This window comes from Loxodonta africana, chromosome 2 (assembly GCF_030014295.1).
Source record: "Loxodonta africana isolate mLoxAfr1 chromosome 2, mLoxAfr1.hap2, whole genome shotgun sequence".
Classification (NCBI taxonomy): Eukaryota; Metazoa; Chordata; class Mammalia; order Proboscidea; family Elephantidae; genus Loxodonta; species Loxodonta africana.
In genome coordinates, this window is record NC_087343.1 from 204,546,144 (window position 1) to 204,618,232 (window position 72,089).

At 40.2% G+C, this 72,089-nt stretch overlaps 2 protein-coding genes across 2 annotated transcripts; both read left to right on the forward strand.

The window, feature by feature from the left end:
• The first annotated feature begins 13,132 nt into the window (after positions 1 to 13,132).
• On the forward strand, positions 13,133 to 14,503 carry LOC100657113 (olfactory receptor 2M3-like). The gene has a single exon (XM_003404713.4). It carries the CDS (start codon positions 13,447 to 13,449, stop codon positions 14,386 to 14,388), a length of 942 nt encoding a protein of 313 aa, XP_003404761.3. The 5' UTR covers positions 13,133 to 13,446; the 3' UTR covers positions 14,389 to 14,503.
• Positions 14,504 to 41,457: 26,954 nt separating this feature from the next.
• LOC100663564 (olfactory receptor 2M4-like) lies at positions 41,458 to 42,805 on the forward strand. The gene has a single exon (XM_064279788.1). The coding sequence runs from the start codon at positions 41,472 to 41,474 to the stop codon at positions 42,405 to 42,407; it is 936 nt and encodes a 311-aa protein (XP_064135858.1). The 5' UTR covers positions 41,458 to 41,471; the 3' UTR covers positions 42,408 to 42,805.
• The last annotated feature ends 29,284 nt before the right edge of the window (positions 42,806 to 72,089 follow it).

Here is a 72,089-nt window from a genome sequence, read left to right on the forward strand (position 1 = left end):
AAGGGAATGGATTCCCTGGAGCATTAAAATGTTAAGTCCCTGTCTTTACTGTGGGGAAGCTGAGTAGGGAGTCTCCAGGAATGAAAATCCTTTCAATCTGCACAGCCACTTAGTATGTTCCTGTGAAGCTACATAAGGTAAATTTTAAATAAAATCACTACTCAGAGCAGGTATGAATTCCATATTCCGTGAGTGCTTCTACAATTCAGTTGGAAATAAGTTAATAAATTTAATGCATAAAAATACCTCAGAAAAGAGACATTTATTTACTTGCCCATGAATATATATATTCATGTTCACAGGTATCTTGTAAAATTGAGTGATATGGTTAAATTATGTAATATGCTTTAAAATTATATTAAAATGAGTGATGGGCTTGAATAATATAACATATTTGAAAATTATGTTAAAATGAAAGGTGTTATGGTGACTTTGAGCCACTGTCATGGATGCTGTTGTATAACCATACCTAGATGGGACCCTTAACTCTAGTTCATTATTTCGTATTTCCATTAATTTATCAGTAATGATAAGGGTTCCAACTGTGTTAGGTGCTGCCTGTATTGATGATAAAGATTAATGTTTATTGTTGTTGTGTTGTTGTTAAGTGCCGTTTAGTTGGTTCTGACTCATAGCGACCCTGTGTACAACAGAAGGGAAACACTGCCCAGTCCTCAACCATCCTCACAGTCATTGTTACGCTTGAGCACCTTGTTGCAGTCACTGTGTCAATCCATCTCACTGAGGGTCTTCCTCCTTTTTGCTGACGCTCTACTTTACCAAACATGACATCCTTCTCCAGGGACTGATCCCTCCTGACAAAATGTCCGAAGTATGTGAGACATAGTCTTTCCATCCTTGCTTCTAAGGAGCATTCTTGTTGTGTGTGTGTATATATATACATGTATATATAACTAAAATTGAATTAAACTCCCTATCTCTATATATATTAATATGTAAATATACCATGAACTGCCAGAAAAAGGAACAAATCTGTCTTGGAAGAAGTACAGCCAGAATCCTCCTTAGCAGAAAGGATGGCAAGACTTCATCTCATATACTTAGACATGTTATCAGAAGGGACCAGTCCCTGGGGAAGGACATTATGCTTGGTAAAGTAGATGGTCAGGGAAAAAGAAGAAGACCCTCAATGAGATGGATTGACATAGTGGCTACAACAATGGGTTCAAGCATAACAATGATTGTGAGGACGGCACAGGACCTGGCAGTGTTTACTTGTGTTGTTCATAGGGTGGCTATCAGTCAGAACCCACCCTACAGCACCTAACAACTATAACAACAGAGATTAAAAAAAAAAAAAACGCAATATATGTATTTTGCCTTCCCAGGAACCTGCAATCTCAATGAAAATATAAAACACTCAGGCTCATACTAACTGATAAGTAAGATAAATAATCAGGTGAGACCGTGTAAGCTAATGCCAGTCTTCTTGCTTAACATGGTGATAACTGACTCCATTCTTAAGTGACTTTTGCACTAAGCATTTTGTAAACATTCTTTCATGTCATCCTTACAATACTCCTTTGAAAAATATGGCACTTTTCTATTAGGAATAAGAAAATGGAGGCAGAAGTGGTTAAGTTACATGCTACTTCTCACAGATGGGAAATGTTGGACATGAATCTTTTTTTTTTTTTTCTTATTTTATACCATACTACTACATCAGCTGTGAGAAACACATTGCTGGTGAACGTGAGTCAGGAGAAGAATGGTAGGTGAGAATAAAAGCTTAACTGATTGATTTGAGAGGAGTGTCAGGCCACATTCTCTTTTCTTTTAGTAACCACAGCTGTTTTGCTGAGGCTTTACATTTGTCCTGTACTCTTCTAAGCCCTCTACATGATTTATTTATTTTAGTGGATGCCACTTGTGCACCCGATTTTTTTTTTTTTAATTATTGTGGTAAAATATACACAACATGAAATTTGCCATTTCAGCCATTTTCAGATGCACAATCCAGTGGCATTAATCACACAGTGCTGTGCAGCCATCACCACTATATGCTTCCAAAATATTTTCATCACCCCAAACAGAATCTCTGTGCCCATTAAGCAAAACTATTTTAAAATTATTTTATTAAACTTCAAATAAACCCCAAAGTTTACTTAAAACAAATATGTCAGATATAAAGAATTTTTGTAAAAATGCTTTAAAAAACATTGACAGTGCTTTTGAAAATCAATGAGTCCCTCTGATTGCATTACGCTCCTGGGCCACTGCGGGGATAATCATTATCCCAATACTTTGTTTATCGTTCTCTTCTTTTCTTTTCTTCTCTTTTTCACCACACTTTTTGAATGATATATTGTTTGTGTGTTTAAATTCATATAAAGACATTTAAGAAGTTGTTTCCCTGTGGTCTACTCTGTTCATTCAGCATTCTGTTCCTGAGGCTCGTCAATGTTATTACCTTTAGTTTTGGTTTTCAATCCCATTGTCTGCTGTCCATGCATATTTGGTTGTTAGAAATAGGGTTGCTATGCTCACTTATCTACATACCATTACAAGGTCATACAGAATAGTCTCACTGCCTTAAAAATGATGCCCTGAAACTCTACCGGGCAGCTCTGCTCTGTCCTATAGGGTCGCTATGAGTCGGAATCGACTCGACGACAGTGGGTTTTTTACGTTTTTTTCCCTTTACTCATTCACTCCACCGTCCCTTTCCCTGTGGCAACCACTGATTTTTTTTTTTTTTTTCACTGTCTGTGTAGCCTTTTCCAGAGTTTCATACAGTTGAAATCCTACACTATATAACTTTTTCAGACTGGTTTCTTTCACTTAGCAACAAAACCAAAAACCAAACCCAGTGCCGTTGAGTCAATTCCGACTCATAGCGACCCTATAGGACAGAGTAGAACTGCCACATAGAGTTTCCAAAGAGTGCCTGGCGGATTCGAACTGCCAACCCTTTGGTTAGCAGCCATAACACTTAACCACTACGTCACCAGGGTTTCCCACTTAGCAATAGGCATTTAAGATTCCTCCATGTCTTTTTCTAGCTTAATAGCTCATGGCTTTGTATCACTGATTGTATGGAGTGTGCCACAGTCTGTCTGTCTTATTTACTTATTCGTTCATTTTTTAAACTTTTTTATCTACTCACATATTGAAGGGTATCTTGGTTGCTTTTATAAACATACACGTGCAGATTTTTATGTTAATATGTTTTCAACTCATTTAGGCAAATAGACAGGATCATTGTAGCTGGACCACATACTAAGCCTGTGTTTAGTTTTGTAAGAAACTGAAAAACTGTCTTCCAAAGAGGCTATACCACTTTGCAGTGCCACCAGCAATAAATGACAGCTCCTGTTGCTGTACATCCTTGTAAGCATTTGTTGTCTGTTTTTTGGATTTTAACCTTTCTAACAGGTGTGTACTGATATCTCATTGCTGTTTTAATTTGCAATTCCCTAATGACAGATAATGTTGAACAGTTTTTCATAGTTTATTTGTCTGTCTTCTTTGGTGAACTGGCTGTTCAGATCCTTAGCCCATTTTGCAATTGGATTGTTGTTCACCTCACTACTGATTTTTAAGTGTTCTTTGTATTTTTTATATACCAGTCCTTTGTCAGATGGGTGTTTTGTAAATATTTTGACTCAGTCTGTGGCTTCCCTTTTCATTTTCTTAACGGTGTCTTTTGCAGAGCAGAAGTTTTTAATTTAATGAAGTCCGACTTATCATTTTTTTTCTTTTATGAATTGTGCTCTTTTGTTGTATCTAAAAATTCATTGCCAAACCCAAGGTCACCTAGATTTTCTCCGATTTTATCTTCTAGCGATTGTGTAGGTTTGTATCTTACAGTTAGATGTATGATTCACCTAGAGTTAATTTTTGTGAAAGGTGGAAGATTTGTGTCTAGATTCCTATTTTTCACATGTCAATGTTCTAGCACCATTTGTTGAATGTGAGAATTCTTTACTTGTTTATTTTGTTTCCTCATAATTGTTGTTATACCAGGGTAACCTATTTATAATAGAGTAACCTATTTGGCAGTTATGATTGTATGTTTTTTTTTTCCTTTTTCTTATAATTCTTTGTTTATTTTTTGATTGAAATCTTGGACACTTGTGTCTCTTTTCCATCATTTCACTCAATTAGTCTCTTCTAAATTTCTGACCATGATTTCATGGTTACTCTTTCTCTGGGCATGAGCACAGTATCACAGCATCCTGAAATCTTAAGCCTCTTGTTAAGAAATGATGAGATTAAAACATAAAAAAGAATTTTCTAAAAAAAAAAACAAATAGATGTATGTACTATATCTCTCATAAGGTAATGAAGTCTACTGCAAGAGAAAACAACATAGATTAGATAAAATTAACAAATATAAAAAGAAAATTACAACTAAGAAAAACCAACTCTGTAAGCAAAGTGAGTCATAAGTGGAGTCTAAAACCTTGTACCTCATAATATACATAGTTTTGAGATGTTAATAAGAGTTCTGGAAAAAATAAATATGAGGTGTCCAACATCCAAATCTGTTCGGGAAATACTGCTTGTTATACCCCTTCTGCCCAGCGGGCGACTGCTAATGCTGTGCACCATTTGACAGAAAATAGCCCTGTATAACTTGGAGTTGGGAGAAGTATTTTACATTAGATCTATTTTTACAAGAATAAATACCTTGTGGAACCCCAATTCTGTCTGGAAAACATTTTAGGATTATCCTATAAGCAGCGTACACTGAGCTTCATAATAGGACCTAATCTACCTGGCGAAGTTAAAAAGTAAGCAAATGCAGTCATATATTACTAACTGCCTTAGTTATTTAGTGCTGCTATAGCAGAAATATCACAAATGGGTGACTTTAACAAACAGAAATTCATTTTCTCACAGTCTAGGTAGATAAAAGTCCAAAATCCAGGGTTCTGGCTCTAGGGGGAGGCTTTTGAACTCTATCAGCTTTGGAGGAAGGTCCTGGTCTCTATGAGTGTCTACTCCTGGGCCATCTTAATGTGGCTTGGCATACCTCTTCCTCCATCTCTGCTTCTTGTTTAATCTCTTTTATACAGGCAACACCTGTTATGAATGTCTGACTTATGGATAACCCATAGTTATTAAGCAACTCCCATAAAGGCTAGTATATTAACAATTTGAGGTACATAAAATGGTTCCTAGTAACAAACAGGTGCTATTTTGCTACACTCATCAAAACATTATTATTATTATTACTGTATTATTATGTTAAAGATATTTTAGTGTATCTGGAAGTGTTTCTTTAATGTTTTCTATGAATAGAAAGGTACACTCTGTGTATATATATACTGAGACCTATACTTGACTAGCTGACATTAGATACGAACCATACCTAACTGTTTGACTTACATACAAATTCAACTTAAAGACAAATTTAGAAATGGAACTCGTTCATAATCCAGGAATTGCCTGTATCTCAAAACAGACTGGCTCAAAAAACACCCTACACTAAACCTGCCTCATTAGTATAACGAACACAACCATCTCCAAATGGCATTATAATCACAGGCATAGAAGTTAGGATTTACTATACATATTTTGGGGGTACACAATCCAATCCATAACAATAACCTAGAAGAAATATCCAGATTTCTCTTGAGAAACACTTTTTTCTTACCAGAATATTCTTGAAGAAATATACACATGAATCTTAATATAGAGGATACTTAGCGGTGCAGTATTCAATAGCTTCAGTACGCCACTGTTAAAATGCTATAAAATTTTGATATGGTCATATTTTGTCACATTCTCTGTGAGAAGACAAACTTAGTGAAGACACCTTCAGCAAATGGATGAGGAGAGGTGAGACAGAATGACACAAATAAGTGTGTTTTCGTGTAAGTTCAGCCTTAATTAATGATAAAACAGAGAAAATCCAGAAGGAAACATGGGCTCTATTTTTTTTTTTTTAGCCAATTCTCTTCGACTAGTGCACCATTCAGCTTACATTAAAAGTTATGTAACAGAAATTTCCACATTATTTCCAATACAATTGTTCAACATTTATACGTATTTAATGACCAGGGCAGAATTATCCCCAAATGAGCTAGACAACTTTCTTAACTTTAAAAAAAGCTCTGGTACGGTCTAACATGAGTCATATTTCAGAGAAACTTAAGAAAAATTGTGGTGAAACTTTGGAATAACGTATATTCTTTTTGAGTGAATTGGTCGATAATAAGAATTGAGAAGTTCAAAGCAACTGGGCACTTATGACATGATTTTAAATATAGGTGGCTCCATCAAATAGTTCAGAAGAATTACTGCATAGAAATAAGTTTAGTTGCAGGGGCCAGCGGAGGTTCAGTGGTAGAAATTTCATCTTCCAAGTAGGATATCCAAGTTTGACTTTTGGCCAATGCACCTCATGTGCAAACACCACCAGTCTGTCAGCAGCTGCTTGTGTGTTGCTATGTTGCTGAACAGATTTTAGAAGGGCTTCCAGACTAAGACAGACTTGAAAGAAAGGCCTGGTGATCTACTTCTGAAAAATCAGCCAATGAAAACCCTATCGATGACAATGTCCGATCTAATTGTGCATAGGGTTGCCATGAGTTGGGGCTGACTCAACAGCAACCAATAGCAACAAGTTTAAATGTGTGAGGCTTGAAAAGATTAATGCAATAATAATCTATATTATGAAAATAATACATATAATAATCTATATAATAACAATAACCTTTTTTCCCAGAATGAGCTTAAAGCCATGCCTTTTCTTGTGGACAGTGCAAGAGTGGTCTGTGGTACAACCCTCCTCCCCGCCCTCACCAGAAGCTGACTGGGCCTGGAAATGAGCGAGGTCTAGGCAAATTCCTTATAGCCATTTGCTTAAAACAACATAAAACAAACAAACATATCTCTTTACTTCCAAAGGAGTGAACTATGATCCTGATTCTCCCTTCATGCTGATTGACACAAATGATTCACTTTTGTTTTAGAGATTGCTCTTCTCAGCTCATAAGAGTTTCTTTGTTTAGTTTATCACCCCTTCAGAGGTACTTTCTGGTAGATTAGTATCCCCAGGTCACAACCATTCTCTAAATGAATTTAAAAATGCTTTGGGGTATTTCACTTTTTTACACATAATAACATTAGCCATTTATATAAATAATTAGACCTCAAATAAAGTACATTTTATTATCTCCACGCTTAAAAATGCAATTTGAACTCATAAGGGTAATCTCCAGTTCTCTTTCTCTGTGAATTTCTCCCAACTCCCTTGCCACACCTAGGTTACTGACCATTTTGTTTTGTGTATGTGGGTTTTTTCACCTCTTCTATCTCATGAAAATGTATTGCATGAATGAATGAGGAAAAGTGCATTTTTGTCTTCTTGTCTTATCCACCAGCCTTGTCTTTCTCATTATGACATCTTTTAGTTGTCAAGAATAACCTCTACTCATCTTTCCTTATACATGCATAGTTACCTCATACATTAAAATTTAAATGTCACCTCCCTGAGGTACCAAATTGCTGGGGTGAGGGCTGTGGGGATCACTGTCTTGGGGAATATCTAGCTCAACTGGCATAACAAATGCTCTATATTCTACTTTGGTGAGTAGGGACTGGGGTCTTAAAAACCTGTGAGTTGCCATCTAAGATACTCCACTGATCACACCCCTTCGGGAGCAAGGGAGAATGAAGAAAACTAAACATACAAGGGAAAAATTAGCACAAAGGACTAATGGATGACAACTACCACAGCCTCCACCAGACTGAGTTCTGTACAACTAGGTGGTGCCTGGCTACCACCGCTGACTGCTCTGACAGGGATTACAATAGAAGGTCCTGGACAGAGCTGGAGAAAAATGTAGGACAAAATTCTAACTCAAAACAAAAAAAAAGGCAAACAGGGAGCTCCTAAAAATCAAACATCTATACTGATCCAAAGACTTCACCAAAAGAGTAAAAAGATTACCTACAGAGTGGGAAAAAGTTTTTAGCTATGACGTCTCCAATCAGCTCCTGATCTCTAAAATCTACATGATACTGCAAAAACTGAATTACAAAAAGACAAATAACCCAATTAAAAAATGGGCAAAAGATATGAACAGACACTTCACTAAAGAAGACATTCCGGTAGCTTACAGATACGTGAGGAAATTCTCACGGTCATTAGCCATTAGAGAAATGCAAATCAAAAACTACATGAGATGCCATCTCACTCCAACAAGGCTGGCATTCATCCATAAAATACAAAATAATAAATGTTGGAGAAGTTTGGAAAGACTGGAACACTTATACACTGCAGGTGGCAATGTAAAATGGTACAATCACTCTGGAAATCGATTTGGCGCTTCCTTAAAAAGCTAGAAATAGAACTATCATATGGTCTAGCAATCTCACCCCTTGGAATATATCCTAGAGAAATAAGAGCCTTTACATGAACAGATATATGCACACCTATGTTCATTGCAGCACTGTTTACAATAGCAAAAAGATGGAAACAACCAAGATACCCATTGACAGATGAATGGGTAAATAAATTATGGTATATTCACACAATGGAATAGTACACATCAATAAAGAACAATGATGAATCTGTGAAACATTTCATAACATGGAGGAATCTGGAGGGCATTATGCTGAGTGAAATTAGCCCGTTGCAAAAGGACAAATATTATATAAGACCACTATTATAAGAACTCAAGAAATAGTTTGAGAAAAAAAACCATTCTTTGATGGTTATGAGAGGCGGGAGGGAGGGAGGGAGGGAGAGGGGTATTCACTAATTAGATAGTAGATAAGAACATCTTTAGGCGAAGGGAAAGACAACATACAATACAGACGAGGTCAGCACAATTAGACTAAACCAAAAGCAAAGAAGTTTCTGGAGTAAACCGAATGCTTTGAAGGCCAGAGTAGCAGGGATGGGGGTTTGGGGACCATCGTTTCAGGGACATCTAAGTCAATTGGCATAAGAAAATCTATTAAGAAAACACTCTGCATCCCACTTTGGAGAGTGGCATCTGGGGTGTTAAACGCTAGTAAGCGGCCATCTAAGATGCGTCAATTGGTCTCAACCCACTTGGAGCAAAGGAGAATAAAGAACATCAAGGACACAGGGTAATTATGAGTCCAAGAGACAGAAAGTGCCACATAAACCAGAGACTACATCAGCCTGAGACCAGAAAAACTGGATGGTGCCTGGCTACAACCGATGACAGCCCTGACAGGGAACACAATAGAGAAGCCCTGAGGGAGCAGGAGAGCCGTGGGATGCAGACCGCAAATTCTTGTAAAAAAAAAAAAAACAGGCTTAATGGTCTGACTGAGACTAGAAGGACCCCTATGGTCATGGCCTCCAGACCTTCTGTTACCCCAGGACAGGAACCATTCCGAAGGCCAACTCTTCAGACGGATTGGACTGGACAATGGGGTAGAAAAACATGCTGATGAAGAATGAGCTTCTTGGATCAAGTAGACACTTGAGACTATGTTGGCGTCTCCTATTCAGAGGGAAGATGAGAGGGAAGAGGGGGTTAGAAGGTGGCAGAATGGACACTAAAAGAGAGTAGAGGGAAGAAGCGGGCTGTCGTATTAGGGGGAGAGCAATTAGGAGTATATAGCAAGGTGTATATGAATTGTTGTATGAGAGACTGAATTGATTTGTAAACTTTCACTTAAAGCACAATAATAAAAAAAAAAAAGACCAGAGTTACTGGCTTTACAGAACCTGGAGAAACCTCTAGAGCATGGCCCCAAAACTCTTTTATGAAGTCACTCCTGAGGTTCACCCTTCATGCAAAGATTACCTTCCTACCTAGATTAGACAGGCCCATAAAAGAAAACGAGACTAAAAGGGCACATCAGACCAGGGGCAAGGACTAGAACACAGGAGGGGACAGGAAAGCTGGTAACTGGGAACCCAAGGTCGAGAAGGGGCAGTGTTGACATGTTGCAGAGTTGTTGTTATAGTCATTGTTAGATGCCGTCAAATTGGCTCCGTCTTATAGCGACCCTATGCACAACAGAATGAAACAGTGCCCAGTCCTGAGCCATCCTTACAATCATTGTTATGCTTGAACTCATTGTTGCAGCCAGTGTGTCAATACACCTCATTGAGGGTCTTCCTCTTTTGCACTGACCCTGTACTCTGCCAAGCATGATGTCCTTCTCCAGGGACTGATCCCTCCTGACGACATGTCCAAAGTATGCACGAAACAGTCTCGCCATCCTTGCCTCTAAGGACCATTCTGGCTGTACTTCCTCTAAGACAGATTTGTTTGTTCTTTTGGCAGTCCATGGTATATCCAACATTCTTCGCCAACACCACAATTCAAAGGCGTCAATTCTTCTTTAGTCTTCTTTACTCATTGTCCAGCCTTCACATGCATATGATGTGATTAAAAATACCATGGCTTGGGTCAGGCGCGCCTCAGTCTTCAAAGTGACATCTTTGGTCTTCAACACTTTAAAGAGGTCCTTTGCCGCAGATTTGCCCAATGCAATGCGTCTTTTGATTTCTCGACTTCTGCTTCCATGGCTGTTGATTGTGGATCCAAGTAAAATGAAATCCTTGACAACTTCAATCTTTTCTCCATTTACCATGATGTTGTTCATTGGTCCAGTTGTGAGGATTTTTGTTTTCTTTATGTTGAGATGCAATCCATACTGAAGGCTGTGGTCTTTGATCTTCATTAGTAAGTGCTTCAAGTCCTCTACACTTTCAGCAAGAAAAGTTGTGTCATCTGCATAACACAGCTTGTTATTGAGTCATCCTCCAATCCTGATGCCCCATTCTTCATATAGTCCAGCTTCTCGTATTATTTGCTCAGCATACAGATTGAATAGGTATGGTGTTGTTAATGAATGTCATAAAACAATATGTGTATAGTTTAATGAGAAACTAGTTTGTTCTGTAAACCTTCATCTAAAGTGCAATAAAAAAAAATTTATATGCCACAATCAGTAAGAAACATAACTCTAAATTAGAAAAAGTTACCTTTTTCTTAATTCTTCTAGACATTTCTCTTTTGCATACTGTCCTATTTATTACGTTCCACTTAGATAGTTACTCTATCTATAATGTTTTTTCTTGATGTGGTCTCTCACTTTGTCCAAGCAAGGTCTTCCTGGACTATTCTAGTCTCGAAATTGAACATTCCCCTGCAGTGCTAACTTCTTTGCCTTACTTTTTTTCACATTTATCCTCTTATGAATTAACGGTGGTTATTTTGCCACCATCTGTTCACATCTCATTGTAACACATGTGGGCAGGAGCTTTGCCTGTTGTGATTGCTGCACTATCCCCAGCTCCTGACAAAACCCAATAAGGAATAGTTGAATGGATAGACCTCAGTGTCCCCCGAATTTCTGTTTTGGTGTTACATATAGTGTATATGGGGGCCCTGCTGGTGCAGTGGTTAAGAAGTCAGCTGGTAACCAAAATGTCAGCATGTCGAATCCACCAGCTGCTCCTTGGAAACCCTATAGGCAGGCCTACTCTGTCCTACAGGATTGCTATGAGTCGGAATCGACTTGATGGCAGCGTGTTTTACATATACATATATATATATACACACACACACATATTACATATATATACAGTATAGGAAGTACTGGACAATTGCAGAAACAGACACCACCATTTATACTTTTATTATAGCATTTATATATTTTTTTTATTATAACAGTGTACATACAACAAAACATACAATATTTCACTAGTATCTACATATATGCTTCAGAATTGATTATATTCTTCAAGTGGTGCAATCATTCTCACTACCTTTATCCAAATTGGAAACGCTGTTGGCATAGTGGTTAAGTTCTACAACTGCTAAGCAAAGGGTCGGCAGTTCGAATCGGCCAGGCACTCCTTGGAAACTATATGGGGCAGTTCTACTCTGTCCTATAGGGTCTTTATGAGTCAGAATCAACTCAACGGCACTGGATTTGGTTTTTTTTTTTTTTTTTTTTGGTTTATCCAAGTTATCCCACCTCCACTGGCACGCATTCAAAGCAAACACTCCCACTTTCAGGTGTTATGTTGAGGTGATTAAGGAATCTTTTCTCAGTACATCCACTTAGGGCATAGAGGATTTACTATAATTTTTTTTTATAAACCAAGCACTGTATAATGTAATAGGCACACAGGTATTTATTAACACTGGTAATAAAAGTACCTAGTATCATGAGGGCAAAGGTATGAATATTATTTTCAATCTCTATTATCACATTGGTCACATACTGACTTAAGTGGAATTTATGTATCAGCTTATCTTTTAAGGAATTTTTGATGTTTCAGACACTATCTTTGCTTTTGAGAAGTTCCTGTTTGTAAGACATACATCAGTCATGTTGTTGTTTTTAGGTGTCATCAAATTGATTCTGACTCATAGTGACCATATGTGCAACAGAACAAAACACTGCCCAGTCCTGTGCCATCCTCACAATCTTTGTTATGCTTGAGTCCATTGCTGCAGCCACTGTGTCAGTACATCTTGTTAAGGGTCTTCCTGTTTTTTGCTGACCCTCTAAAACGCCTGATGCCCTTCTCCAGGGACTGATCTCCCCTAATAACATGTCCAAAGTATGTGAGGTGTAGTCTCACCAGCCATCCTTGCTTCTGAGGAGCATCCTGGTTGTGCTTCTTGCAATACAGATTTGTGCGTTCTTCTGGCACTCCATGGTATATTCAATATTCTTTGCCAATGCCACAATTCAAAGGTGTCAATCCTTCTTCTGTCTTCCTTATTCATTTTTCAGCTTTCCTATGCATATGAGGTGATTGACAACACTGGCTTGGGTCAGGCACAGCTTAGTCTTCAAGGCAACACCTTTGCTTTTTGACACTTTAAAGAGGTCTTTTGCAGCAGATTTGCTCAAGGCAATGCGTCATTTAATTTCTTGACTGCTGATTCCATTGGTGTTGATTGTGGATCCGAGTAAAATAAAACCCTTGAATCTTTCAATCATTTCTCTATTTATCATAATGTTGCTTATTGTTCCATTTGTGAGGATTTTTGTTTTCTTTATGTTGAAGTGTAATCCAGACTGAAGGCTGTGGTCTTTGATATTCATCAGTAAGTGCTTCAAGTTCTCTTCACTTTCAGCAAGCAAGGGTGTATCATCCGCATAACACAGGTTGTTAATGGGTTTTCCTCCAATCCTGAAGCCCCATTCTTCTTCATATAGTCCGTGAATCATATAACATGAATATTGTTATTCTAATTTTTCAAATGAGAAAAAAAAAAGACTCAGAAGATAAGCTTAGGAAAAGTTCTACAATTTCAAAAGTGAAGAAATGCTGACAGATTATATTTCTTTCTGATTCTATAGCTCTTGTTCTTTGAGTTTCCTAATCTTGTTCATTCCATATTGATTACTGACTTACAGAATTCACTAGAACCATGAGCTTTATAAGGCAATGGGTAGACATTTACCATATTAATGAACCAGTGTTCTTTTTTGTGGTTCTAGGTAACGGACTTATTAATGATGGCATGGGAGAATCAGACCTTCGACTCAGAATTCATCCTTCTAGGAATCTTTGATCACAGCCCTACCCACATCTTCCTCTTCTCTCTGGTCCTGGGCATCTTCACAGTGGCCCTAATAGGAAATACTACCATGATTTTTCTCATATACCTGGACACCCAGCTCCACACCCCCATGTACTTCCTCCTCAGTCAGCTGTCCCTCATGGACCTCATGCTGATCTGCACTACGGTACCCAAGATGGCCTTCAATTACTTGTCTGGCAGAACAACCATTTCTGTGACAGGCTGTGCCACACAAATTTTTTTCTATGCATCACTACTTAGCTGTGAGTGCTTCCTGTTGACTGTAATGGCCTATGACCGCTATGTTGCCATTTGCCATCCTCTAAGATACCCCAGTCTCATGAGCCTTAAAGTTCGTGGACTTATGGTTGCCTCCTGCTGGATTCTGGGATCTTCCGATGGTGTCATTGATGCTGCAGCAACATTTTCTTTCTCCTATTGTGGGTCCCGGGAAATAGCTCACTTCTTTTGTGATTTCCCTTCTTTGCTAAGCCATGCATGCAACGACACATCAACATTTGAAACGCTTCTGTTTATCTGCTGTATAGTAATGATTGTTATCCCTGTAGTAATCATCATTGTTTCCTATACTAGAGTCCTTCTGGCTGTCATTCGCATGGGATCTGGGGAGGGTCGCCACAAAGCTTTCACCACCTGTTCCTCCCACCTCATGGTAGTTGGAATGTACTACGGAGCAGCCTTGTTTGTATACATCCGGCCCACTTCTGATCATTCCCCCACCCAGGACAAGATGGTGTCCATCTTCTACACCATCTTTACGCCCATGCTTAATCCTCTCATCTACAGCCTCCGCAACAAAGAAGTGACCAGAGCGTTCATGAAGGTATTAGGGAAGGGCAAGTCTGGAGAGTAAATTCTGTAATTGCCTTTATTCTTTGCTTTCTGCTAAGTGCTTCTCTTCCCAAAAATCAGGTATTGAAAACTCTATGGAACACGATTTTACTCTGATACACACAGGATTGCCGTGAGTTGGAATCAACTCAAAAACAACAGTTATAAGACTTTTATTGCAATGTGTGAGTTTTTTGTTTTTCTTTTTTTACATCTTCTAAGAAAAATGTCTTGTTCTTTAGTTGTTGTTAGCTTCTGTCAAGTTGGCTTCAACTCATGGTGAGTCGCTCAGTCCTGTGTTATCTTCAGGACTGTTGGTATGCTAAAGATCATTGCTGTAGCCACTGTATTTTTGAGTGCCTTCCAACCTAAGGAGTTCATCTTAAAGAATTACATTGGACAACATTCTGTTATGATCCAAGTGGTTTTCATTGGCTAGTCTTTCTAAAATAGATCTCCAGCACTTTCTTCCTGATTTGTTTTAGTCTGAAAGCTCCATTGAAACCTGTTCACTAAGAGGGATCCTACTGGTATTTGAAATACTGGTGGCATAGTTTCCAGAATTATAGCAACATGCAAGCTATCACAGTGTGAAAAATTGACAGATGGGTGGTAGATTCTTTAGTGGTATTACTTTTTGTTATAACTCTGTTCCAGTCACCTTCCCTCCAATGAAAATAAGTTAATTTCAGTTGCACATTATTATTAGTATTATTTAACCGTAAGAAGATCAAGTTTTTCCAAAACTGACAATTGTTTTTGCATTTCACCTCACTGAATAGGAACAGAGTTTATGGGAATTGTATAAAATCCTATAATGTATTTTTGGCTATAGGAGTTATTGTAAAAAGGATCACATCCAAGATTTTTGTAGTGAAGTGGTCAAATAGGTATTTCCAAAGTGATCCAAGGTAATAATTTAATAAAATATTATTTAGGCTCTGTACGATATGTGCAATGGATTTTTTTAATCTCCAAATGAATAGTGAACTTGCACGTAAATCAATAAATCTGCTATCAGTTATCACATGTTAATAATATTGTTCCATAGTGTGTGTAGATTGATGATTTAAGCATATATTTCACAACTGTTTATACATTTAATTTGAAGGAGGGGAATATAAAGAAAAGTTCATTATCCTAATTATTTTCTCAACAATTAAGCAGGAAAGAACCACATTATTATATTGTAACCTTACCAAGGAAACCCTGATGGCATAGTGGTTAAGAGCTATGGCTGCTAACCAAAGGTTGGCAGTTCGAATCCACCAGATGCTCCTTGGAAACCCTATGGCACAGTTCTACTCTGTCCTATAGGGTCACTACGAGGCAGAATCAACATGAAGGCAATGTGTTTTTTTAAATCTTACCAAGAACAGATCCAATCAGCCAACAAGTAGTCATTTTCCGAAATTAGGAAATTGATTTTTATAAGATCTATCTCTAATTATACTGTAGGTTGGATTAGTTAAAATATATTTATTGATATTTATGTATCTATGATTATACTGAAATGCAGATGATTTAATTCAGACCAACAACTGATATTTTTTTAAACAATAATAAAAAAAGATTGCTTTCTCCTTCTTACTCTAAAATTAGCTTTACCAAAGTTATCAACGTGTAAATTTATAAATAATAATAATAGTATTAACTTTTCTAATCCCTGGAAACTGTGGTGGCATAGTGGTTAAGAGCTACAGCTGTTAACCAAAAGTTGGCAGTTTGAATCCAACAGGCACTCCTTGGAAGCTCTTTGGGGCAGTTCTACTTGTCCCATATGGTGGCTATGAGTCTGCATTGACTCTACAGCAATGGGTTTGGTTTTTGCCTCTTTTTCTAATAGTTGAAATTGCTGATAAGCAAGATGCATCTAGAGAATATTTAAATTTATCCTGACAATGAAGAAACCGAAGGTAGGCTCTTGACTTTGTTCCTATTCTGACCAAACCCCCAGCATGCAGGATAATTGTCACTGCTCCAGAAAGGCCTTTTGCAACTTCCAAATTGAATGATTCATCCTCCTCTAAATTACAGTGTCACTAACAATTTAATACTTTCTTCCATCATTTTGTTTAATTTTTGGCATGAGTGGGTCCCATGGACTATATTACATATGACTTAATATTACTTAAAACACTGAAGAAAATTAAGAATTGTTCAAGAAAGTTGTATATATGAAAACCATTGCTATCACCTTGGCTACCGTGAAGCACCTTCCTCACTCTGTTTCTTCTTTGCTCACTAAGAGTGGCTAACATAGATTGCTATTGGCCCATCAGAGTTCATTTCTAAATCTAGTGGCTTTATCCCTTTGTGTTCAGGAAACTTTCTCTTGATATCATCTGGAATCAATACTTAACTTCCTTTAAATTTCTAGCCCTGGATGTTGCCAATCTCATCAAATCCGCCAAACTTCCACTTCCATTGGCCTGCTGATTTTAAACGCAATTTTATAGGTGAAACTTTGAGATTATCTACAAGTAACATGGCTTGAATCCTAACTATAACCATACCTAATATTTTATTTCTCTCAGTTAATAGTTTAATAAAGATATCATTTATATCAACACCACTTTAATTCATAAACAAAATAACAAACTAAGAAAGCAATCATGCAATAGGGCAATGTTGCTCTACAGTTTTAGGAAAATTAGGTATTATGTTCATTCAACAATAATATGATATAGCCAAATTTCTCTGTATCAGTCTCATATATCTTTATATATATATTTTTGACTATATTGTAGACCTCTACCTTCAACCTCCTGACACACACACACAGAAACACACACACACTATGCATTTTTGTGTTCTTGGATTGCATTTGGAACCTCAAATCTTGTAAGATATTGCTAGGCACGTTATGATTTCCCAGGGACAGAAGCAGAAAATTTTCCTGTAACCTGGGTCCAATCAGGAAAAAGAAAACACAGAAAGCTATAAAGAGAGCATTTAATATAAATGGATTACCCAGGCAATGAAAATGGTTAATGTGCTGAGCTCCTAACTGAAAGGTTGGCAGTTTGAGTCCTCACCCGGAAGCACCTCAGAAAAAAGGCCTGTCCATATATTTCCAAAAAATCAGCAATAGAGAACCCTGTGGAGCACAGTTCTACTCTGATACACTTGGGGTTGCCATGGGTCAGAATCAGCTCAATGGCAATTGGTTTATTATAGAGACATATTAACTGTAATAAAAAAGTAACTGTTAGGTGAAAGGAAACTTTATATGGTACTAGTATTGACTTGACTTAGGGCTAAGGGAGAGTACCCAAAGAACAATAAGTTGGAAGAGTTCAGGCCTCACTGGAGAAGGTGTGGTTCAACAGCAGTGAACTTTGCTGCTATAGCCAGGCTGTCACTAGAATGAAGTTCCTGAGAAACAATAAGCAAACCTCCAAATATAGGCAAGGGAGCAGGTGATAGCATCCAGTGGCCAGTGAGTATGCATTGGGAGTTCAGGGATTAGTGGGGGCAAAAGACGTTCAAAGCACATAGGCCACATAGAGTGGGACTGAGGGACTTGCCCAAGCAAGTATGTGACCTTCTGGGCCACAAGCAGATGCATACAGGCTATGCAGGGCTCTGTTTCTATTTAGAAAATGTGGAGGAAAGGTATGGCAAGGCCAAGACTTTTAAGTCACAGAAACACTGTGTTCTACATCTGTGGTCAAGCAAGATCTACTAGATGCCCTCATGTCCAAACCTCGATCCTCTGCCTGCATCAGAGATTGTAGGAAAACTTCCTCCTTCAGCAATGTCCCCCCAGCGTTCTATAATGGGAAAGCTTAACATCATGTTCTCTTTAAAGAAGAAATGCTTAAATAAATTTTATCACAGAGTTGTATTGAAGACTATATTTAGACAAGAAAGACAATAAATTAATAACTGACACAAGCCATTGTTTTGGCTGCTCAGCGTTCATACGCACCCTTCTACACATATTTGAATCCCATAAAAGGGCAAAACATTTATATATTTCTACATAACAGGATACATCTATTCTTCCTACAAATAAAAAAATTCTCACTCTTCCCCAGGATGATAGAATTCACAGTCCTGATAGTTAATGTCTTCATTGTTGTTGCTCTTAGGTGCCATGGAGTCAGTCAGTTCCAACTCATAGTGACCCTAGGTACCACAGAATGAAACACTGCCCATCCTATGCCATCCTCACAATCGTTATGCTGGAGCCCATTGTTGCACCCCCTGTGTGAATCCATCTCATTGAACATCTACCTCTTTTTGGCTGACTACTTTACCAAGCATGGTGTTCTTCTTCAGGGACTGATCCCTCCTGATAACATGTCCAAAGTAGGTGAGATGTAGTCTTGCCATCCTTGCTTCTAAGGAGCATTTGGGCTATGCTTCTTCCAAGACAAATTTGTTCTTTTGGCAGTCCATAGTATATTGAATAATCTTCACCAACATCGTAATTCAAAGGTGTCAATTTTTCTTCAGTCTTCCTTATTCATCATCCAGCTTTCCCATGCATATGAGGCGATTGAAAACACCATAACTTGGGGCAGGCTCACCTTAGTCTTCAAGGTGACATCTTTGCTTTTTAACACTTTAAAGAGGTCTTTTGCAGCAAATTTGTCCAATGCAATGCATTGTTTGATTTCTTGAATGCTGTTTCCATAGGTGTTGATTTTGGATCCAAGTAAAATGAAATCTTTGACAAGTTCAATCTTTTCTTCATTTATCACTATGTTGCTTACTGGCCCAGTTGTGAGGATTTTTGTTTTCTTTTCGTTGAGATGTAAACCATACTGAAACCTGTGGTCTGTGATTTTCATCAGTAAGTGCTTCAAGTCCTCTTCAATTTCATGAAGCAAGGTTGTCTCATCTGCATAGCGCAGGTTGTTAATGAGTTTTCTTTGGCGTAGTGGTTAAGTGCTATGGCTGCTAACCAAAAGGTCAGCAGTTCGAATCCTCCAGGCACTCCTTGGAAACTCTATGGGGCAGTTCTACTCTGTCCTATAGGGTCGCTTTGAGTTGGACTCGACTTGACGGCAGTGGGTTGGTTTGGGTTTTGGTTTTCCTATCCTGATACCACATTCTTCTTCATATAGTCTCACTTATCAGATAATTTGCTCATCATACAGATTGAATAAGTATGGTGAAAGGATACAATCATGACACACACTTTTCCTGACTTTAACAACACAGTATGCCCTTGTTTTGTTTCAACAATTGCCTCTCAGCCTATGTACAGGTCCCTCATGAGCACAATTCCCATTCTTTGCAATGTTATCCATAATTTGTTATGATCCACACAGTCTAATGCCTTTGCATAGTCAAGAAAACACAGGTAAACATATTTCTGGTATTCTCTGCTTTCAGCCAGGATTCATCTAACATCAGCAATGATATCCCTCACTCCACTTCCTCTTCTGAATCTGACTTGAATTTCTGACAGTTCCCTGTTGATGTACTGCAGTCACTTTGGAAATATCTTCAGGAAAATTTTACTTGCATGTGATACTAATGATATTGTTCAATAATTTCTACAATCATTTGAATCACCTTTCTTTCAAATAGGTGTAAATATGTGTCTCTTCCAGTTGGTTGGCCAGGTAGCTGCCTTCCAAATTTTTTGCCATAGACCAGTGAGCACGTCTAGCACTGCATCCATTTGTTAAAACATCTCAATTGGTATTCCATCAATTACCGGAGGTTTGCTTTTTTCCAATGCCTTCAGAGCAGCTTGGAACTCTTTGTTTAGTACCATTGGTTTCTGGTCATATGCACCTCCTGAAATGGCTGAAGATTTTTACCAACTTCTGCAGTCTGAAATTGAGCAAACACACAATCAGAATGTATTGATAATTACTGGTGGTTGGAATGCAAAAGTTGGAAATAAAAAAGAAGGATAAGTAGTTGGAAAATACAGCCTTGTTGACAGAAACAATGCTGCAGATCGCATGACAGAATTTTGCCAGACCAACAACTTCTTCATTACAAATACCTTTTTTCAACAGCATAAACTGCAACTATACATGGGACTTACCAGGTGAAGTGCACAGGAATCAAAATGACTATATCTTTGGAAAGAGAAGATGGAAAATCTCAATATCATCAGTTAGAGCAAAGCCGAAGTGGAACAGACCATCAATTGCTCATATGCAAGTTCGAGTGGAAGTGGAAGAAAATTAGAACAAGTCTACAAGAGCCAAAGTACGGCCTTGAGTATATTCCACCTGAATTTATAGACCATCTGAAGAATAGATTTGATGCATTGGACACTAATGACCAAAGAAGAGATGAGTTGTGGAATGACATTAAGGACATCATACATGAAGAAAGCAAGTGGTCATTAAAAAGACAAGAAAGAGAAGACCAAAAGGGATGGTGGAAACTAAATAACACATTTCTCAACAACCAACAGGTGAAAGAAGAAATCAGGAGAGAAGTAAAAAAATACTTAGAGTCAGAGGTGAATAAAACCTCAATATTCCAAAACTTATGTGATGAAGCAAAGGCAGTACTAAGAAGGAAATTTATAGCAATAAATAGCTATATTAAAAAGTAGCAAAGATCCCAAATCAATGACTTAATTTTACAACTCGAGGAAATAGAGGAGGAAGAGAAAACCTATTGCTACCAGAAGAAATAAAATAGTAAAGATCTGATCAGAAATAAATGAAGTAGAGAATAGAAAAACAACAGAGAAAATCTATGAAGCCAGAAGCTGGTTTTTGGAAAAGATCAACAAAATTGACTAATCTTGGACTAGACTGACAATGGAAAAGAAAGAAAATGCAAATATCTAAAATGAGTAATAAAGTGGGAATATAACAACTGACCCTATATAAATCAAAATGATTGTAAGGGAATTCTAGGAATAATTGTACACCAAAAAATTAGATGACTTAGAAGAAAAGGACAAATTTCTTGAAGCATAAACTCCCTACACTGACTCAGGAGGAAAGTATGGATCTCAGTAGACCCATAATAAGTAATGGAATTGGATCAGTAGTTAAAAGACTCTCAAAAAACAAAAAAGAAAAAAATGTCCTAAAGCAGATGGTTTCACTGAGGAATTCTATCAAATAGAAAAAGTGACCCTGATTCTAATTAAACTTATCCAAAAAATAGAAGAGGAAGCCCATCTTAACTCATTCTATGAGACAAGCATTATCCTGATATCAGAGTCAGGCTGGGACACCACAAGAAAACTACCAATATATATTCTTAATGAATGTAGACCCAAAAATACTTAACAAAAGGCTAACAAACCAAATTCAAAAACATATTAAAAAGATTATTCACCATGATCAAGTGGGATTTATCCCAGAAATGCAAGGGTGGTTCAACATTAGAAGCTCAATTGATATAATACACCACATTAGCAGAATATGGGAAAAGAACCACAAGATTATCTCAATTGATGTAGAAAAGGCGTTTGACAAAATCAAACCCTTTCATCATAAAAGCACTTAACAAGATAGAAATCAATGTACTAAAGGGCATTTATGACAAGCTCACAGCTAATACCATACTCAAAGGAGACAGACAGAAAGCCTTCTTATTAAGATCGAGAAAAAGTCAGGGGTGCCTATTGCTACCACTGCTATTTAACATTGTTCTGGAAGTCCTAGCCAGAACAATTAGTCTAGGAAAAAAAAAAAAAAAGTATACAAATTGGGAAGAAGGAAGTAAAACAACCCCTTCATATGTATAGAAAAACACAAAAATTGTACAAGAAAGCAATTAGAACTAATAAATGAATTCAGCAGATTGTCAGTGTACACAGTTAACAGTCAGCCTTCTGTAAGTCAGCAATGAGCAATCAGAAAAGGAAATTAAGGAAACATTACCATTTACAATAGCATCTGCTCTGGATTGAATTGTGTCCACCAAAAATGTGTCAACTTGGCTAGGTCATGATTCCTGGTATTTTGTGGTTGTCCACCATTTTGTGATCTGGTGTGATTATTCTGTTCTGTAAGATTATTCTGTAAATCCTAACCTCTGTGATGTTAATGAAGCAGGGTTAGAGGCAGTTTTGTTAATAAGGCAAGACTCAATCTATCAGATTATGTTGTATCTTGTCTCAATCCCTTTTGAGGTACAAAAGAGAGAACCAAGCAGAGAGGAAGGGGACCTCATATCACCAAAAAAGGAGTCCTGGAAGCACAATGTGTCCTTTGGACCTGGGGACCCTGTGCTGAGAAGTTCCTAGACCAGGAAAACATTGATGACAAGGACCTTCCCCCAGAACTGATACAGGAAGCATTCTCTGGGAGTTGGTGCCTTCTAGACTGTGAGAAAACAAGTTTCTGTTTGCTAAAGCCATTCACTTGTGGTGTTTCTGTTACAGCAACATTAGGTAACTAAGACAGAATTTTGTACTGGAGGGTGGAGCCCTACTCTAACAGATACCTACAATGTAGAAGCAGTTTTGGAAATGAGTAATGTGTAGAGGCTGGAAGAGCCCTGGTGGCGTAGTGGTTAAGTGCTACGGCTGCTAACCAAAGGGTCGGCAGTTCAAATCTGCCAAGTGCTCCTTGGAAACTCTATGGGGCAGTTCTACTCTGTCCTACAGAGTCTCTACAAGTCAGAATCGACTCGATGGCACTGGGTTTTGTTTTGTTTTGTTTTTATAGTAAAAGCCTAGATTACCTTGAGAACACCGTTGGTGGAATTATAAACATCAAAGACAATTCTGGTGTGGACTCAGGAGGAAGTGAGGAGAGTTGTAACACTGCAGAAAGCACAGAAAGATAAGCAGTGGTAGAGAAACAGCAGCAGCAGAACCAGATGGCACCACAGCTGACTGGTTGAGGGAGACAGCTGAAAGCCTTTGGACAGGAGACTTCTTGGTGAAGTGAGGTACCTCTGGGAACTTATTGGTGAAGCTAGGCTTGCCAATCCATGGAGCAAGAGAACAGAGTGCCTTCTGGCTGAGGTTTACTGGTACAGTGGGTTGCCTCCAGGTGCTTATCGTTAGAGTTAAGAGTTTTGAAACACTTGCCCAAGCAGGGCAAATGATGGGCCTGCCCAAGAGGTCAAAGATGCAGATGCTGAAGAGACAAGGAACCCAAGAAGAAAAGCTGTCTCAGTCTCCAAGGGTAGAGCCATGATCTCTGGATTCTCAAAGTGTGGAGCCACGGCCTCTGGGGTTCGAAAGGATGGGGCCACAGCCTCCTAGGTTTCTAATAGTCAGATCTTCACCAACTTGGTTCTGAAGTGTGAGCCTAAAATTCATGGGTGCCAGGGTGATGGGGCCAGATTTGCTGCCCCAAGCTGAGGGGGTGAGGTAGCCATGCCCAAGGGACAGAATAACGGGGTCTGCCAGGGCTAAGGAATAGGGTCACCACTCAGATGGACTAGGAGAATGGGCTGCCCAAAGCTGAGGGAACAAAGTTGACATTCCAGGGGGCCTGGAAGGTAGAAGCTGAAGCCCAGGGCTGAGGGGCCTCCACCCAGTATCTGGAGAGTGTGGCCAACATCAAGAATCTTGAGGGCAGGGCCATTGCATAAATGATCTCAGAGAACACAGGATTATTTTCAAATCTGGAGAGCTAAGGTAATGTGTTCTGATGACTTTCTTGGTACCTGTTATTCCTTCTTTCCCTCCAATTTCTCCCATACAAATGTCTACCTTGTGCCTGTTCCACCATTGTGGAACAGATAAAGAGAAATTTTGCCCCAGAGTAGAATTTGGAGTTGGAGTTGATTTAAGACTTTTGCTATGATATGATGGGGTGAATGTTTTTAACAGGTGGCAAGGACATGAATTTTGAAGGGCCAAAGCATGGAATGTTATGAATTTAATTGTGTCCCCCAAAATGTGTGTTGACTTTGCCAGGCCCTGTTTTCCCAGTATTGTGTGGTTGTCCATCTTTTTGTGATCTGATGTGATTATCCTAAGTGTTGTAAATCTTAACCTCTCTGATGTTAATGAGGCAGTTATATTAATAAAGCAGGAGTCAATCTAACAGATTGGGCTGTATATTGAGTCAGTCTCTTTTGAGGTTAAAAGAGAGAATTGAGCAGAGATGAGGGGAACCTCATATCATCAAGAGGAAAGCACTGGGAGTACAGCAAGGCCTTTGGGCCTGGGGTCCCTGCACTGAAAATCTCCTGTATCAGGGGTTATGTGGATTATGTAAATTTTAGAAGGAGCAACCAACACAGCCTCAGTCCTCAGGCCAGGCTCCTGGGGAAGGCATCTTGAAAGGCAGAAAGAATTTAGCCAGGGTGAGAGTAACAGGAACAAAGCAGGTAGAAAAAGAGATAAACTTGCAAAGTCATGGAAGTATAAGAGGAAACAAATGTTTAGAGAAAAACCTACACAGACAATGGCCAAGCTGCAAAGGTGCTGAAATGAAGTTTATTTTTGTCCCAAAATTTATGAAGGGCCACTGGATAATTTTAAGAAGGAAATTAATGATGAGATTTGTATTTTATAGGTGTTACTGCTTTAGGTAAATAAAAGCTTTTGGAGTGAAGAGAGGTGTGGCCTGAAGATAGGGGAAACTGTGATGAAATTAGATCAGTAAATGAAGAGAAAAATGGAGTTGAATGTCCTGAAGAAGTGCACTAGTCTGGAGTCTCTATGGAATGTTTGTGCTATTTCACTTGCTAATCAAATACCCAAATATATTAAAGGTTCTGTATGTTTGTTTACATTTTGTTTTGACCTAAGTATTCGATAAAACATATAAGAAATGAGGTAAACATATTACACTCAGTTGAGAAGGAAGACTGACAGATTCATTTTACTTTGTAATAACTAATCCCTGCTTGAACTGTAATCTTATCTTCTATTTTGTAAATATTTAGCGTCATTATTAGCTCTTTATTTCCTAAAGAAAAGTAGGTTTCTAAATGTACATCAACAGACAAATGTATAAGCTAAACATGGTACATATATACAATGGAATATTATTCAGCAATAAAAATGAATGAAGTACTGATACATGCTATGACATGGATGAACCTTGAAAACATCATGCTGAATGAAATAAGGCAATCACAAAAGGACAAATACTGTGTAATTTAATTCATACGAAATATCTAGAATAGGGAAATGCATAAGAACAAAGTTTATTACTAGTTACCAGGGGCAGACAGGAGTGGGGAAGTGGACAGTATTGCTTAGGAAACACTGAGTTTCTGATGGAAACCCTGGTGGCATAGTGGTTAAGAGCTATGGCTGCTAACCAAAAGGTTGACTGTTCAAATCCACCAGGCACTACTTGGAAACCATATGGGGCAGTTTTACTCTCTCCTATCTGGTTGCTATGAGTCAGAATTGACTGGATGGCAATGGGTTGTTTACGGAGTTTCTGGTTGTGATGATGGAAAACCTGGCAATGGATATTGGTGACGGTTACGCACCATGATTAATGTAATTAGTGTCACTAAATTGTACATGTGAAAAATCTTAAAATGACAAATATATGTCTTTACAACTATAAAGACAGAAAAATGGATTGATTATGCTATGAAAGTATCAAAGTTAAGAGGTAATAACTGTAGTAATAATAATTTCAGAAAAGAAAAGTAAGCTATAGAAGCCGTCATTTGTGACTCTATAACAAGGAAAGAATGACAAATTTGACAAAATTAAACAGAGTCTTGGAAATCCATGTGGGTTTTACTTCCTAGAATAGGTGCTAAAAGAGGGCATACTTTTGTGTAATTGAAGTCAAGGGACTGAACTCTCTATGGAGGCAAAGAATTCAAGATCCATTATATGGTGAGGTTAAGCGGTCTCTGAAAATGTATGTGGGTCCTTTGTGCCATCTGAGTTGCTGACACTGCATTTTTGCTGAAAGAGACAGCAGGAAAGTTTGAGGCATAGTCAGAGCCAGAGAGTGACTATAGTTTTCCTGAGTATAGAGAATCTAAAACTTATCCAGTGAATCTATGCCTTGACTACCACTGGTGAGTATGACTAGAATGACGGTCTTCTTTTGTGAGAGTTTGTTACCTTACACGGCTTTGGTGAGACAATGTAATACAATGTACGTGAAAAAGTTTTCGGAATGCTGTATTGGATTATAGTTTTAAACCTTCCTCAGGATAGTTATTAAAACTATTATTTTGTAAATTCACCATTAAAAAAAAAGAACTGCCATTAAGTCGAGTCCAACTCATAGTGCCCCTATAGGGCAGAGAAGAACTGCCAAGGATGTAAGTATTTACTCAAGCAGACAGCCACATCTTTCTCCTGCAGAGTGGCTGGTGGGTTCGAAACACTGACCCTTCAGTTAGCAGCCAGGAAATTTCTAACAATATCCTGAGGGTGCCATCATTCCCCCTGACAGCTTGTTTTCTCTTTCTTCTTCATGCTGAAAATGAGGATGATTAGAAAAAAAAAAAAAAGGACATGCTCTCCTTAATGATGTTATCCATTAATTTATAAAAACATTCATGGAGCTTTTATAATAAAGTGTCTTCCAACTGGTAGATATACACCTCAAATATGGCTTCACGTAATCAACCACCTACCAAGTAGCTTCAATACATTAGTACATTTAAGAAAACTTAGATCTGAAAATTTCCTTAGATGCTCATTTTCAGTTTACAAATTATTGGCAGAGTGATTTCCTGCCAATTAATATACCAGCTAATAAAATTGTCAGAGTCAGCGTCATGAAGCAGAATTCCGAGGAGTGTGATTTAGTTAACTCACATAGTGTGTAAAGCTCTCAAGGTATTCTCCATTTTCCATTAACAATTGACATAAAATCATATAGAAGAACCAAATTGCTCTAGCTATAATGAGGGGATTTTACAACTTTATATTGAAATTGTGACACAATGCTGTTTTAAAAATATAGTAACAAAGAAAGCCTGCCAGTTCTTTATTTTGACTACCTTTTTGTGAGTAGGACTATCTTTGACATTATTTAGATTATTGTAAATATTTTTCTGTATTTTTTTAAATTGTGCTTTAGGTGAAAGTTTACAAAGCAAAGTAGTTTATCATTCAACAATTTATACACAAATTGTTCGTGACATTGGTTGCAATTCCCACAGTGTGTCAACACTGTCCCTTTCCCCACCCTGGGTTTCCCGTTTCCATTCGCCCATTTTTCTGGTCCCTTCCTGCCTTCTCATCATTGCTTTTGGACGGGTGTTGCCTATTTGGCCTCAAACACATGATTGAACTAATAAGCACATCCCTCACGTATGTTATTGTTTGTTTTATAGATCTGTCTAATCTTTGGCTAAATGGTAAACTTTGGGAGCAGCTTCAATTCTGAGTTAAAGGGGTGCTGGGGTCCATATCTCAGGGGTTCCTCAAGTCTCTGTCAGATTTGTAAGCTTGGTCTTTTATTTGTGAATTTGAATTTTGTCCTATAGTTTTCTCCTGCTGTTTCCATGACCCCCTATTGTGATCTGGCAGAACAACTGGTGTGTGTAGCCAGTAGTAGCCAAGAATCATCCAGTTATTCTGAGTTAAGGCTGGAGGGGTGATGGTACTTGTGGTGCATTAGTCCTCTGGACTAATATTTCCCTTGTGTTTTCTTCATTCTCCCTTGCTCCAGATGGGATGAGACCAATGGAATATCTTAGATGGCCACTCACAAGCTTTTAAGACCGCAGATGCTATTCACCAAGTACAATGTAGAACATTTTCTTTATAAACTAATGTATGCCAGTTGAACTAGACGTTTCCCAAAACCATGGCCTCCATGCCCCTCAGCCCAGTGATTCTGTCCCTCAGGGAGTTTGGATGTGTATATGGAGCTTCCATGACCTTGCCTTGGGCAAGTTGTGCTGCCTTCCCCAGTATTGTGTGCTGCCTTACCCTTCACCAAAGTTATTACTTATCTATTGTCTATTTAGTGTTTTTCCATCCCCACCCCTCCCCCCATAAAACTATCAAAGATTTTTTTCTTTTATGTGTAAACCTTTTCATGAGTTTTTATAGTAGTGGTCTCATACAGTATTTGTCTTTCTGTGGTTAGCTTATTTTATTCAGCATAATGCCCTCCAGATTCATCCATGTTGTGAGATGTTTTGCAGATTCATCATTGTTCTTTATGGTTGTGTAGTATTCCATTGTGTGCATGTACCATAATTTGTTTATCCATCCATCTGTTGATGGGCACTTAGGTTGTTTCCATCTTTTTGCTGTTGTGAACAATGTTGCAGTGAACATGGGTGCACATATGTCTATTCATGTGATGGCTCTTATTTCTCTGGGATGTATTCCTAGCAGCAAGATTGCTGGATTATATAGTATTTCTATTTCTAGTTTTTTAAGGGAGTACCGTATTGTTTTCCACAGTGGTTATACCATCTTACATTCCCACCAACAGTGCATAAGAGCTCCAATCACACTGTAACCTCTCCAACATTTATTATTTCCTTTTTTTTTTTTTAATTGTCAGTAATGTCAAGGTGAGATGGTATCTCAGCACAGTTTTGATTTGTGTTTCTCTAGTGCTGGGTTGGGTTAAATAATTAATGATAGTGAGATTTTCCTCATGTGTCTGTTAGCCACCTGAATGTGTTCTTTGGTGAAGTGTATTTTCATATCCTTTGCCCATTTCTAAATTGGGTTGTTTGTCTTTTTGTTGTTGAGATGTTGCAGTATTTTATAGATTTTAGAGGTTAAACACTTATCAGATGTGTTGTTGTAAATAAAAATTTTTTCCCATTCTGTAGGTTCTCTTTTTTACTTTTTTGGTAAAGTCTTTTGATGAGCATAAGTGTTTAATTATTAGAAACTCCCAGTGATCTAGTTTATCTTCTGGTGTTTGTCCATTGTTAGTTACGGTTTGTATCCCATTTATGCTGTATATTAGGGCCCCAAGTGTTATCCCTACCTTTATCATTTTAGTTTTATATTAGGTCTTTGATCCCTTTTGAATTAGTTTTTGTGCATGGTGTGAGGTATGGGTCCTCTTTCACTTTTTTGACAGATGAACATACAGTTTTGCCAGGACCATTTGTTAAAGAGGCTGTCTTGTCCCCCATTTAATGGACTTTGGTCTTTTGTCAAAGATTAGCTCACCGTAGGTGGATGGATTTCTGTCTGGGCTCTCAATTCTGTTCCACTGGTCCATGTGTCTGTCATTGCACCAGTACCTAGCTGTTTTTTGACTACCACGATAGCGTGCGGCCTCCTACTTTGTTCTTCTTTTTCAATAGTTCTTTACTTATCTGTGGTCTCTTTCCTTTCCAGATAAAGTTATTGATTAGTTTTTCCATTTCACTAAAGGATGCTTTTGGTATTTGGACTGGGTTTGCATTATATCTGTAGATCCTTTGGGGTAGAATTGACTTTCACAATGTTGAGACTTTCTATCCATGAGCATGGCATATTTTTTCAATTATGTAGGTCTCTGTTGTTTTCTGGCAGTAATGTTTTGTAGTTTTATTTGTATAGGTCTTTTCCATCCCTAGTTAGATTTATTCCTGAGTATTTTATCTTTTGGGGGGCTATTATAAAGATATTGTTTTCCTGATTTCCTTTTTGAAGTTCTTTTTATTGATGTAGAAGAATTCACCTGATTTTTGTGTGTTTATGTTGCATCCTGCAACTCTGTTGACTCTTTTCATTAGCTCTGGTAATTTTCTTGTGCAGTCTTTGGAGTTTTCTATGTACAGGATCATATCATCTGTGAATAGGGATAGTTTTACTTCTTCCTTTCCAATTTAGATGCCCGTTATTTCTTTATCTTGCATTATTGCTCTAGCAAGGACTTCCAGCACAATGTTAAATAGGAGCAGTGATAAAGGACACCCTGGTCTTATTCCCATTTTCAGGGTAACTGCTTTCAGTTTCTCACTGTTGAGAATGATGTTGGATGTTGGTTTTGTATAGATGTCAGACAGAGTATGATATGTGCTTGTTTCCCACCATTCAGCAGTTGGTCAAGTGGTGGGAGGGGCAGTGCAGGCCTCTTAGAGCCAGTGGCCTAAGCACTAAGGGGGCTCTATTTGTGGCAGCACATCGGGGGCTTGTGGGAAGGGAGGGGTAGCATACAGGGCTGAGGGGGGAGATACATAAAAGAAATAGAGAGAAAGAAAAAAAAGTAGCTGGCCAATGGGTGGGGGCAGGGTGGACCTGGGTGCAAGTAGGAAAGGAGACAAGGTGGCATAGGAAGCTACATGGGAGGTAGAAAGAAAAGAAAAAATAAGTAAGTGGCAGTGTGGTGTGGGCTAGGAGGATCTGGGGAGGGGAGGGCTAGTAGCTCTCTAGCCAAAGCAGCACAGTAGGTTGAAGGGGTTGGGCAGAAGGTGTCGTACAGGATTAGGCCAGAGGGAGAAGGAAAAGTAAAAAAAAAAAAAGGAAAAAACTAAAAAATATATTAAAAGAAAAACTGACAGTGCAGTGGGGGCCGCCAAGTGCGGGTAAGGTAGACTTGTGCGCTGGTTGGAAGGGAGGGGATTTGATGTACAGAGCTAGGTAGAAGGGAGCAATAAGAGAAAGAAACAAAAGCAAAAAACAAGCAAGTTAGTGGGGCAGGGCACACATGGGGTGGCAGTCAGCGGGTACCTCTCCAGTTAAGCTGAGAGGCACAGCCTTTCAGGAAGGTATGGAAGTGGTGTTTAAGGCTAGGCAAGAGGGAGAAAGAAAAGGAAAAAAGGGAAAGATTTTAAAAAATGGTCCAGTGGAAGGTAACTGGTGGGGGCTGTGGGGACGGGGGCAGTGGGGGCTGGGGCAGTGGAGTGCTAATGTCTTTCTGATGGAGCGGCTCAGCATTACCCATTGGGAAGTGGTGGGGGGAACATATGGGGCAAAAAGGTGAGCAGTGGGAAAGCCTGTGCCTCTAGTTACCAAAAGTTCTGTCTCCTGTTGCAAACTCCATGCCTTCCTATACTACCTGTCAGGGTCATTGCTGGCTGTGCTCCAAGATGGCAATGCTGGCAGGTGACCTGCACTCTGTAACTCTCCTCCTTCTTTGTAACTCTCCTCCTTCTCTGTTCTCCCTCTGTTTCTTCTTCCATTTGGTGCTTGATCTAATTCTTTATCACTTTATTTAATGCATATGGTTCTAGGATTGATATATGTATTTTTTTTTTTTTAATTTTTCAGGTCTCTGTTGCACAGAGAGCACGGTGCACCTCTCTATAGCACCATGTTGTCTTCGCCTCCTTTTGTATATTCTTTTTTTAAAAAAATAATATTTATTGTGCTTTAAGTGAAAGTTTACAAATCAAGTCAGTCTCTCACACAAAAACCCATATACACCTTGCTACACACTCCCAATTACTCTCCCCCTAATGAGACAGCCCGCTCTCTCCCTCCACTCTCTCTTTTCACGTCCTTTTCACCAGCTTCTAACCCCTCCAGCCTCTCATCTCCCCTCCAGGCAGGAAATGCCAACATAGTCTCAAGTGTCCACCTGATCCAAGAAACTCACTCCTCACCAGCATCCCTCGCCAACCCATTGTCCAGTCCAATCCATGTCTGAAGAGTTGGCTTTGGGAATGGTTCCTGTCCTGGGCCAACAGAAGGTCTGGGAGCCATGACCACCAGGGTCCTTCCAGTCTCAGTCAGACCATTAAGTCTGGTCTTATGAGAATTTGGGGTCTGCATCCCACTGCTCTCCTGCTCCCTCAGGGGTTCTTTGTTGTGTTCCCTGTCAGGGCAGTCATCGGTTGTAGCTGGACACCATCTAGTTCTTCTGGTCTCAGGATGATGTAGTCTCTGGTTCATGTGGCCCTTTCTGTTTCTTAGGCTCGTAATCACCTTGTGTCCTTGGTGTTCTTCATTCTCCTTTGATCCAGGTGGGTTGAGACCAATTGATGCAACTTAGATGGCTGCTTGCTAGCATTTAAGACCCCAGACGCCACTCTTCCAAGTGAGATGCAGAATGTTTTCTTAATAGATTTTATTATGCCACTTGACTTAGATGTCCCCTGAAACCATGGTCCCAGACCCCTGCCCCTGCTACGCTGGCCTTCGAAGCATTCAGTTTATTTAGGAAACTTCTTTGCTTTGGGTTTAGTCCAATTGTGCTGACCTTCCCGGTACTGTGTGCTGTCTTTCCCTTCACCTAAAGTAGTTCTTATCTACTATCTAATTAGTGAATACCCCTCTCCCACCCTCCTTCCCTCTCCCCTCTCATAACCACAAAAGAATGTTTTCTCCTCAGTTTAAACTATTTCTTAAGTTCTTATAATAGTGGTCTTATGCAATATTTATCCTTTTGCAACTGACTAATTTCACTCAGCATAATGCCTTCCAGGTTCCTCCATGTTATGAAATGTTTCACAGATTCCTCACTGTTCTTCATCGATGTGTAGTATTCCATTGTGTGAATATACCATAATTTATTTATCCATTCATCCATTGATGGGCACCTTGGTTGCTTCCATGTTTTTGCTATTGTAAACAGTATTGCTATAAACATGGGTGTGCATATATCTGTTCGTGTAAAGGCTCTTATTTCTCTAGGGTATATTCCGAGGAGTGGGATGGCTGGATCCTATGGTAGTTCTATTTCTAGCTTTTTAAGGAAGCACCAAATCGATTTCCAAAGTGGTTGTACCATTTGACATTCCCACCAGCAGTGTATAAGTGTTCCAATCTCTCCACAGCCTCTCCAACATTTATTATTTTGTGCTTTTTGGATTAATGCCAGCCTTGTTGGAATGAGGTGAAATCTCATTTTAGTTTTGATCTGCATTTCTCTAATGGCTAATGATCATGAACTTTTCCTCATATATCTGTTAGCTACCTGAATGTCTTCTTTAGTGAAGTGTCTATGCATATCTTTTGCCCATTTTTTAATTGGGTTATTTGCCTTTTTGCAGTTGAGTTTTTGCAGTGTTATGTAGATTTTAGAGATCAGGCGCTGATCAGAAATGTCATAGCTAAAAACTATCTCCCAGTCTGTAGGTAGTCTTTTTACTCTTTTGGTGAAGTTTTTGGATGAGCATAAGTGTTTGATTTTTACGATCTCCCAGTTGTCTAGTTTTTTTACGTTCTTTATAATGTTTTCTTTACTGTTTATGCCATATATTCGGGCTCTTAATGTTGTCCCTATTTTTTCTTCCATGATCTTTATAGTTTTAGATTTTATATTAAGGTCTTTGTTCCATTTTGAGTTAGTTTCTGTGCATGGAGTGAGGTGTGGGCCTTGTTTCATTTTTTTTGCAGATGGATATGCAGTTACGCCAGCAGCATTTGTTAAAAAGATGGTCTTTTCCCCACTTGACTCTTTTCCGGCCTTTGTCAAATATCAGCTGCTCATATGTGGATGGATTTATGTCTGGATTCTCAATTCTGTTCCATTGGTCCACGTATCTGTTGTTCTACCAGTACCAGGCTGTTTCAACTACTGTGGCGGTATAATAGGCTCTAAAATCAGGTAAAGTAAGGCCTCTCACTTTGTTCTTCTTTTTCAGGAATGCCTTATTTATCCGGGACCTGTTTCCCTTCCATATGAAATTGGTGATTTGTTTCTCCATCTCATTGAAGAATGTCATTGGGATTTGGATCGGAGTTGCTTTTTAAATGTATAGACCGCTTTTTTGGTAGAATAGACATATTTATAATGTTAATTCTTCCTATCAACGAGCAAGGTATGTTCTTCCACTTATGTAAGTCTCTTTTGGTTTCTTGCAGAAGCGTACTCTAGTTTTCTTTGTATAAGTCTTTTATATCTCTGGTAAGATTTATTCCTAAGTATTTCATCTTCTTGGGGGCTACTGTAAATGGCATTGATTTGGTGATTTCCTCTTCGATGTTCTTTTTGTTGATGTAGAGGAATCCAACTGATTTTTGTATGTTTATCTTGTATCACGATACTCTGCTGAACTCTTCTATCAGTATCAGTAGTTTTCTGGAGGATTCCTTAGGGTTTTTTGTGTACAAGATCATGTCACCTGCAAATAGAGATACTTTGGCTTCTTCCTTGCCAATCTGGATGCCCTTTATGTCTTTATCTAGCCTAATTGCTCTGGCCAGGACTTCCAGCACAATGTTGATAAGGGTGGTGATAAAGGGCGTCCTTGCCTGGTTCCCGACCTCAGTGGGAATGTTTGCAGGCTCTCTGCATTTAAGGTGATGTTGGCTGTTGGCTTTGTATAAATGCCCTTTATTATGTTGAGAAATTTTCCTTCTATTCCTATTTTGCTGAGAGTTTTTATCATGAATGAGTGTTGAACTTTGTCAAATGCCTTTTCTGTATCAATTGATAAAGTCATGTGATTTTTGTCTTTTGTTTTATGTATGTGGTGGATTACATTAATTGTTTTTCTAATGTTGAACCATCCCTGCATACCTGGTATGAATTCCACTTGGTCATGGTGAATTATTTTTTTGATATGTTGTTGAATTCTATTGGCTAGAATTGTGTTGCAGATTTTTGCATCTACGTTCATTGGGGATGTAGGTCTCTAACTTTCTTTTCTTGTGGTGTCTTTACCTGGTTTTGGTATCAGGGATATGGTGGCTTCATAGAATGAATTTGGTAGTATTCCATCCTTTTCTATGCTATGAAATACCTTTATTAGTAGTGGTGTTAACTCTTCTCTGAAAGTTCGGTAGAACTCTGCAGTGAAGGCATCCGGACCAGGGATTTTTTCTCTTGGGGAGTTTTTTGATTAACTTTTCAATCTCTTCTTTTGTTATTGGTCTTTTTAGTTGTTCTACCTCTAGTTGTGTTAGTTTAGTTAGGTAATGTGTTTCTAGGAATTCATCCATTTCTTCTAGGTTTTCAAATTTGAGTATAGTTTTTCATAGTAATCTGATATGATTCTTTTAATTTCAGTTGGGTCTGTTGTAATACCGCCCATCTCATTTCTTATTTGGGTTATTTGCTTCTTCTCCTGTTTTTCTTTTGTCAGTTTGGCCAGTGGTTTATCAACTTTGTTGAGTTTTTTTTTTTTTTTTTTTAAAAAAACAGCGTTTGGTCTCGTTAATTCTTTCAATTGTTTTTTTCTGATTTCTATTTCATTTAGTTCAGCTCTAATTTTTATTATTTGTTTTCTTCTCGTGCCTGTGGGTTACTTTTGTTGCTCTCTTTCTATTTGTTCCAGTTGAAGGGATAATTCTTTGATTTTGGCCCTTTCTTCTTTTTGGATGTGTGCATTCATTGATATAAATTGGCCTCTGAGCACTGCTTTTGCTGTGTCCCAAAGGTTCTGATAGAAGTGTTTTCATCCTTATTGGATTCTATGAATTTCTTTTTATTCCATCCTTAATGTCTTCTATAATCCAGTCTTTTTTGAGCAAATTGTTGTTCAGTTTCCAAGTGTTTGATTTCTTTTCCCTGCTTTTTGTGTTATTGTTTTCTACTTTTATGGCCTTATGGTCAGAGAAGATGCTTTGTAATATTTCAATGTTTTGGATTCTGCTAAGGCTTGCTTTATGACCTAATATGTGGTCTATTCTAGAGAATGTTCCATGTGCACTAGAAAAGAAAGTACAGCTGTTTGCTGTTGGATGGAGTGTTCTGTATATATCTACGAGGTCAAGTTGGTTGATTGTGGCATTTAGATCTTCCATGTCTTTATTGAGCTTCTTTCTGGATGGCCTGTCCTTCACCAAAAGTGGTGTGTTGAAGTCTCTTACTATTACTGTGGAGCTGTCTATCTCACTTTTCAATGCTGATAGAGTTTTGTTTTATGTATCTTGCAGGACTGTCATTCGGTGCATAAATATTTAATATGGTTGTATCTTTTTGGTATATTGTCCGTTTAATCATTATATAGTGTCCTTCCTTATCCTTTCTGATGGATTTAACTTTAAAATCTATTTGTCAGAAATTAATATTGCCACTCTTACTCTTTTTTGATTGTTGTTTGCTTGATTTTTTTTTCCATCCTTTGAGTTTTTGTTTGTGTCTCTAAGAGTAAGGTGTGTCTTTGGAAGGCAACGTATAGACGGATCTTGTTTTTTAATCCATTCTGCCACTCTCTGTCTCTTTATTGGTGCATTTAGTCCATTTACATTCAGGGTAATTATGGATAGGTATGAATTTAATGCTATCATTTTGATGTCTTTTTGTGTATGTTGACAGCTTCTTTTTCCCACTTGATTTTATGTGCTGAGTAGATTTTATTTATATATTGTCCTTTCCTCATATTTGTTGTTGTTGATTTTGTTTCTGCTGAGTCTGTATTTTTCCCTTGTATTTTATTTTGATGAGTAGGATAGTTTGTCTCCTTTGTGGTTACCTTATTATTTACCCTTATTTTTCTAAATTTATAACTAACTTTTATTTCTTTGTACCACCGTATCTTCCTCTCCATGAGGAAGGTGTATGATTACATTTCTTAGTACCTCTTTTTTATTTTAATGTTGTCTTCTTTTATATTATAACATTGCTGTTACCCTGTGTTGGGCTTTTTTTTTATTATTTTTATTTTTAATCTTGCTTTGTTTATTTAATTATCTATTTTTTAATTTCCCTGTCTGGGTTGACATCTGGCTTCTTTGCCCAGTGTTCTAGTCTTGGGTCGATACCTGATATTATTGATTTTCTAACCAAAGAACTCCCTTTAGTATTTCTTGTAGTTTTGGTTTGGTTTTAACTAATTCCCTCAACTTTTGTTTATCTGGAAATGTCTTAATTTCACCTTCATATTTAAGAGACAGTTCTGCTGGATATATGATTCTTGGCAGGCAATTTTTTTCCTTCAATTTCTTAAATATGTCATAACATTGCCTTCTTGCCTGCGTGGTTTCTGCCAAGTAGTCTGAGCTTATTCTTATTGGCTCTCCTTTGTAGGTGACTTTTCTTTTATCCCTCGCTGCTCTTATAATTGTCTCCTTATCTTTGGTTTTGGCAAGCTTGATTATAATATGTCTTGGTGACTTTCTTTTAAGATCTACCTTATGTGGAGTTCGATGAGCATCTTGGATAGATATCTTCTCATCTTTCACAATATCAGGGAAGTTTTCTGCCAACAAATCTTCAACAATTTTCTCTTATCTCTCCCTGTTCTGGTACTCCAATGACTCATAGGTTATTTGTCTTGATAGAGTCCCACATGATTCTTAAGGTTTCTTCACTTTTTTAAATTCTTTTATCTGATTTTTCTTCAAATATATTAGTGCCAAGTGATTTATCTTTGAGTTCAGAAATTGTAGCTTCTACTTGCTCAATTCTGCTCCTCTGACTTTCTATCAAGTTAACTAATTCTGTAATTTTAGTGTTAATCTTCTGAATTTCTGATTGCTCTCTGTTTATGGATTTTTCCAGCTTCTTAAACTTTTCATTATGTTCCTGAATAATCTTTCCGATTTCTTCAGTTGCTTGCTTATGCTTGCTTAATGTGTCATAACTGCTTGCCTTGTTTTGTTTTGGTATACCCCTTTGGGTTGCTTGAGTGAGCTAGCTTGATTATTTTCACCTTTGGAGCTCTGGTGTCCTGTCCCCAGCTGGCTAGAGCAGTTATCAGGTATATCAGTCTAGGAGTCCATTCAGTTTTCTTGTATGAATTCAGCTCAGGTTTCCAGGTAGCTGATATCAAGTGTGTGGTACAGGCTCTGTCCTACAGTCTTAGAGGGGCAGGGGTGATTGGCGTATATACTCGTATCTGATTGCAGGAGGGGGTCACGGTCTGAACAAGGCAGGTAGCTGAGAACTGACCCCCAAGTGTCTCTGAGGAAAACGCATCTCTGTTCCCTAGAGCGTGCTGGTGGGTGCGCTCTGCAGAGGGACAATGGGCACCCAAAGATTTTGTTCTAAGGATTGGGAGGTACCAGTTATCCCGGGCCCCTGTCGCGGGTGGCTGGGAGACCCAAGTGGAGCTACCAGTCCTTAGGTCCCTATTGTGGGTAGGTGAGGACCTTGTTTAATAGGCAAAGCAACATCAAACGTCAAACACCCACCTCTCCACCGCACTGCTGAAATGGTTGGAGTTTGCCAACAAGGGTCTATTCTCCCAAAATAGGCCCACGCAGCTCCATGCAGAAGGGAAAGATGCTCAAGGTCCACTGACGGTTTATGCCTGAACAGGAGCCGCTTCTGTCCTGAGCTCCCCCAGTTAATGGAGCTAGCAAATTATCTTTTCCTCCCAGTTGGAATTTTTTTCCTTCCCCAAGGCCGGGAGGATGGCTCCAGGTGCTCACCAGGGTATATCTCAGGCCTAGGGATTCAGCCGCTGAAGCTGGTTTGGGGGGGGGGCAGTAAAATATACACAAGTACTTAGATTTTGCCAAGAGAGCCCTTCTGCTCAGGTTCTGGAGGTGTGAGTGGGCTGTCTGGCTGGCTGCTTCTCCCTGACGAAGCTGCAGCCGAACGCTACGACCAGCCCACCGCTGCCACTGCCTCCGCCGCCACAGCCACTCCAGGAATGGTGCCTGAGGGGTCCCCGCGATTCAGATCCAGCAATTCCTTTCCGCTTCTGAACACTCTCTTCCTTCCCCTACCCCTCAGTTCATTGTCTAAGCTTGCCTTTGATGCTCAGGGCTCCCAGCTTGTCACAAATATACTCGTTTCACTTGTTTTTTTGGGTCTTTGTTGTAAAGAGGACTGAGGCACCTGTCTATTCCACCATCTTGGCTCCACCTCCTCCTTGTCTATGTTCGTGTTGCCTGGAATTTCATTGTCTCACCACATAAGTAGAATTAAAATATGTGAAAGTAACTTGACAATTCTCCAGTTTCAATATTTCTTATAAATTACCCATTAAGGCACTCTTTTATGCCTCAAAATCTGTGAAGGAACAATGGATAATTTTAAGTAGGAAATTAGTGATGGGATTTCAGCTATCTGGGAATGTACATTTTCTCTTGGAATACTGGCATAGCTTCTTAATTCTATGAGAGAGATCAAAAGCCATGTCTTTGCTTTGCATCATTAAAGCAAACAAAAAGTCACTATTATTTTGTTTGCCTACTTTGAAAAGAGTTATACTATTATGTAAGTTAACACAGGTTTATCTAGCATAGAAAAATGATTTCAAGCTAATTTTTAAATCATTAATAGGGTTGTGATAGGTAGAGGATACACAAAGCATTAAGGTGTAGTTTGAAGACCATATCTCAGAAATCTACTCTGTCCTTGGGGGGAGTATCAAACACTGCTAACTTGCTGATATTACGTAGAAAAAGGTTGATATACCTCAATTAATGCCACGCACCACAGGGGTGTCCAGGAGAAAAAAGAAAGCGTCGAATTTCTTAGTTTAATTCTATTAAACAGAACATATTTAAAAACTTCTACCTGCTGTGTATTTTTTGTTTTAATGTGATGAAGGATATAGATCAGGAATAAACACTCAAAATGATAAATGATTCGCAGTCAATAGCTGTTCTGTATCAAAATGCATGATCTGGGTATGACAAATCATAGATTTTAAACAGCTAAGTGAAAAGAAAAGAAAAGAAAAAAAACACCATGAGAAAATAAGAACAAAAATATTAGAGAATCTCAAGCATTCAAGTCTAGGACTCTGGAAGAATTTTGGTGGTGGTGATATATACCAGGAAGAAAAATGTGGATCTCTGCTTTGTATTGACTTTTATTTGGATAAACTTAAAATGAGGCTCTGGAGAACTGTCTATATAATATAGTATTTTAGAGGCAGGGTTAAAAAAAAAAATCAAGGCCAGAGACAATAGCTGATAACTTGAAAGAGGTATGATTGCTGAATTTGTTTCTATCCAGTCCTCTCTTTCCTCCACTATCATGCCTGGGCTTTACCCAGGCTCCCCTGGATCGCTGAAGGTACCTCTTCTTTTGTCTTCATGCTGGCAGATGTTACCCATTCAATTTATCAATTCATTTAGTGTCCTAGAGAACACCTCAAATGCAAATTAGATTCACGGCACTCTACAACTTCACTTCACAGCTTAAACCACAACAATAGTTGAAGTACACTATTCTGGCTTTCTCTGATATGCTTCAGTGTACTTCTGGTTTATTTCTCCCAGTACTTTCAACCCCACACAAGTACATCCAGGGTGCTGACCATCGTGACTGTGATAGGCTGAGTGGTTCATACAATTGTGCTTTTGCTCACTATGAAACAACATGCTTCACCAGTTCATGAAATAACACATTGTAGTGACGCTTTTAATGACCATAAAAGGGATTCTCTTTTGTCCCCTAGATGTTTATCCCATCTACTCATAACATTTTATTGTAGCAGTGAGAAATTAATTCTCTACCTCCCTCAAAAAAAAAAAATAAGACTGCTGCCCTCCCTACACAGATTGAGAGAAGCAAAGTTCTCAGAGAACAGGATGCCCTATTTTTTTTCTAATGGGTATTTTGATTAGATGAAGTAAGACTCAGGAGCTTGGTCTGAGTTGGAGAGGTTAAAATGCGAGATATTAAAACCTTTTCTGGAGGTCGGTGGTTTGAGTCCACCCAGAGGCACCTTGAAGGAAAGAACTGAAGATCTACTTTCAAAAAGCCAGACATTGAAAACTCTGTGGAACACAATTCTACTCTGACATACATGGGGGAATCTCCAGGAGTCAGAATAGACTCAATAGCAACTGGTTGTAGTTTTAAACACTTCTCTGAATTAAGGTGTACAGGTGCCCCCATGGGGGCAATGGTGTTTATTCCCTACAGTTTTTCACTGGCTGGTGAGACATAAATAGAAGGGAGTGGGGACTGAAGAAATGATGAGAACAGAAATTCTATAGTTATTAAGGAAAGCATCAACCTGGAGACATACTGTGAGAAAATGGTCAATGAAGAAATTACTCAAGGATGGTCATAAAATTTAGTAACAGATATGTACATTTTTTTTTTTCCCTTAGGCTCTCTATAGAATATATAATGATGGCTAAGCCAGTAAGTTCTTATAAATGTCTGTTTTCTGGTCTGCAAAATAAAGAAAACACTTACTGAAGTTGTTCTCTATGGAGGCTGAATGAGGAAGAAAACATGAAAGCACTAGATCCAATCACATAACTTAATGTAACTAGATAGACCACACAAAGGATTAAGAGAAAATTTTCATCAATTTTCTTGTCCTTGGAGGGATTGTCAAACACTGCTGACTTGCTGATATTAAATTGAAAAGGCTTGATATACCTCTTAGATATATATCCCTTATATGCCTCCTAGGTTGGGGAGAATGTTTCATGCATTAATTATGCACATGTCTAGTGCCATGGTCTTGCCATGATACACCTTCAAAACCAGTTTGCTTAATAAATGAGCTTGTACCTTCTTTGCGACTTGCAGATAAGGCAAAATAACCACCATGGGGTGGGGAAATGAGAGCTTCCACTTCGAATTCATCCTTCTTGGAATTTTTGATCACAGCCCCACCCATACCTTTCTCTTCTCTCTGGTCCTGGCCATCTCCGCAGTGGCATTCATGGAAAACACTGCAATGGTTCTTATCATCTACTTGGACCCCCAGCTTCACACCCCCATGTACTTCCTCCTCAGCCAACTCTCTCTCATGGACCTAATGCTCGTTTGCACCACGGTACCCAAGATGGCCTTCAACTACTTATCTGGCAGGAAATTTATCTCTCTGGAAGGCTGTGGAACTCAGATACTTTTCTATGTGTCCCTTCTTGGAGCTGAATGCTTCCTACTGGCTGTCATGGCCTATGACCGCTATGTGGCTATATGCCACCCTCTTCGATACACTATCCTCATGAATCAGAAACTCTGCATGCTCTTGACTGTTGCTTCCTGGATTCTAGGCTCTCTTGATGGCATCATTGTGCTTGCAGCTGCCCTGTCTTTCCCTTACTGTCACTCTCTGGAAATCCATCACTTTTTCTGTGATGTTGCTGCCCTTCTGCCACTATCTTGTACAGACACCTCCGCATTTGAAAGACTTCTTTTCATCTGCTGTGTAGTGATGCTAATCTTGCCAGTTTCAGTTATCATCATTTCCTATTCCTGTGTCCTCCAAGCTGTCATCCACATGGGCTCTGGGGAAAGTCGCCACAAGTCTTTCACCACCTGCTCCTCTCACCTGTCTGTGGTTGGACTCTACTATGGTGCCGTCATGTTCATGTACATGAGACCAGCGCCCAACCATACACCAAACCAGAATAAGATGGTGTCAGCCTTCTACACCATCCTCACTCCTATGCTGAACCCCCTCATTTACAGCCTCCGCAACAAAGAGGTATCCCGGGGACTTAAGAAGTTATGGGGGAAAGGAAACTTAACATAACTTTTTAAACATCTTTTAAGTACCTGCTCTGGTCAACATTCCAGAAACTGAAATTATTTGCATTATTCTATTCCTGCTAGTTTATCTTTTTTCTCCACTTTTTCAAGTTTAAAATATCTTTATTTAGTATAATGCTATATAAATGACAAGTGTAAAGTGAGCTGGTTTTGGACATCAGCACTGGCTGCTCCACCTCTGGGAATTTCTCTTATGTCATTAGCTGTTAGCTATGAGTGCAACCTGGTCTTAGGATGCTTGCTTTCAAGTCAGGTTTAACTCTGAGAATTCTTTGCTGCATCCAAGAATAAGGGTTGGAGTCGATTCACTCCTTTCGGTGAGAATCTTCTTTGTTCGTTAATTGCTTACTTGCCAGTAAAACCAAAAAAACGAAACCCACTGCTATTGAGTTGATTCCAACTCATAGTGACCCTATAGGACAGGGTGGAAATGTCCTATAGAGTTTCCAAGGAGCACCTGGTGGATTTGAACTGCTAACTTCTTGGTTAGCAGCTGTAGCACTTAACCTCTATACCAACAGCATTACTAGTAAAAAAAAAACTAGTACTTACCTTTAATTTTCACCTTTCCTTGCACAGGGTATTGACTGCTTTATCCCTGACTCTTGTTGACTTAATTACCAAGCATTTAGAAGTTGAGAATTCAGTGTCAGCTTATTATTCCAACAAGTCTTACATGAATATAAATAGCTCTTGAAATCCGTATTTTTTTTGCTTCTGTATAAAGTAATTGGTTTGGCGGTGCAATCTTCATCTTCATCATGATTGCTTTTATTCCTCACTCATCATTATCATAACAACCAGAGTCCATTTGAATAGAGAACTATCATTTCCTGGGGTTGTTAACCATGATTATTGCCATAACACTGAAAAAACAATTCCCCAAAAATTATCCTGAAAAAAATTTTAACATTTACATTCTAAACTGGCAGTTGTTTTCCTGAAGAGATTTTATGGTTTCTAAATCTACCCACACCAGTTGCTCTATTGCACTTGGAGCACACTCTTTGATTATCTCTCTGCTATAATTTAACTGTTATAATTTGCACTTTGTATTTCTATATCCTCTGAACCCTTGAAAACTGAAGAAAATGCTTGCCTGCTCCATTGAAACTGCCTTGATTTTTCTACACATATTTTTATTGCAATTAATTGTTATTATGTAATATTTTATTGCTGTATACTAAATTTTATGCTTTAAGGACATGCTTTAAGAACACATCTTAGATAAATTTTGCATACAATAAAATTTACCCTTTAAAGTGTACACACCAGTGGATTTTATTATATTCACAGAAATGTGCAATCATCACCACTGTATAATTTCCAAACATCCGCATGATTCTGTAACCTGACCCTATGAATGCCAATAAATTTCCTTTAGTCCTTAAACTAGCCCAAGCCAAATTTGTCCCACTTTGCATTTGCAGAAGGGCCAGCTGTGACCTCAACAGAGGACTCAGCAACAGGAGGAAAGAATCAGAAGGAAAATCATCACCTGGACCCTATTCTGAAGTGAGAGGTTCAACAGGAATCACATCACCTCCTGTTTCCTGGTTGCTTTCTAGAATTTTCCCTCCCACATATGTATGTGCTGCTACCATCTTCCTGCATGGCGGCCATCTTACTGCCCAAATCATATAGAAGCCCTGTTTTCCTGTAGCTCAGGAGCTGGATCTGAGTAACTTCCTCCTGCTTCCTAGCTCTGCACATTGCAATAAAGTTACTTTCTCTAAGACCTATGTCCAGAAAATTGGCAAGTCTGAGCACACCAGACAGGGACCTACCTTCTAGAGTTCAGTAAAAATTTTGGTGCCCAAAGTGAGGCCAGAGTGTCACACAGACCCTCCTTCTGGAGGTTGGTATCCCCTTGACCATGAGCAAAACCTCCATCGACCTTCAGTGTGAGCACCAAGCCTCTAGTTTGGGAGGATCTGGTGAGTCTCCAAACCATGACTGAGGTGGCCACTGGCTCAAGGTGCTTTTACTTTAAAAATTAGAAACTAATTCAGGTATAGACGTCCACTATGTGAAGCCAGAGGAATTTCCCTTTTTAATGAGACAGATAAGGTTGACTGTGCAGGTGGCTGAACAAAAGAGATGTTAAAAGATTACCGTCTAGAAGTTGGGTAAACAGGAACCCACCCTGTCAACATGAGATAAGATTGAAACAACCCAGGAATTACTGTCTCCATTTTTTTTTTTTCTTAGTGTTTTCCTAGTCCCCTCCTCCTTTACAGGCTCTGCATGTGCAGAAGAACAATTGCCAAAAATGGCAATGTAGTGCTGAAGACCAAGTGCACTTGTGCTATATCCCATAAGTGATGCCAAGGGCTGCAGAGAGTACTCCATCTTGAATATCAGCGGTTTCCATCTTAGATTCCAGATACCGTGCAACCTAATTAGCATACACTGCCATTCTTAGAAGTACCTGCCCCTTGAAAGAAGCTCACAAAATATTCATTACTCTATTGTCTCCACCGAACTCATATAAGCCCTAGACTTGCTTCCCTTTTCAAGTCAGTCTTTTGGAGAGACTTAGATCCCTGCTGGCTCCTTTTGCTTGATTCAAGCAAAATAAAGCTTGCTGAAGATAAAATTTGTCTTTCATGTGTATTCTTACTCGGGAAAAGACAAGGACCCTTTGTGTCAGATTGGCGGTTGGTAACATCAAGTTTAAGTGCTTGGGATTGTAGGTGGGGCGGTGTCTGGACAATTGAAGTAGGACTAAGACATCCCCATTAGGGGGGATTGAAGCCCTACTAAGATTATCCCCTTTACCCCACCACTCCTAGCTGACAGCAGTTGACTTCAGCTAGGTTCTGGTTCTGTTTCTTACTGAGTGTATTAGTGAAATATGGGAAACCAACCTAGTGTACCTTCACTGGTGCTCTTTATTTTTTCATGTGGGTTCTAATTACTGATGGGGCTACTTTGCTACCATCTTACAGTTAGATCTGTTTTGCAAAAGAGAAGGAAGATGGGATGAAATCCCCTACATACAAACCTTTATGTCTCTCTGGCAAAATATTTTAAAAGAAGACCTTTGCCATCAAGTCAATTCCAACTCATAGAGGCCATATAGGACAGGGTAGAACTGCCCCACAGGGTTTCCAGGGAGTACCTGGTGTATTTGAACTGCTGATCTTTTGGTTAACAGCCATAGCTCTTAACCACTACACCACCAGTGTTTCCTCTTGCAAGATTAAAACCTACAAAAACACTTCAATACTACGCATCGATAAAGAACAGTGATGAATCTGTCAAACATTTCATAACATGGAGGAACCTGGAAGGCATTATGCTGAGCGAAATCAGTCAGAGGCAAAAGGACAAATATTGTATAAGACCACTATTATAAGATCTTGAGAAATAGTGTAAACTGAGAAGAACACATACTTTTGTGGTTACGAGGGGGGGAGGGAGGGAGGGAGAGGGTTTTTTTTACTGATTAATTAGCTGAAAAGAACTGCTTTAGGTGAAGGGAAAGACAACACCCAATACATGGAAGGTCAGCTCAACTGGACTGGACTGGACCAAAAGCAAAGAAGCTTCCAGGATAAACTGAATACTTCAAAGGTCAGCGGAGCAAGGGCGGGGGTTTGGGAACCATGGTTTAAGGGGACTTCTAAGTCAATTGGCAAAATAATTCTATTATGAAAACATTCTGCATCCCACTTTGAAATGTGGCGTCTGGGGTCTTGAAAGCTAACAAGCAGCCATCTAAGATGCGTCAACTGGTCTCAACCCACCTGGAGCAAAGGAGAATGAAGAACACCAAGGTTACACGACAACTAAGAGCCCAAGAGACAGAGAGGGCCACATGAACCAGAGACCTACATTATCCTGAGAACAGAAGAACTAGTTGGTGCCCGGCCACAATCGATGACTGCCCTCACAGGGAGCACAACAGAGAACCCCTGAGGGAGCAGGAAATAAGGGGCATGCAGACCCCAAATTCTCATAAAAAGACCATACTTAATGGTCTGGATGTGACTAGAGGAATCCCGGTGGTCACGGTCCCCAAACCTTCTGTTGGCACAGGACGGGAACCATCCCCGAAGACAATTCATCAGACATGAAAGGGACTGGACAGTGGGTGGGAGAGACATGCTGATGAAGAGTGAGCTAATATCAGGTGGACCCTTGAGACTGTGTTGGCATCTCCTGTCTGGAGGGGGGATGGGAGGATAGAGAGAGTTGGAGGCTGCCAAAGTTTTCATGAAAGGAGAGACTGGAAGGGCTGACTCATTAGGGGGAGAGCAAGTGGGAGTAAGGAGTAAGATGTATATTAACTTATATATGACAGACTGACTTGAGTTGTAAACGTTCAGTTGAAGCTCAATAAAAGTTAATTAAAAAAAAAAAAAAAAACACTTCAAGCTAATGGTACAGGGGGAAAAGGAAGGGCAGAAAGGCCCCACCTGGAGAGGCCTCGGGTCAAAGCCAGGCCAGATAAATGGGGTGATTGACAAGGGTCAAGGTTTTCTGGTTCCACCCAGCCAGAGACCCAAGGCCATATGCATATGAATAGGAAGATATTTAAGTAGAGCAGACTAAACTGGAATGTTTTAAAAGGGTTATGTGTTCAGGATTATGCATTTATCTGAATGTACTGTGGATGTTGAGTGTTTTTCCTACTTCATACCTAAATGTATGCTAGAAATGCATATTGGGTATTATAGATTACAGGGAGTACGCAACTCTGCCTTCAGTCAGTACTTACTTGGATATGCTAAAAGAAGAGCTAGGATTTGCCTGGGAGAAATACAGGCTTTTTGTTTTTAGAGTGGGGGCTTTGGTGGAAGCCCCACTCAAATTTTCATTTATTCATAGCCTTTCCACCTGAAGGTGTAGGCCTGTTTCCCAGCTCGGCAGCCCCTACCCCTTCAGCAGAACCCTCTGCCACCCCTTCTGCAAATTGCTCACTGGTCCCAGATAAGTCAGAAACTCTCAGTCCTGCCCAGGGTATAGTCTCCTCAGCACATACCCGTACTGGGGTGCGATTTGGCCAGAGATTTGCCCAAATCTTCCCAGGGCAATTTCCACTGAGACAAATGCCTGCTGGACTGGATCACAACAGCCAGCCTAAAGGGTTTATCTGGGTCCATACACTGTTCCCCACCTAACTCTAGAGGAATGAAAGATGGTCTTAGAAAAAGCATGTCAAGAGGCCTACAGGTTGCATAACCTCAACCCTCAAAATAATATTAGGCTCCTGGAAGCCCAGGCTGCACCTGCCATAGGTATCGGCTGGGGGAAGGACAGCTAGAACATTACAAAAACTAATTGACAGTAAGGGCCTCAAAAATAGAAGAGCCTCAGGAAAGTTCAGGATATACAAAAAGACCCCAAGAAAAATGCCTCCAGGTTCCCAGAATGCTTGTACGAAGCATAGCAGCAGTTTAGTGCTGTAAACCCTGAAGACCTAGAGAATGCCAGGTAAATAAATATGATCTTCATTGTTCCTGCAATTTCACGAGTTAAAGCCTTCTGCCACAAATAACCAATTCTTGAGACAGGGGTGAGGTTGGTAGCAGAGCCTTATTAGATATATCAGTATATGGAGACAGAGGGGAATGATCTCTTCGTAAAGTGGTCTGTCTCACCAGACTAACAATCAGCTCAGGTTTTTAAGGGAAAAAGGAGCCATAAGTTTTTGGGACGGGTGGAATGTGCACTCTCTTCTGTTTGGTTTTCGATGGTTGTACCTCAAACATGTTGATCTTTTCCTGCCATTATCCCACCAGCTCAGGGGGTAGCTGGAGCCATCCCTCGCCTTATTTGACAGGCTTAGATCAATATCACTTGTTTCCCACAGTCTTGGAGGAAACACTGGTTAACACTTAATCATTTGGGGAGCTAACATCAGGATCTTACTTGGAGGCAGGGATGGAGTGGGGGAGGGAAAGAAGAGAAAGAAGAAAGAAGAAAAAAATGGCTCAGGTACTGTTCAAGATATGGCTGAGCAGCCTGTTTCAACCCCACCTTTTTGTTGTAGGTTTCTCAATCTTGGGAAGCAGAGCGCCGTGTCTCTCTCTAGCTACTTCCTGTTGGATGGGGGTGTCGGATGGGGAGAAAAACCTGACATCTACTAGGGATCATATATAGCTTGCAGTTTGGAAAGATGAAATTTGGCAATGTCTGGTTGGATTAAGTGATGCGTATCCCTGGAGTCTGGGAAAGGAGTAGTTCGGTCTACTAGGGCAAAGACCTCTCTGGCATTGAGGGTGTAGGTGGCACCCCTAGTAACCACTTTTATTAGACAGGGAGTGCAAATGCAGACCAAAGCGACTATTACTCCCAAAGTTATTAAAGGAGTCAACAAGGACCCCCAGGTGGGGAAAAGTTTAGTGAACCAATTCCACATGCTGTCTTGTCTAGGTGTTGGGACAGTCCATTTGGTTACCTTACGGATAGCATTTAGCACTACCTCCACCTCTCCGGTGGTGTTTATCCAGGCACAACAGGTTTTGTTAATCACAGCACACACTCCTCCTGATTTGGCTAAAAGAACCCTAAAACTATTCTATTATCTAGGACCACCTCTGATAAGGAGTTTAAAGAGGTTTGTTGTGGTCTAAGCGCCTTTTTGGTTCCTAGGGCTAGCAGGTAGATAGTGTCCGACAAGTTTCTAATGGCCGCCTCCATGTGGTACATTCCTAAACCTGGAATAATTGTTCTCAAGAACCACCACCCAAACCCATTTTCCTCTAGAACAGGTTAACTTTCTATCTCTGTCACTTCTAGGGATGTAGGATCTACTGAAAACACATCCCTTTTTTTGTGGGGGGATCTTCATGGTGTGTTGGGTAGATGGCGGATGAACTTGGGTTGGGAAAGTCAAGAACCCCAGAGTACACTGTCCCACAAAGTAAACTCCTATTAAGCATTGAATGGCCCAGGTGTAAGCTGATGGCCTAGGGATGGGGACTTCACTGGTGGGGTAGGGTCTGCCTCCAAGTAGGAAGGTGTATCCTGGTGGAGCTCACAAGGATAGATTCTTATTGGACCCATTGGGAATACTAAAATTGATGTGAATCAACTGGGGTACGGTCAAAGATTCGTTGTGGGATGAAAGAAGCTGGAAGTCTCAAAAAACCTGCCATGTGGCTTTGTGATTTTGTTTCCCATCTGGTTCCCGAGGGATGATTATAAAGATTAGCGAGGAGAAAACAAGGTATGGAAAATGGGTGCTGTACGAGCCGAGCTCAGATTGGGGCCTTGGGGGCATAGTGAGTCAAGGTACAGTTAAGGACATCTTTGTGATAGTTAAAAATTGGGGCTGCAATGGGGCTCAAAAATGCCCCTGATCGAGGAAGATGATGGCATATCAGCAGTTGCTGAGATTTCATCCCCCGGGCACTGCTTGGGACATGGTGACTATGCCATTGGATGACCATTCCCACCCATCTGGAAGGTGGGCAGGCTCTCGATATTCTACAACAAGTACCTGGATTCCTTCTCCCCTACTGATTTCAATATCTTTTGGCAACTCTTTTTTAAACTTCGCACAGTAATAAAACCCTGCATCAGACAAGGTTATATCTGAAATAATGATCGAAAAGTCTCCATTGTATGACTGAGTGGTGTCAGCCATGGGGGTCACTCGGGAGGAGCCAGCAGTTTTAAAGTCTCCCACAACCGTCTGTTCTTTCTCTGGGGTTACCAGTATTCATTTAATGGGGCCAACTGAAGTCAGAGACGATACGACACACGGAAGAGTCAGGGCACCTCCTCCTTGTAAGGTCAGGATCCCTCTGGTTTGCAGAATCACAAGGGCCTGATTTGTTGCCACTGTGTGGCGTGCGCCTTGGAAGAAAAGGAAAACAAAGGTTAAAACTATCATTTTGTAATTTTTTTAAACCCGTACTTTAAACCTTGAACCGGTATGCAGGAATAAGATGACTCTTCAGTTCCTTCTTTTTCAAGCAGAGCTGTTTTTACTCTGGAATGATGCACCCATGCAGTCACTCCCACCAACTTTAAAGATGAGTGAGTAGTCAGGAGGACTTCAAAAGGCCCCTCCCATTTGGGAGTCAGCTGGTTTTCAGGGTGCTGGTGTCTCCAAGTCTTTAGTAATACCTGATCTCCTGGTCAGAGCCTGTGAAGAGGGGTATCAGAGGGAAAAGACAGATGGAGAGAGGCATATTGGTTAATAATGTTTACAACAGCTCCCAGAGAATGGATCCAGTCTCTTTTCCACCTCTGTCATTACCGAGGTGGGGAAGGTAGACTTTTTCAGGAATGGTCTCCCATATACTAATTCATAAGGGCTTAACTTAAGCTGGCTTTGAGGGGCCACTCAGATTCTAAGCAGTGCAATAGGCAGGACTTGTAACCATGTTAAGTTAGTCTCCTGACATATTTTTCCCAGAGCCTTTTTTAGGGTGTGATTCATCTTCTCAGTCTTTCCTGTTGACTGTGGTCTCCAGGCAGAATGTAGCCTCCAATTTATATCCAGGGCTTTGCTGACTTCTTGGGTTATTTGTGCCACAAAAGCTCCTCCACTGTCACTTTGAATTGAAATTGGCAATCCGAACCTAGGGATAATCTCTTTGAGTAGTACCTTAGTTACTTCTCGAGCTTGTTTGGTTCGACAAGGGAAAGCCTCTACCCACCCTGACCAACAGATATCTGAAGTTTCCAGGTACCCGGGGCATCACTGTAAAATCTATGTGCCAATCATCTCCCATGTTAGTTCCTCGATGTTGGACTCCCAGTTCTGTTATATGGGGCAGAGTATTTGGATTGTTCTTTGCACAAAGGTGGCATCTTCTTGTGACTTCTTGAATGGCCTTGAGGAGATTTGGTCCTGCGACCACCTGTTGAACCGCTCAAGACTGGCATTTCTCCCATAATGAGTTCTTTCATGTAAAGTCTATACTACACTATATACTTGGGCTTCTGGTAACAGTACTTTCCCTCCAGGGCTCACCAACCAGTTGGAATGGGGAGCTGGGTGAAAACCCCATTCTTCAGCCCTTTTTAAGTTTTGAGTGATGTAGGTAGGTACAGGAAGGTCAGCAGGGTCCAGGTGAGGGATCAGGGCCATTTCTTTCTCTATCTCATCTCCTCGCATCGCAGCCCTTTTGGCCTCTGCGTCTACTTTCTGGTTCCCTACAGGTTCAGGGGATTTTCCCTTCTGGTGTCTGGGGCAATACACCACTGCCACCTGGAGAGGGTCATTGACTGCTTCTGGGAGCTCAAGAATTTTTGGTACATGCTTTATCTCTTTGCCAGCAGATATAAGGAGACCCCTCTCCTTCCACAATGCCCTGTGAGAATGGAGCACAAGATGGGCATATCTGCTGTCAGCGTACACTGTTATATGCCTTCCCGTTCCCAGCAGTAGGGTCCATCCAAGGGCTATTAACTCAGCTTTTTGTGCTGAGGTGCCAGCAGGAAGTGGAGCACCCTCTAAAATTTCAGTCCGAGTCACCACCACATAGCCTGCCCTTCGATATCCTTTACACATGAAGCTGCTACCATTGGTGTACATTTCTAGCTCAGAATCAGTTAAAGTGGTGTCTGACAGATCGAACCTGCTGGAATAAACCTCTTCTATAATCTCTAAACAGTCATACATTGGCCTTTCTTCTGAAACGAGTAGTAGGGTTGCTGGGTTGAGAGCAAAGACGGCCTTTAAGATTACATTTGTGTTGTCTAATAGGATTGCTTGATATTTCCCTATGCATCCTTCTGTAAGCCAAAACCCCACTTTCTGTTCTAAGAGGGAAAGGACAGTGTGAGGCATGTGAACCATCACTTTTTGTCCTAGGGTAAATTTTTTTTAGCGTTTTGCTGTAAGTCACATGTTGCAGCCACAGCCCTGAGGCAAGGGGGCCAACCTTGAGCCACGTTGTCTAGCTGTTTGGAAAAATAGGCTACTGGCCTCTTGCATGGTTCCCAAGTCTGGGTCAACACTCCCAGAGCAACTTCCTGTCTCTCATGTACAAACAGTTCAAATGGTTTCTGGAGATCCGGTAACCCTAATGCTGGGGCCATCATTAATTTATATTTAATTTTTTCAAAGGCTTGTTGACATTCAGCAGTCCAAAACAGGGGTTCTTTATCCTCTCTCTTCGGGGCTTCATACAAGGGTTTTGCCATCAGTCCAAATTCTGGTATCCAGATTCGACAAAAACCTGCCATCCCGAGAAAACCTCTAAGTTGTCACTTGGAGGTAGGGGGCGCTACCCGCATAATAGCTTCTCGCCAGTCCTGGAGAAGGCTCCGCTGCTCCTGTGATATTTCGAACCCCAGATATTTTACTTGTTGTCGTGATATTTGGGCCTTCTTTTTGGAAACTCAGTACCCACACCTAGCCAGATGGTTTAAGACTAAGAAGGTATTTCGATCTGAGGTTTCTTGAGTTTCACTTGCCACTAAAATATCGTCCACATACTGTAAGACCATCCCCTTTTCTAGTTGCAAGGCCCTCGTGTCTTTAGCCAATGTCTCTCTGAAAATTGTGGGGTAGTTTTTGAACCCTTGGACCAGCACCTGCCATGTGAGGAGTCTTTTTGCCCCTGTTTCTAAATCGGTCCATTCAAATGCAAACAAAAGTTGAGACTCAGGATGTAAGGGAATTCAAAAGAAAGCATCTTTCAGATTTAATACTGAAAACCAAGCATATTTGTTGGGTATGGTTACTAGGAGAGTATATGGGTTGGGCACAACCAGGTGAATATCTTTTACTATTTGATTAATCTTTCTTAAGTCTTGCACAAACTGATATTCTCCTATCAGAGGCTTTAACACTGGCAGAATGGGGGTGTTATATGGGGACCAGTATGGTCTTAAAAGTCCAATCTCTATATATTGTTGGACTAGTGGAGCAATCCCTTCCAGAGCTTCTCTACGGAGCGGGTATCGTTTCTGATTTACAACAGGCAGTCCAGGCTTTAGGGCAATTTTGACTGGCTCAGAGAACCTGGCCCTTCCTGGCCTCCCTGATGCCCAGGCTTCCAGGTTCACTTCTTGTTGTATGTGGACAAGGATGTCGGTAGGGGCTGCTGGTTTCTCCGGCATCAAGGCTGCTTGCAAAGCTCATGCCTGTTCGGGAGGAATTTGCACCAAAATTCAAGATGGTCCAAAGGTGACTTGTGCCCCAAGTTTTGACAATAGATCCCTTCCAAGGAGGGGGGTGGGGCATTCTGGCATATAAAGGAATTCGTGGTATAACAAGTCTTTTCCAATTTCACAATTCACCGGTTAGAGGAAAGGTCGGGTTGAAAGTTTTCCTGAAACCCCTACCACTGGGGCAGTTTGTGGACTAAGGGAAGATTCCATGGTGTTCAAAACCGAAAAGGTGGCACCCGTGTCCAGAATAAAGTCAATAGGGTGTCCTGCCGCCTTGAGAGTTACCTGGGCTCACGGTGGGAGAAAGCCAACGAGGTTTGAGCCCCTGGGCCCCGTCATTCAGAATCATCTAACCGTGCGGGCCCTTCCTGATAAGTCTGGAGAGTGGCAGATTTTGGTCTGTCTGGCCTTTCCATTTCTTCTGGGCACTCCTGCTTCCAGTGGCCCTGTCTTTTACAGAAGGCACACTGGTCAGTTTCTAAAGGTCTCCCTCCTTGCCACGGAGTGATCCTTGTTATGGCTCTTATCTCCCTTCCCCCTTGTTCATTCAGGGAGGGGGCTAAGGCTGCTGCTACTAAGGCCACCTTTTGTTTCATCTTCTGTTTTTCTTTCTGTTCTGCTACCTGGTCCCAATTATTGAACGCCTTAAAAGCTACTTCAAGTAGCTGCCCTATTGGCATCCCAAGTCCTCCTTCTAATTTTTGTAATTTTTTTCAACTATCAGGGGCACTCTGCGAAATGAAAGTCATGTTTATAAGCCAGGCATCGTTGGGATCTTCGGGGTTGATATCAGTGCACTGGTGAAATGTGTCTGTCACCCTTTCTAAGAAAGTGGATGGGTCTTCCTTTTCTCCCTGGATAATTTCTCTAACCTTTTGTAACCTCTTGGGTTTGGGGGTCTGGTTTCTCAACCCAACGATTAGGCAGTCCTGATAGAACTGAAGGCTACTCGCCCCTTCTTCACGATTGTCATTCCAGCCTGGATCTCTAGTAGGCGTGGCTTCTGTCCCAGGGGGTCAGGCTCCATTACGAGGGTCTAAGTTATGGAGCCTATCAGCCTCTTTCCGAGCCTCCTCTGACACCATACGATATTCTTCTGAAGTTAACAGAGTGGTGAGGAGCGCCTGTATATCTCCCCGGGTAGGGCAGTGAGTAGAGAAAATAGAAACAGTTCAGCCATTCAGTTTGGGTCACTCCAGTAGGGGGGATTATGGCTCTTCCAGTTATATAGATCAGAGGTGGAAAATGGAGTACGTACCAGCATTGTCCCCCGTGGCTGTCCTTTATCATCCACTCCAGCAGGAACTTCTCTCAGTGGGTATTGCTCTGCCTGGGCTTCTGAGACACCCTCACCAAAAATGGTACCCTGATGGGTATGAGAAGGGGAGACCATACCTGAAGTAGCCGGACCTTCACTGTCTGATCCTCCTCCTCCATCCGCCTTTGGTGTGCTAGCCAAGCTAGAATCGGGCTCGGCCATTCTGTTTGTAGACCTTGTTGTCGTTTCATGGTCCTACCCCTCGGCTTTTACCACACCTCCCCTATACAGGGGAGGGGGAGCCGAAATGGTGGCCAGAGCCCATCCCTCTAGGAGGGGGTCCTCTGATGAGGATTCATTTTCCCTGGAAGAAAACCTGATTAGAGGGGTGCAAGGGCTGGTAAAGAGACATGAAGGCTTGAACATAAGGGACTTCTTCCCACTTTTTAGTTCTTCTGCAGAACAAATCCAATTGAAGTATTGTATTATAACATAAAGACCCCTCTGGGGGCCACTTTTCCTGGTCCCCCAGCTGGTATTGGGGCCATATGCTGTTACACAGGTGAATCATCCACTTTTTGGTCATGGGCTTATAATTATATCTTTTCCAATTGGCCAAAACGCAGCTCAGCAGGGATTCGGCTGAAATAGATGGGCCTGCTCCCATGCTAGTATCTCTTTTGTTTGAACTCTCCTTTTCCTGCCTTAGGCAGTATCAACCTTGCTTGACAAAAGGGAGAGTTTGAGCCTCTGGAGCACAATGCTTAATCTATCTCTTCTATAATTAGGTTTAATTCTTTCAGGGTTTCTTGGGTTCCTATCTTAGGACCCTAACTTCTTTGGGGACACCCTTCTAAAATAGTCTGTATACGGTGGGCTTTCTCAGACTGATGAAACTAATTGTCAATCTCAAGAAACTTAGGTTAAGACTGTTCTAGAGCCTGGTGAGGGGTTTTGTATGATTAGGGATTTACGAGATGACAACACTGAAAAAAAAACCTCACAAGGACAAGTAATCATACATAAGACAAACAGACAGGCCTACAAAAGCAACAGAGATAACCTTGCAGTCTCAACCTCCCAGACAGAGAGACGGGTTGTACATAAGATGAACCTAACAGAGAAAGACACTCAGACCAGAAAAGCCAGAAAGGAAAGGGGGAACGAGGATAATCTTAGTGAGGTCTAACACATTACTAGGAATGTCTGAATCTCTGCTTCAATCCTCCAGATACCTCCTATCCTAAAAGCCAGACAGGGTGGCTTCAATCTCCCAATCTAAACAAATAGAGATGTCTATACCCGCTCCCTAAAACCAGGGTGCACCAACCAGAGACAAACAACAATCCAAACACAAAAACCCATGGCCGATACACACTCATACGCCTGCCCAGCTCTAGAGTCACCAAGAGTCCCTCCTTGTGATCCTACTCACAGGAACGGTCATCCAAGGCACCACTCGCCTTAGAAACCAAAGGCCCAGGTTCAGTTCTGGAAGCCACTCTGGCCCGCCCTATCTGCCCCGGCACTAAGAACAACAGGGAGAGGGTCACAGACTCACCTCAGGATCCTGGTTAGGTCTTGCCTTCACCCACCTCTTTGGCATGGTTGGGGATTGGTGACCCCTCAAGGAAGCCCGGATCCCGGGACAGCCTTCCGGGGACAAACAGAGTTCCCAGTGGCTGCTTGGTAGGAGAACTGTCGATCAGGCCCGGGCCCTGCCGCGGGGCCACTGCGTCTCAAAAGGCTGGAGTCCCCATACGGGCCACCAAATTGTTACCACAATTTTGTGAGTTAGAGCCAAGTGGTGCAAATAGCCAATTCTTAAGACAGGGGTGAGGTGGGTAGCAAGAGCTTTATTAGATATACTGGTATATGGAGACAGAGGGGGATGAGCTCCTCCTAAAGTCATCTGTCTCACCACACTACCAACTCTCACCACACTACCAACTGGCACAGGTTTTTAAGGGAAAAAGGGGCCATAAGTTTTTAGGACTTGTGGAATGTGCACTCTCTTTCTTCTGTTTGTTTTGGGTGGTTGTATCTCAAACATGTTGATCTTTTCCTGCCATTATCCCATCAGCTCAGGGGGTAGCTGGTGCCATCCTTCCTCTTATTTGACAGGCTTAGATCAATATCACCTGTTTCCCACAGCCCTAGAGGAAACATTGGTTAACAGCTAACCATTTGGGGAGCTAACATTAGGATCCTACTTGGAGGCAGAGATGGAGTAGGGGAGGGAAAGAAGAGAAAGAAGAAAGAAGAAAACAATGGCTCAGGCCACTATTATAAGAACTTGGGAAATAGTTTAAACTGAGAAGAAAACATTCTTTTGTGGTTATGAGAAGGGGAGGGAGGGTGGGAGAGGGACATTCACTAGTAAGATAGTAGATAAGAACTACTTTAGGTGAAGGGAAAGACAGCACACAATACAGGGGAGGTCAGCACAATTGGACTAAACCAAAAGCCGTTTCCTGAATAAACTGAATGCTTCGAAGGCCAGCGTAGCAGTGGCAGGGGTCTGGGGACCATGGTTTCAGGGGATATCTAAGTCAATTTGCATAATAAAGTCTATTAAGAAAACATTCTGCATTCCACTTTGAAGAGTGGCATCTGGGGTCTTAAAAGCTAGCAAGCAGCCATCTAAGATGCATCAATTGGTCTCAACCCACTTGGACCAAAGGAGAATGAAGAACACCAAGGAAACAAGGCAATTGCAAGCCCAAGAGACAGAAAGGGACACATGAACCAGAGACTACATCACCCTGAGACCAGAAGAACTAGAGGGTGCTCGGCTACAACGGATGACTGCCCTGACAGGGAACACAACAAAGAACCCCTGAGGGAGCAGGAGAGCAGTGGGATGCAGACCCCAAAGTCTTGTAAAAAGACCAGACTTAATGGTCTGACTGAGACTAGAAGGACCCCAGTGGTCATGGCCCCCAGAACTTCTGTTGGCCCAGGACAGGAACCATTCCCGGAGCAACTCTTCAGACATGGATTGGACTGGACAATGGGTTGGCAAGGGATGCTGGTGAGGAGTGAGCTTCTTGGATCAGGTGGGCACTTGAGGCTATGTTGGCATCTCCTGCCTGGAGGGGAGATGAGAGGGTGGAGGGGGTTAGAAGCTGGCGAAATGGACACAAAAAGAGAGAGTAGATGGAGAGAGCATGCTGTCTCATTAAGGGGAGAGTAATTGGGAGTGTGTAGCAAGGTGTATATGGGTTTTTGTGTGAGAGACTGAGTTGATTTGTAAACTTTCATTTAAAGCACAATAAAAATTGTATTAAAAAAATGGCTCAGGTACTGTTCAAGATATCCGCTGAGCAGCCTGTTTCATCATCAGCCAGAGTGCCCCCAACATCAGGCAGAAAATTCAGAGGTTAGGAGGAGGTCTAGGAATGAATGAATATTTCACAACTTGTTGCCCTTAAGGTCTTCAATAATTGGGACCAGGTACAAGGGAAAAAGCCTGCGCTCCTGGCATCAGCTCTCGGAGATAACCCACCGCACTGGCAGACCTCGTGTGGAGCAAGTCCTCATGGGACTTAAAAGGGCAAACCCAAGGCCCCCTAAAGCTAGGCCCCAGACCGTCTGCCTACTGGAAACAAGAAGGCCACTGAAAACAAGACTGCCCCTTGTAGCCAGCCCTGCCTGAGCAAGAAAACCATAACACATCTGCAGCTGTTGCCGATGACTCAGACTGATGGGGCCCAGGGACTCCCTTGCAATCCAAGAGGAGCCCCGGGTTGCAATAACAGTGGGAGGAAAACTTGCTGACACAACAGACCAGAGAGCTGGAGAACATGGCCTCCACTGCTGTCCCAGGCACACAGGGAACACTCCAGCTGCCCTAGGCAGGGACAAGTCTGCAGTCCCAGCCTTCAGCCAGCTTCACCGGCAGGATGGAGAGCTGCCAAACACAGGCAGAAGCAGCACACAGCTTCAGGGCCTGGTGAGATGGTCACCATCCTTAAACCAAAAAAACCCACTGTTTTACCTCACCCCAAATCCTGACAGACCCGTGACAGCAAAGAGCATCTTGGCTAGTGGGATTAGAGGAAAGAAAGCCTACTAGAGGTGTCTTTTTTGAATAACGTACTATGGTCAACAGTTATCCACCTCCCTAGGTACCAGAAGGGAGAGTCCCACATAATTAAAGGATCAGGCAGCCAAACAAGCCAGTAGAACAAAAACCCCTGTCACTTGTTTTAATTTCTAGTTTTCAGCTACCAGAAAACTCCCAGTGCACAGAGTGTGATATAAACAGAGCTTGTGAATGGGGCTTTGACCTTAACAACAGAGCAGAAGATTGGGCGGCTGCACAATTCTCAAGGACTGGCATTAATACCGAACACCTGATGCATCCACTAATAAAGGCAGCTTATGAGAGAACTCATTTCAGTCAGAATGCTATGTTTCAACAATATGTCACGTGTGCAAAGAACAAACCAAAACCTGGCCCACCACCCCTTGTGCCTGAGGTACAAGCTTGTGGGACTGGACTCAGAGAAAACTGGCAAGTAGATGTAACAATTATGCCAAAAGCTACAGGAAGTTTCAAGTATCTTCCAGTGTTTGTAGATACCTTTACCAGAGGGGTAGAAGCCTCCACCTTCGAAGAGAAAAGGCATCCGAGGTATGCGAAGCTCTCCTCAATGCCTAGATTTGGCCTACCTTATTCAATTTAAGGAAATCCTGGTGGCATAGCGGTTAAGAGCTATGTCTGCTAACCAAAAGGTTGGCAGTTTGAATCCACCCAGTGCTCCTTGGAAACTCTATGAGGCAATTCTACTCTGCCCTATAGGGTTGCTATGAGTTGGAATAGACTCGATGGCAAAGGGTTTTCTTAATTCAATTTAAAGAGATAATTGAGGAACCTTCATATCCAACATTAGGATATTTAGGGATTCTGTGGAAGCTGCCTGCGCCATGAAGACCACAGTCTTTGTGTGATTAAAAGGTCTAATTAGAAACCTAAACTACTGTGGGCAATGTGGGTGACCAACATGCCCTGCATCAAGCTGCTACATGGTACTGTGTAGAGTCTGGGTGTCCCCTAGAAGCAGGCTCCAATTAAGCACCTATGGAATGCTGTATGGGAGAACTTTCCTTAAGGCAGCCTAGGGATGTAGTGCTTCAGATGATCCTTAAGCAGTCCCGGAACTTAGTCACTGTATGTAACTCTGAAAGCTACTAACCATTATGCTTCCAGTTGTAAGCTCCAAATTTGTCTGCTACGGGGATAATAGCTCTCCCGTTCCCTGCTCCATTTACAGTGTTTATGGGGAGGTTGTTAATTGGATTGAAAGGAAAACCTCTGAGTGTATGAAAAGGCCTAGCAGCAGCAGAAAGGCAGTAAAGCTTCTGGTGGCACTATAACAAAAGGGTCCTGGAGATATCTGCCTGGCTTCAAATCTTGGCTCTGCTATTTTTTGATTTTGGGTCAAGGGGCTTCACTGCATGTGGCTAAGATAAACAGCCAGCTGAGTCACTGACACTTATCCCTTAAGATTAGGAATTGCTACTACTCAAGGAGGGGTTGTAACCTGACCCTACGAATGCCAGTGAATTTCCATTAGTCCTTAAACTAGCCCAAGCCAGATTTGGCCTACCTTGCATGAGCAGAAGGGTCAGCTGTGACCACTAAATGACCTTAGCAGAGAATGCAGCAACAGAAGGAATGAATCATAAGGAAAATCATCACGCAGATCGTATTCTGAAGCAAGAGGTCTGACCATGTTACCTCCTGTTTCCTGGCCATCTTTTAGAATTTTCCCTCCCCCGTACACCTGTGTGGCTGCCATCTTCCTGCGCGGCCACCAGGCCACCAACTTGCTGCCCAAATCACATATAACTCCTGCTTCCCTGTAGTTTAGGGAGCTGGATCTGAGGAACTTCCTCCTGGCTCCTTGCTCTGTGCATTGCAATAAGGTTATTTTCTCTTCCTCTAAGACCAATAATTGGCAAGTCTGAGTGCTCTGGATAAAGACCCACCTTCTAAGATTCAGTAACAATTCCAAAAGAAACCCTTATACCCATTAACAGTCACTGCCCATTTCCTCCAGCCTCAGATTCTGACAAGACAATCAGTTTATTTTTTATCATTATGAATTTGCCTATTCTGGAAATTTCATATAAATGTGATCATACAATACGTAATGTTACCCGATTAGGGTCCGTGCCCTGGAGCAGTCAAGCTAAAGAAACATACCCCAAGTCAGAAAGAGTAAGAAAGTTTATTAAGGCGATGTATACATTTTTATACATCATGGTATACATCACTGGGGACCCAGCACCCACACCACTATCTCTATGGAGTCCCAAAGAGCAATTTTACATTAGAATCTTACAAGGGTTAGAAATGTCTTTGCAGTCTGCAGATGGCCTGGCCAGAAGAGCTATTCATTACAAGATAGTGACAAAAAACCCTTTATCAGACCAAAGAGATACATGTCAGATACCTGGCCTCTGATCTTCCTGTGGGGGGTTGTAAGTCTGACAGAACAAAACAAATTTATCTGCATCAGATTAAAACAAAGAACAAAGCCATTAACATTAGGTCAAAACATAGTCATTAACAGAGGTATGTGAAGGAGGCAGGCAGAGGAAGAACAACTTAAATATTCATTATGGGGTTAGTTATGTCTAGCTCTCAGTTGCCCATTTTGAAAAAGGAGAAAACATGCTGGGGAGTATTGGGATCACATGTAACATTTTGTTACTGGTTTTCTTTCACTTAGCATAAGGTTCATCCAAGTTGAAGCATGCATCAGTACTTCCTTTATATGGTTGAATAATATTTCACTCTACAGTTATATCACATTTTATTTACCCATTCATCTGGATGGACACTTAGGTTGTTTCCTTCTTTTGGCTGTTGTGAATAACGCTGCTATGAACACTGGTGTATAAGTATTTGTTTCAGTTCCTTTTTTCAAGTCTTTTGGGATATATACACCTAGGAGTAGCATTGCTGAGTCACATGGAAACTCTATATTTAACTTTTTAAGGAACTGTCAAAATGTTTTCAAGTTGGCTGCATAATTTTGCATTTCCACCAGCAGCATATGATGGTTCTGACTTCTCCACATACTCCCTATTAAGACAAGTTCTCCTTTAAAAAAAAAAATATTATTATAACCATCCTACTAGGAGTAAAATGGCATATCATTTTGGTTTTGAATTGCATTTCCCTAATGACTAATGATGCTGAATATCCTTTCATCTGCTTGTTAGCCATTTAGAAGAATGCATACTAAAATATTTCACTTATTTTTAAACTGGATCTTTTGTCTTATTAGTGTTGAGTTATAAGTGTTCTTTATATATTCGGGATACTAAAGCCTTTATTAGTTATACGATTTGCAAATATATTTCTTTCTCCAATTTATGAGTTATCTTTTCACTTTATTGATAATATCCTTGGAATCACAAATGTTTTTATTTTGATATTCTCAAGTCGGTCTGTTTTTTCTCTTATTGTTTATGCTTTTGCTTTTCATGGTATTTGTCAGAAATCATTACACTATCCAGGGTCACAAAGCTGTATGTCTATGTTTTCTTCTAAGAGTTTTATAATTTTAGTTCTTATATTTAAGTCTTTGATCCATTTTGAGTTAATTTTTGTGTGTGTTGTGACGTAATTTTATTCCTTTGCATGTTTTGATGTCCAGTTGTTCAAGTATTATTTATTTAAAAGACTTATTTCCTATTGAATTAGTATCCTTGTCGTAAATCTATTGACCATAAATGTGTGTGTTTATTTCTGGACCCTTAATTCTAGCCCCTTCATCTATACGTCTATCCTTATGTTAGTACTACACTGGTTTGATTACTGTATTTTATAGGAAGTTTTGAAATTGGGAAGTGTGAGTCACCTAACTTTGTTCTTTTTCAATATTTTTTGACTATTCTTGGACTCTTAAATTTCCTTATGAGTTTTAGGATCAGTTTGTCTGTTTCTGCCTAGGGAAGGTTATTAGAAACTCATCACTTAAAATTTTTACTGAAGGCTGCTCATAAAAGTATCTCTGCCTCACACATATCAAAATTCAAGACTCGGAGGCGGGGCCAAGATGGCGGACTAGGTGGACGCTACCGCGGATCCCTCTTGCAACAAAGACTCGGAAAAACAAGGGAATCGATCACATACGTAACAATCTACGAACTCTGAACAACAAGCACAGACTTAGAGACGGAAAACGAACAAATACGGGCAGACAGCGACCGTTTTCAGAACCAGGAGCCAGCGTACCAGCCGACTACCTGGAAAATCTAGTTTCCCGGTGATGGCTCGGAGACAGCAGTCCATACCAAACCACATAAAGAAACAGACCATGACAGCTTCTCCAACCCCCCAAACAAAAGAATCAAAATCTTTCCCAAATGAAGATACAATCCTGGAATTATCAGATACAGAATATAAAAAACTAATTTACAGAATGCTTAAAGATATCACAAATGAAATTAGGATAAATGCAGAAAAAGCCAAGGAACACACTGATAAAACTGTTGAAGAACTCAAAAAGATTATTCAAGAACATAGTGGAAAAATTAACAAGTTTCAAGAATCCATAGAGAGACAACATGTAGAAATCCAAAAGATTAACAATAAAATTACAGCATTTGACAACGCAATAGAAAGTCAGAGGAGCAGACTCGAGCAATTAGAATGTAGACTGGGACTTCTGGAGGACCAGGGAATCAACACCAACATAGCTGAAAAAAAATCAGATAAAAGAATTAAAAAAAATGAAGAAACCCTAAGAATCATGTGGGACTCTATCAAGAAGGATAACTTGTGAGTGATTGGAGTCCCAGAACAGGGAGGGGGGACAGAAAACACAGAGAAAATAGTTGAAGAAATCCTGACACAAAACTTCCCTGACATCATGAAAGACGAAAGGATATCTATCCAAGATGCTCATCGAACCCCATTTAAGATTGATCCAAAAAGAAAAACACCAAGACATATTATCATCAAACTTGCCAAAACCAAAGACAAACAGAAAATTTTAAAAGCAGCCAGGGAGAAAAGAAAGGTTTCCTTCAAGGGAGAATCAATAAGAATAAGTTCAGACTACTCAGCAGAAACCATGCAGGCAAGAAGGGAATGGGACGACGTATACAGAGCACTGAAGGAGAAAAACTGCCAGCCAAGGATCATATATCCAGCAAAACTCTCTGAAATATGAAGGAGAAATTAAGATATTTACAGAAAAACACAAGTTTAGAGAATTTGCAAAAACTAAACCAAGACTGCAAGAAATGCTAAAGGAGATTGTTTGGCCCGATGACCAATAATATCAGGTACCAGCACAATACAAGGTCACAAAACAGAAAGTCCTGATATCAACAAAACTCAAATAGGGAAAGCACAAAAACAAACAAATTAAGACTAATTCTAAAAAATAAATAAATAAATAAAATAATACACACAACAGGAAATCATGGAAATCAATAGATAAACGATCACAATAATCAAAAAGAGGGACTAAATATAGGAGGCATTGAACTGCCAGATGGAGAGTGATACAAGGCAATATAGAAGGATACAAGTTAGGTTTTTACTTAGAAAAATAGGGGTAAATAAAAAGGTAACCACAAAAAGGAATATCAATTCCATAACTCAAGAAAAAAGCCAAGAAAAACATAACGACTCAACAAACACAAAGTTAAACATTATGAAAATGAGGATCTCACAAGCTACTAAGAAAAACATCTCAGCACAAAAAAGCATGTGGAAAAATGAAATGGCCAACAACACACATGAAAAGGCATCAAAATGACAGCACTAAAAACTTATTTATCTATGATTACCCTGAATGTAAATGGACTAAATGCACCAATAAAGAGACAGAGAGTCATGGACTGGATAAAAAAACACGATCCATCTATATGCTGCCTACAAGAGACACACCTTAGACTTAGAGACACAAACAAACTAAAACTCAAAGCATGGAAAAAAATATATCAAGCAAACAATAAGCAAAAAAGAAGAGGAGTAGCAATATTAATTTCTGACAAAATAGACTTTAGACTTAAATCCGCCACAAAGGATAAAGAAGGACACTATATAATGATAAAAGGGACAATTGATCAGGAAGACATAACCATATTAAATATTTACTCACCTAATGACAGGGCTGCAAGATACATAAATCCAATTTTAACAGAATTGAAAAGTGAGATAGACACCTCCACATATATAGTAGGAGACTTCAACACACCACTTTCGGAGAAGGACAGGACATCCAGTAAGAAGCTCAATAGAGACACGGAAGACCTACTTACAACAATCAACCAACTTGACCTCATTGACTTATACAGAACTCTCCACCCAACTGCTGCAAAATATACTTTTTTTCTAGTGCACACGGAACATTCTCTAGAATAGACCACATATTAGGTCATAAAACAAACCTTTGCAGAATCCAAAACATCGAAATATTACAAAGCATCTTCTCAGACCACAAGGCAATGAAGCTAGAAATCAATAACAGAAAAACGAGGGAAAAGAAATCAAATACTTGGAAAATGAACAATACCCTCTGAAAAAAGACTGGGTTATAGAAGACATCAAGGAGGGAGTAAGGAAATTCTTAGAAAGCAACGAGAATGAAAATACTTCCTATCAAAACCTCTGGGACACAGCAAAAGCAGTGCTCAGAGGCCAATTTATATCGATAAATGCACACATACAAAAAGAAGAAAGAGCCAAAATCAGAGAACTGTCCCGACAACTTGAACAAAAAGAAAATGAGCAACAAAAGAACCCATCAGCCACCAGAAGAAAACAAATAATAAAAATTAGAGCTGAACTAAATGAATTAGAGAACAGAAAAACAATTGAAAGAATTAACAAAGCCAAAAGCTGGTTCTTTGAAAAAATTAACAAAATTGATAAACCACTGCCTAGACTGACTAAAGAAAAACAGGAAAGGAAACAAATAACCCGAATAAGAAACGAGAAGGACCACATCACAACAGAACCAAATGAAATCAAAAGAATCATATCAGATTACTACATAAAATTGTACTCTAACAAATTTGAAAACCTAGAAGAAATGGATAAATTCTTGGAACAATACTACTTACCTAAACTAACACATTCAGAAGTAGAACAACTAAATAGACCCATAACAAAAAAAGAGATTGAAACGGTAATCAAAAAACTCCCAACAAAAAAAAGTCCTGGCCCAGATGGCTTCACTGCAGAGTTCTACCAAACCTTCAGGGAAGACTTAACACCATTACTATTGAAGGTATTTCAAAGTATAGAAAAAGACGCAATACTACCCAACTCATTCTATGAAGCTACCATCTCCCTGATACCAAAACCAGGTAAAGACATTACAAAAAAAGAAAATTTTAGACCCATATCCCTCATGAACATAGATGCAAAAATCCTCAACAAAATTCTAGCCAATAGAATCCAACAACACATCAAAAAAATAATTCACCCTGATCAAGTGGGATTTATACCAGGTATGCAAGGCTGGTTTAATATCAGAAAAACCATTCATGTAATCCATCACATAAATAAAACAAAAGATAAAAACCACATGATCTTATCAATAGATGCAGAAAAGGCATTTGACAAAGTTCAACACCCATTTATGATAAAAACTCTAACCAAAATAGGAATTGAAGGAAAATTCCTCAACATAATAAAGGGCATCTATGCAAAGCCAATAGCCAATATCACTCTAAATGGAGAGAACCTGAAAGCATTTCCTTTGAGAACGGGAACCAGACAAGGATGCCCTTTATCACCTCTCTTATTCAACATCGTACTTGAAGTCCTAGCCAGGGCAATTAGGCTAGACAAAGAAATAAAGGGTATCCAGATTGGTAAGGAGGAAGTAAAGCTATCACTATTTGCAGATGACATGATCGTATACATGGAAAACCCTAAGGAATCCTCCAGAAAACTACTGAAACTAATAGAAGAGTTTGGAAGAGTCTCAGGATATAAAATAAACATACAAAAATCATTTGGATTCCTCTACATCAACAAAAAGAACACCGAAGAGGAAATAACCAAATCAATACCATTCACAGTAGCCCCCAAGAAGATAAAATACTTAGGAATAAATCTTACCAAAGATGTAAAAGACCTATACAAAGAAAACTATAAAACTCTGCTACAAGAAATTCAAAAGGACATACTTAAGTGGAAAAACATACCCTGCTCATGGATAGGAAGACTTAACATAGTAAAAATGTCTATTCTACCAAAAGCCATTTATACATATAACACACTTCCAATCCAAATTCCAATGTCATACTTTAAGGGGATAGGGAAACAAATCACTAATTTCATATGGAAAGGAAAGAACCCCCGGATAAGCAAAACATTACTGAAAAAGAAGAAGAAAGTGGGAGGCCTCACTCTACCTGATTTCAGAACCTATTATATAGCTACAGTAGTCAAAACAGCCTGGTACTGGTACAACAACAGGCACATAGACCAATGGAACAGAATTGAGAATCCAGATATAAATCCATCCACATATGAGCAGCTGATATTTGACAAAGGTCCAGTGTCAGTTAATTGGGGAAATAATAGTCTTTTTAACAAATGGTGCTGGCATAACTGGATATCCATTTGCAAAAGAATGAAACAGGACCCATACCTCACACCATGCACAAAAACTAACTCCAAGTGGATCAAAGACATAAACATAAAGACTAAAATGATAAAAATCATGGAAGAAAAAATAGGATCTACCCTAGGAGCCCTAATACAGGGCATAAACAGAATACAAAACATTACCAAAAATGATGAAGAGAAACCAGATAACTGGGAGCTCCTAAAAATCAAACACCTATGCTCATCTAAAGACTTCACCAAAAGAGTAAAAAGACCACCTACAGACTGGGAAAGAATATTCAGCTATGACATCTCAGACCAGCGCCTGATCTCTAAAATCTGCATGATTCTGTCAAAACTCAACCACAAAAAGACAAACAACCCAATCAAGAAGTGGGCAAAGGATATGAACACACATTTCACTAAGGAAGATATTCAGGCAGCTAACAGATACATGAGAAAATGCTCTCGATCATTAGCCATTAGAGAAATGCAAATTAAAACTACGATGAGATTCCATCTGACACCAACTAGACTGGCATTAATTCAAAAATCACAAAATAATAAATGTTGGAGAGGCTGCGGAGAGATTGGAACTCTCATACACTGCTGGTGGGATTGTAAAATGGTACAACCACTTTGGAAATCCATCTGGCGTTATCTTAAACAGTTAGAAATAGAACTACCATACAACCCAGAAATCCCACTCCTCGGAATATACCCTAAAGATACAAGAGCCTTCACACAAACAGATATATGCACACCCATGTTTATTGCAGCTCTGTTTACAATAGCAAAAAGCTGGAAGCAACCAAGATGTCCATCAACGGACGAATGGGTAAATAAATTGTGGTATATTCACACAATGGAATACTACGCATCGATAAAGAACAGTGACGAATCTCTGAAACATTTCATAACATGGAGGAACCTGGAAGGCATTATGCTGAGCGAAATGAGTCAGTTGCAAAAGGACAAATATTGTATAAGACCAGTATTATAAGATCTTGAGAAATAGAAAAAACGGAGAAGAACACACACTTATGTGGTTACAAAGGGGGGAGGGAGGGAGGGAGGGAGAGGGCTTTTTATTGATCAATCTGTAGATAAGAACTGCTTTGGGTGAAGGGAAAGACAACACTCAAAACAAGGAAGGTCAGCCTAATTGGACTGGATTAAAAGTAAAGAGGTTTCCGGGATAAAATGAAAGCTTCAAAGGTCAGCGGAGTAGGGGCTGAGGTCTGGGGAACTTGGTTTGAGGGGACTTCTAAGTCAAGGGGCAAAACAATTCTATTATGAAAACACTCTGCATCCCACTTTGAATTGTGGCGCCTGGGGTCCTAAATGCCAACAAGCGGCCATCTAAAATACATTAATTGGTCTCAACCCACCTGGAGCAAAGGCAAAAGAGACCTACATTATCCTGAGACCAGAAGAACTAGTTGGTGCCCGGCCACAATTGATGTCTGTCCTGTCAGGGAACACAACAGACAACTCCTGAGGGAGCAGGAGACCAATGGGATACAGAACCCAAATTCTCATTAAAAGACCCCACCTAATGGTATGATTGCGACTAGAGGAATCCCAGAGACAATGCTCCCCAGAACTTCTGATGGCACAGGACAGGAACCATCCCCGAAGACAAATCATCAGGCATGAAAAGGACTGGTCATTGGGGGGAGAGAGATGCTGATGAAGAGTGAGCTAATTAAATCAGGTGGACACGGGAGAATGTGTTGGCAACTCTTGACTGGAGGGGGGATGGGAAGATAGAGAGAGAGGGAAGATGGCAAAATTGGCATGAAACGAGAGACTGTAAGGGCTGACTCAACAGGGGGAGAGCAAGTGGGAGAAGGGAGTAAGATGTATGTAAACCTACATGTGACAGACTGATTGGAATGGTAAATGTTCACTTGAAGCTTAATAAAAATTAAAAAAAAAAAAAAATTCAAGACTCTGGGAAGGAAATAAGGTATTCGTCCTAAACCATTTTTTTTCTATGAACAAACAAAGATGGCCCAACTTGCTATTTGAATGTGAAGTAGAGAAAATACATTTTCTGTAGTGTTTTAGTATTAAAATAAGAGAGAATATATTTTCTAGTTTCGCTGTATAAGCTGTGATAAAAATCTTTAGTGTTTGAAAATGTCAGTTATTTGCTCTGGATTCTGTCTCACGAGTGTGCCATTGTAGAAAAACAAATTCCATTGTAGAAAAACAAGGTAATCCAGATTTTTATTGTTGGTTAAACCATGTTTCTCTCCGAGGTGACAAAAACAATGAGCGATACCATCAGGACCCAAGATAATTGAGCAAAACCCGGACCCATCTTGTGATCAAAACCAGGATGGTGTAAAGAGGCCTGCAAGACGTCAACAATAAGTCACTTCGTCATTACATCCCCCTCAAAGAAGAATTAACATTCCTGGAAATTTCTAAACCCTGACCCTCTCCCTGTAAACCCCTCGTGTAGCCCTCTTGGGGCAGACAGAATCTGGGGGAAACTTTGCCCCCTCTGTCTCTTGAACACAGTGTTGAATAAAGCCCTCTTCCTGCTTACCTCCTCCTGTCTCTCTATTGGCTTGTGGCAGGCGGCTCGAATCCGCAATCCTCGGTAACAAATGTCTCCTAGAAATATGAAAATCTGGGCCTACATAAAGAACCAAAGAACAGTTGCAGGCAGAGTGTACCACTCTCACCAGTTAGGGAATGGTGGGAATGTTCTGAGAGTAAAGTTCTCAGACACCAGCCAAGGGCCAATAACACAAGCAGGCTCTTCTAAGGACAGCAGCCTCAGACATGTTATGTTAATGCGTTTCTGCAGTCTCCAACTTTAGCTCTTTGCTTTCAGTGCCATCCAAAAATTCTTCTACACGTCATTGGTCACATTCTATTTAAAACCCCAGAATAGTTATGTTAAGGTCACTACTATCCTCAGGACATGAACTATTGACACGCTGTCTAGATTCACTCTTCCTGAATGATTTGATGCACTTCTAGAAGTACTGTTAGCGGACAGCTTTCATCTGTCAACCTTTACATTTTCAGGGATTGCTTCAGCTGCAGAGAGTTACCTTGCCTAGGAAGTCTCACATCCAATGACTGAGTGACGTAGAATCATAAAGACCAAATAATATTGGCCAATTTAGGCCAATGCAAAAGGACAAATCCAACTCCAGAGTTCCCCATTTAGTAAGCCAAAGCTTTCACTGGGGTGTCAGAGTTGGATCACTTGCCACCCAGAGGCGATGAGGACCCCATCACTGGATGTAAGTGGGGCATGAGAATCCCTGGCACTAGGTGGATGCCCAAGGTTTTTTAAAGAGTAGACAGTGGAGACTTGGGATCAGCTATGGAAAGAAAATCATTAGCTGACGTAACATGTCAGGCCTTTGAAAAAATATTTGGCAAATAGTGACTGTACCTGAATTAGGATGGCTATTGCTAAGTTCAACTGATGCTCTGGAAAAATAACCAAAAGGTATAAGTAATTAATTGACATTTGAAAGCTACGTGAAAGCCAGATGGATTGTTAGGAATACAGTATCTCCTACAGAGGGAGGACAAATTAAGCCACGGTCAAGACAGAAAACTTAATAGTGAGAGTAATGGAGCTTTAAAAAGTTTAAATTACCAACCAAGAGAGACATCTGATACATGAAATGGTGACATCCGTGTTTATGTCTCTGAATTTCATGAATTCCTATATTTCTTTAAACCCTCTGAATATGCTGAAGTCTCCCCCCTTCTTGGTAATAATCTAGCCAAAAGCAAGCCAGACAGTTTGCCGTCTAGTTTATTTTTGACTCATGTTGACACCATGTTCAATGTCCCCTTAATCAGAGGCTATGCAGAGGCTTCTACCCCATAAGACAACATATACATCTTCTGGATACACCCTGATAGCCTCTCCTGGCCACAAGTCCTATAAATAGGATTAAGTTACAATCTAACAAAACAGAGGAAGTTCTGGGTCTGATAAAGCAGAGAAGGAACTGTACCACAAAGAGGTATAATATTTTACCAGTAGAGGCCAGTAGAGTTCAGGTGGCACTGGATGGAATTGAGGATAACAGATCAAACAGACCAAAACAGAGGTTAGCAAGGGAGAGTTTATCAACTCAGAAGCACTCACCTAGGACCAGATTTAACATCCTAACAGTAACCCATGAGATGGCCTGAACTTGCTATTTGAATGGCTCCTAGAAACATGAAAATCTGGGCCTACATAAAGAACCAAAGATCTCCTGAAATGGGCAAAATATTAGAGTGTTAGACAATTTTTTTTTTTCTAATTTGAATCACTCTGAAATATAATTGTTTGCTTAAAGCACAGATAATAACAACATATTGTGAAGCTTATAATGCGAGTAAAACTAAATTGTGTTTAACAACAATGACACATTGAATGGGACAGATAAATTAGGTGTATATGATTGTAATGTTCTTATATGTAAAGTGGTATAATATTAGAAGACAGACTCTGATAAATTAAAGCTGTAATTGTAAACTCTATGGCAACCACTTAGAAAAAAAAGAAAAAGAAGTGTAACTGACAAGGTAATAGTGGAAATAAATTTACTAATAAAATTTTCTCATATAATCCAAAAGCAGACAGGAAAAAGGAACAAATGGAATAGAAAAAAATCTAGCAAGAAGGTAGGCATAAATCCAATCATATTGGTATTTACACTAAATATACACCATATAATTATTCCAATTAA

Bases quoted from the DNA above. Each gene is read 5' to 3' on its own strand.
- LOC100663564 (XM_064279788.1), top strand. From the start codon at position 41,472: ATGGGGTGGGGAAATGAGAGCTTCCACTTCGAATTCATCCTTCTTGGA.
- LOC100657113 (XM_003404713.4), top strand. From the start codon at position 13,447: ATGATGGCATGGGAGAATCAGACCTTCGACTCAGAATTCATCCTTCTA.